Source organism: Falco biarmicus, chromosome 10 (genome assembly GCF_023638135.1).
Source record: "Falco biarmicus isolate bFalBia1 chromosome 10, bFalBia1.pri, whole genome shotgun sequence".
NCBI classification, from domain to species: domain Eukaryota; kingdom Metazoa; phylum Chordata; class Aves; order Falconiformes; family Falconidae; genus Falco; species Falco biarmicus.
Window position 1 is genome coordinate 9,948,191 of NC_079297.1, and position 72,089 is coordinate 10,020,279.

The following is a 72,089-nucleotide window of genomic DNA, read 5'->3' on the forward strand; positions in this document are numbered from 1 at the left end:
GTTTTACTATTTCATTTCAGTTCATGTCTAGAAAAACCTCCTTCTTTGGTGTGTGTTTTAAACTAATTTACCTGATACATTTGTGCAATTTTATGAAATAAATAATTTTGCGAAGCACTGTGCTGACCTATGCAATGGTCTTAGATTTTTCAATTGCATTTTAATGAGGCAAGAAGTGCAATTTTTGCCAAAGTGGAATAAAATCAGATGATACGGTCAGAAAACCAGAAAAATAGCCCAGCAGGAAAAGCTTTCCCTTTTAGCAGGAGGGAAGGGGAAGACACATGATTTGCTCCCTGCTCAGAGCTTCGGAGCCCATCTCCCTGGGCAAGGTGGTTTCAGTGAACTCAGCATGGGCTTTTGCAAAGGCTTCGGCAATGTGCTGGTAGTCAATTTAGCTTAAACTGTTGAATACATTTTGTGGCTATAGTTTGCTAATTTGGTGTCAAGGAAACCACAGAAAAATTAGATCCTGAAGTGGTGTAATTTAGTGCATCTTCTTTGACATCAATCAGGGTACACAGATTACTTCCCCTCAGGAGAGTTTAGCCAGCTAAATTTCTCACTGAGTGGTTTTTATAGCAAGGGCCAATGAAAAACTAAAAATAGCATTGCTGAGGGAATAATTTGTGTTAAAAGAAGTGTCTTGGATAGTGAGTTAAGAGGCTGTCCATTGGTTGTACTGCTTGTTTGATATTTAAAGGCAGTGGATTGACCGGCAGACTTGTGATGCTTTTCAGGAAGGAAGCCACAGGGAATGGCTTGGCATCAGGATTTTTAGTGCCATCTATTGAGATGTGCCAATTTAACAGAAGGTTTTATATATGTATTGTAGGTTTCATTTTTTAACTTACCGACTTTCATTGCATCCATTTGCTGCTTGGACTAGTTTCCAACCTCCTTGCAGCATGGGTCATATCAGATGGTCCTGCTACATCCACACACTATTGGGAAACAGATCAAAATCTCAGTATGGTACCTTCAAGTAGCTGGTTTTTCTCCTCTCATCTTAAAATAACTATCATAAGAGCAAATCTCCGAATTTGGGCACAGCCCTCCAGATCTCTAGAAATGCCTTGGCAGCCAGGACAGAAACATGCCATAGCATTTTTTTATCATTGTTGCAACCACCACAGGAAAGCTCCGCATGGAGCTAAATGAAGCAAAGAAGCTTCATTTAGAAGCCTAAATGAGCAAAGCTGAGTAAATAAAGGATTTCTTTAAAATTAATTAACTGAATAAAAGATTTAAAGAAACAAAACTATTTGGGAATCAGTTCCCAAAAGTGTGCTTTCCACTGCAAAGAAAGAAACGGTCTTAGATCGAATTAATCTTTCCTTTGAGAAAAGTACAGAGGTTTGTTTTGTCTACAGACTTTTCATGACTAAATGCTGGCTAATTTCTGAAGGACAAACTTCCAAAGAAAGTTCTTGACGTTTGTTTTGTTGTGTCAGTTTTAACATTTCCACTTTCATTTCTTTTTATTTTTTCCCTTTTTTTTAATTTGTTTTGCTAGAGATCAGCAGCACTAGAGGAAGAAGAGAAAATTTGACCCCAATTCTTCTAAAAATTTCATTTACAAATTTCTTTCCAGAAACTGTTTGTGACTGCAAATGTGCAAAAGTACCTCAAAGCATCCAAATTTTACTTCAGTCTTTCAAACACAGGACACCAGTTTCTCCAAACCTTGTTTCTGCTGTTTTCCCCAAAACATACATATTTTTAAACCAGTGTGTAATTTTCTTAACTTAATCTTTTGGTTAACAGATCATTTGGATAGAAAATATTATAATCTCAGTGTACATTTTCTTTAATAAATTGTGGAGTTAACTTATGGAGTGTGTTTAATTTACATAACTTAAATCTGCAAAATATTTAACGTGAAGTGTCTATTCAGTTCTAGTATTTGTAGTTCACAATTGATAGTGGGTTAGAAAATGAGTAAATGAGTCTTTTGATCAGAGAAAGGAAATACTACTGTGTAACTTACCCAACTGTTCAGGCAGCTTGAATAAATCTCTTACTGTACCGGTGACACTTGGTTGCCTGCTCGAGGATTCAGGACCAAATTTCACTTTCTTTTGTATCTGTACCATTACCTAAAGTGATCTAGAAGTAAAGCTTAATACACAATTTTAGAAGAAAGGATGCAGGATGCTTGGGTTTGGTTTTTTTTTTTCATTTCTCTCTGACATCAATAGTTGGTATAATGATTTTCAGCTGTAATTTAGCAACACAGAGATAAATGTAAAGTATGAGTAACCTAACCTTTGTAGCAGATGGGAATTTATTAATCTGGTCAAATGTTGTGATGATTTTTAATCAAAGCAAAGCCATGCAAGACATCCAAAACTTTCTTCCAAGGTTTACTTCCCTCCAGCAAGCCCAACCAGTGCTTCTCCTGCGCCTCTCTAAAACAGAATCCCAACAGGAAAACATTTTTCTCCTTGGTCAGGTGTTTAAAACATAGTTTAAGTGATTTCACATCTGAGATTTCTGTTTGTGTGTCCCTATAAATGTTTAAAACTGCTCTTGTCACAGAAATTACGTGACAAGAAAAACAGTGGGGATTACAATGTTTTGCTCTGCTATTTTTTGTTTGGTTTGGTTTTTTGCGGGAGACAGCTATACATAAGCAGTCATTCCCCAGGTGTTTATACTAGACTCCTCCAAATACGCCTGTTGAAGTAGCATACATGGATGAGGACAAAAAATCCCTAAACGCTGACGTTTGAATGAAATATTAAGACCATGTTAGATACATCCTTATTTTTCAGCACTCAGCCCTCTATAAAGCTTGACACCACATTTGCAGTGTTCCTCTGCACTGTGCATACATCACTACTGCAGTACAGAAGCATTAATTTTTCTTTTCCATCTCCCATCCTTCCATTTCTTCTTAACCTGAAAATTGTGCCAGCAGTATGAAGGGTAAAACACATTCCCTACGTGTCCTGCAAGGCTTGTCCATTAAACCAAAAGATAAATCCTCACAATTGCTCATGAATAGCATTTTTCACTATTATTTGTAAGTGTACGTGATGCTTTGCAAACCACACCCACAGAAAATATCCTGGAAATCATGCACTTACCATCAAGGACCAACCAAGAGGATACCATGGCAGATGATCAGGCAGGGCACGGGAAGCACAGCACTGCAGGAGCTGGGCTAGAAGTCTTCCTTCAAATCCCCTCCAAACTTTCTAAGGAAAGCAAATTTATCCCAGAGTACCCCAACATTGTATAATTAACTACATGTAATCTAGAACTTATAGATGAACTGCAGCCACCTCTGGGATAGAAAAAGATCAAGTTTTTAAAAATATTTTTCCATTAAGTTTGAATAATTTCCTGAATGTGTCACTGAGTAATTTTTAACCAGATCTTTCTCATTCTGTCCAAGCAAAGCTGTCAAGAACGATAAATACCTATTTTCTTGGTTGTAGTGAATGCTTCAAAAAGATGCAAGAAAGAAAACAATATATATATTTCACAGCCAAGGAATCAAGTCTATCAAATGCACAGATTTCTCTCCCTTGGGCTGGTGGGTGTCTTTCCCAGGTGACAATCTGCTGTCATTTTTTTAACCCTCTTTCTTAAGAAAACGAGGCTCCTGAGCTCACATTCTGTCTTTCTCTTGGGCCTCAGGTAATAACTTCCAGAAATATTAAACTCTGCAAAAAATTGTGACCTCTCCATCTTTTCCATCATCAGAGATATTCAAAACCCCACCAGACACAGTCTTGGGCACCCTGCTCTGGAGTAAATGACTTCCAGAGGTGCCTTCCAGCCTCCATCACTTGTTCTGCTAAAACTCTTTTTTTCTCTCCTGCCCTCTCCAATGAAGCTATCAAAATATGTAAAAGAAATAATATATATATATTAAAAAAAAAAAACAACAACGGAAAAAAATTAAACAAATGTCTAAACAGTAAATACTTCTGAAGAGTTAATAGCATTCAGTAATCACTCTGAGGCCAAAGTACTTGGCAAGGGTGTCCTTCTCTGAGACTTCCATTCCAAAAGTCATTTCTTAACATGCAGTGTCCTGTTTCCCAGTGTTATGCCAATCCTAATCTACGAGATTTTCAGCCTGAAACATTGGCTGTCTTTCAGCAGACAACAAAATTTCACTGGCTGCCTTGCACTGAGCTTTCTCTATGGCTGCTCAGAGTTTTTCTACAGGATATTAAGGTTCACCTTGATGAACTCAAACAGCTATCTGAGTCTCAAAAGATTCAGGTGAAAAAGCTTGAACACAGAAGCTATTTTCTGCATGTATTCCAGCCCTTTGAGGAGGGTATCAGAACAGCCTCCCTGCTTGCAGAAAGGGAGAGATAAATTGATAGAAAGGATTTACTCACCTAAAACACAGGTTCTGCATAACTTTTGGGCATTTGGTCCTCAGAACTGGATACAAAATCTGGGTGTAGTCACCATGTTCACAGAAATCAGGGTCTGGGGTTTCTAGCTCCTCAGCCTATAGTCAAAAGCCTTTTCTTTGAGAGAGGTAGATATAAGGGCTGGCCTCTCTGCCAGTGGTGGTTCTGTATTTTAACCAACAGGTTTTGATAGAAAAATACACAAACGTTTCTTGAAATAGCGCCTGGCACTTAAGTTTCCTCCTTCCAACCGACTCTCTGCATCTCTGGACAGTCCTGTGCTATGCACAGCTCAGTTTAACACTTGACAGTTTTTGCACAGCTGCAAGGGGAAGAGGTGTGAAGGACTGAAGTGAATCACAACTGTTGTCTGAATTTCATTCCCTAAAATGTCTGTCTTGCCCAGAACACCCACACGGCCTCAGCACAATCAGTCCCTTTACAGGAGAGGCTGCGAGAGCCAGAGGATCATCCGTCAGCTTGGCGTGCCACAGGCTGGCTCCGCGTGGCTGCTCCATCAAATGTGTCTCTTCAGCTTGGAGAGCAGAGTCATCGCAGCTGGGTTGTCCTTTAGCAGGGCAAGTTCAGTAAATCCGTAATCAAAAGGATTTTGGTTGGGTTTAATTTTCCTAATCAGCTTAATTCCTGACAACAAAGTGAGACATCAGATTGCTTTAAATGGCAAGATTCCAAATAACAAACCAATTTAAGCATCAATGACAGCAACTTGGGATATTATCTAGGAATTATTTACTGTCTGAGACAATTTCCTGTTTTGAAATTGAGTCAAGCAAATTTCTACTTATAAAAACATCCTTTCAGACCAAGTCCTGTAGAGCTTGTTCAGGAAAATTTCTACGAGCTACAAGAATTTTGGTATAAATATGCTCAGATAGTACTTGATCTTTATGGTCAATAACCTTTAGGGTTATTTTCTTTTTGTAGTGAGCAAATGACATCACCATAGCATACAGCACCAGTTATCTATCCTTGTGCAAGCAGAAAAGTCTCAATTATTTATGTTTCAAAACACATTGCAGCATTTTTAAATTGCATCCAGAGACTTAAAATCTGCACCTGAAACCTTTCGTTTCAAATGTCTTATTTGTAAAATGAGCATAAAGCAATATTTACCTACTTCATAGTTTTCTGTTGTTTAATTACTGCTGACTGTCCTTGACTAAAATATTCTCAATGGGCAAAATTCATCCCTGGGTAAACAAGCAGCAAGTGTAAGGCTTAAGCACATTTAGCAGTCCCTGCAATCATTTCAATGTATACCCAAGGAAGTGCAGTCTGCTGCTTAGACGTATTGCATCAGCTGCAGTAATATGCTGTGCCATGAAATACTCAAGTTAATGCTCAATAAAATCTTATTTGCACAAAGTATTCATACCTGCATGAGCCCGAGTTAGAGTTGCCATTCAAAGGCTCTTCCTTCTTTGTTACTTCGGGAATAAAGTAGATGGTTCAACTTTTGGTACTTTCTACTTGGGCAGTGAGCAGCAACAGTGGAAAGATTTGCATTTAGTTTGGTAAGAAAACTTAACAGTCAAGCATTTTGGCAGTCTGGAAACATCTTTTAAATCGGGGAATGAAATCTTGGTTCTATGAATATCCACAGCAAAACTTCTGTGAGCAATGCAGGGAAGGATCTCACCAAGAGCTTGCTGAGTCCCTGCTTGAGTCAGAGCACTTCAGCACTTCATCAAAGCAGCCCCTCAGTTTGATTTTTTTAATATATTCTTCTTTAAGGCGAGCAGCTTGATATTAGTTTGTGGTTTTGAGTCATTAGCAGCACCTTCTTAAGCACAGGAGTGAGTATTTTCTAAGAATACTTTCAGGCTTTAGTGGTACAGTGGACGCCCAACAGGTTCCCTTTTAGAGACCCCATGTTTTTATTTGCTTTGTCTAACACAATTTTTTCTTCTCCTACAATCGGTGTTTTTTATTTGAAAAGCATTAATTCAAACTAGGAGACCATCATACATAAGTGACTTCAAAGCCTTTATGCATAGAACACCTTCCAAGTGACCACAATTTTGATTTTTCTTTTATAAAAAATTCATTTATAAAAATTAGCAGGTGCACTCTGCCTGTTGCCCGGCAGTTCAAATCAGAAAGGAGAAAAAAAAAAAATTAAAAACTGGAAAGAAAAGGATAGCCATTGTCCTAGGATATAATTGTCCGTTTGTGAAAGTTAAATTTTTCCCACTGAGTCTATTGCTGGACAATCTCAACTCTTTACATTTTTTGGTTTGAAGAAACTCTGGGAAAATTTCTACCTCTGGGGGAAAATATTTGTATTTCAGACAGCGAATTCATTGAAAGCCCTTGTGAGTGCTGGTACACATGTTACACTGGCCCCTCTGGGAGCTCAAGTCAATGCAGTGACCCGTGCCTGTCCAAGCTCCATTTCTTACCACATTTCTTGGGGCAGATCTGAGCACGCTGAGACACTGGGCAAGTGGATAAAGCCAGGGATTCCCATCGGGAGCTCCAGTCCCAGAGGATGGGGCTTCTCTCAGGCACGCTTTTGCTGAAGACAGCTCATGTCTAATATGAGATCCAGAAATCAGCTTTCCTGTCCTCACTGAAGTGGCACACATAGCAGCAGCAGTGTGAATTTTAAAGAAACACACTATCGAAAGAGAGATGATCCTCCTGGAGCAAGAGGCCCTTACACAGCTGAGCTGTCACGGAAGAAAAATCAGGGCAGTGTCCGACCCACAGCCTTACTTCACACAACCAAATATTGGTGCTAACTTTACTGAGCATAACTACTCATATAACATCATCTTTAAGCTTTCATATTTCATAATATGCAAAACATCAGCTTTCTGGGGTTTATAGGGAAACAAACAACCCAGGTGTAAAAATACTAAAGTTCCTGCAGGTTGCTACTTGCCGGAGTGCTCCCAGTTGTATTTGTTTCCACAGACTGAAGGCTTACCTGACACTGTGACTTTTATGACTACAGGTCTGCAGGATAAAACCGTCAGCTGCCAAGGAAGGGTTCCAAGGACATTGTCTGCACAGAGGCTTAGCGCTTGTCTATGCAATTCCAAGTAAACGTTGAGGTCTAGCAATTATCACTCTATCCACTAAAAGTTAGCAATGCAGTTGACTCTAGGAGACCCATTCTTATGCAAAGTAGCACTTGGGAAAAAAAGAATGAGATTGGGAACAAAGTCTATTTATTTACTTTTACATATAAATCAGGAGACCTCTGAAACTCACAGGCACTGAAGAAATAGCTTGTTTGAGAAAACTTAAACATGTCTCCTCAGTCAGCTCCCACTCCATAGGAAAGCTCCGTGCTCTCTGAAGGGGCTAGAACATCTTGCCAAGAAGGTATTTGGACATTAATTTTTTAAATTAATGCTTCAGGATATTCACACAAAGACACAGATATCAACTACTGTGTAGAATATATTTTTAATTGGAAGAGGCCATGCCAGCTGAGCTATAAAACAAGTACAAGCTGTTAGATATAATAATAGAGAAAAGGTGCTAGGGGAAAATAGTGAGTCATGGAAAAATTAAAAGAAAAAAAGAAAAAGAGAGAGAGAGAGAGAGAGAGAAAGCTAGTTAAAGGAGACTTCCCAGGACTCCTGAGCTAAGGTAACGGTAGAAAAACATGAAACTTATCATGACCATCACGAATACTGTTCAGGGATGCAGGGATCTTGATACCATGGAAATGGCACTTGTATTCAGGATTATCTTACATGATTCACATATAAATGAAGATGGTTCAGATTTTGGAGCAGTAACAACGCACATCAAAAACTGCAAGTGTTGTTTACAGTGCACGTACATGCACTGTATACGGCATTGTGATATAGATGCAAGAAATTAACAAGGAATTTAATTTTCCACTTTCTGTCAGAAGTGAGCGATGCAAGCCGTAGGTTCTGGTACATAGATAGCTGCCACTGATTTCAGCGTCAACCAGATGTCACTGCTCTGATGCTGACTTGAGGCAAATGCAGCCAACATGTTTTCTATAAAATTAAATCCCTTTATTTGCATCTGTAAATAATTTTCCCTAAAATAAGTACCAGGGGTACTAACTTTGCTATTTGCTTTTTATTTTATTCCTTTTGCCTCTGAGAAACACAACTGCATGTCCTTAACTGGAAGCATAGTCCAGACAAGACTGTTGAGAAGCCAAACTGATGCACTTTGTTAGCGCAGACCTGCAAGAGCCTGCGGACGGCAGCACCACGGGCAGTACAAAGCCGAGGGGACCCACTGGGTGCTATGCTGCTGCTGCAATGCACAGCTCTAGCTCAGCACCCTCTACCTCACACAAGACAGTTTGTATACATATGACAGGTAGGCGCCTGGAAGGTGATAGTGAGCATACCAAATGCATAGTCTGTTGAGCCTCTTCCTCAAAGATCTCAGGCATCCTCTAAGACGAGGGGTGGATGGAAGGCAGAAGTGGAGCAGCGGCATTCACAGCTGGGGCCAGGTTTGCTTCTCACAGAGCTGGAACAACAGTTGTTTCTTTGCTCATCAGTGCAGTCGCTCAATGCCCGATGCCTCCTCTTGAAGGCATCTCACTGGGGTTATCATTCACTGGTCTGGAACGAGGTGCTGCCTGCTCAGTGCACATTTTGGCCAGAGCACTCCTTTAAATAGGAGGATTACAAGGATTTGAATCTTTCAGGGCAGGATTCCCTTTCCTCAGTGACTCCTCGAAATACAGGTGGGAACTATCATTTTAAAACAGCACGTATGATCCCTGCTCATTTCTTTGACACAGAAGTTGTACGCTCCTGCCCTCGGGAGCGGATTTGGCTTCCAAACAGGAGCACCCCTGGAGGGCAGGGGTTCAGCTGCAGCCCCTCAGCAGCTTTAGAGAGATGATGTGGAAAGAAGCCCTTGCCTTTGTGGCGGTGGACACAGCTGCAGGAATGCTTTGCTGCCTTTTCATACAGGGGTGTGCTGCCAGTCCTGGCACAGCAGAAGCTAGGAGCTCCCAGGAACCACAGCCTGCAATGCCCTTGAAAGTACTGAGGCCAAGACAAGAAAAAAATCTTGGGCTGCTTCTATCCCTACTTTCCAGTGTCCAAGAGTCTCTGTATTCCTGCTGGTTGTCCTTTACTGTCTGACATGACCAGCACTAAAAATTTACATATTGCAGCACCCACCTGGTGGGTGTCTGGGTTTGTTACGGACCTTTCCCTAAATCCCTAGATGTTCAGCAGTGCTCATGTCTAGAACAGCAAATGAAACGCTGGATATAGAGAATTTTTATATGCCAGCCGAGAGGGGGTTGTGATAATGTAATTTTTAGATGTAGGTGCTTCTAAGCCTTTCAGAGGAGTCAGCCCTAACTCCTTTTAGCGCTGAAGTCAGAGAGTGTTCAGCATTTCTGTCAAAGCCCAAACACTGTGAGACCTGGGCAGTCAGACCTAAATTAAGTCAGGTAATACACTTTTTCTCAAACACCGTTTGCAAAACTGGTAGAGAAAATGCCAAATTTTGTCAATGACATTTTAGAACAATTTTCTGCTTTCAATGTTAAGTACATCCATTTTGTCTTTGCATTTATAGGTCTCCTTTTCTTCTTGTATATTTGAGCTCCAGATAATTATTCTAATTAAAAATATGTAAAAGCAAGCAAATGCAACAGCAGTATTTTCTCTTTTGAAAACTATGGATAATTACCTCCAGCATCCATTACTTAGATGCCCCATGACACATTTTTATTTTGTTTCTCTGATATTTTTCTCTTCTTTTTCTCTTTCTGCCAATGCAAATCTTACATATTGATTGACTTCTATAGTATTTTACCTGAATGCATGACATTAGCCATTAAAAGCTCTATTTTACTGTACTACTTTGGGGGTGGCGGGAGGGGTACACAAAACAGCCAGCCAGACACTTTCTCAATTATGTATTAAGGCTGCAATGCTTTAATACCAGAAAGACAAACAAGAATTTTCACTAAATATTCTCCTCTGTGGGTAACAGCTCCCCATTTCTTTATAAAACTTGTAAAGTATAATTTAGAAAACTACAGCAAAAGTAATTAAAAATCAGATGAACATGCACGAACTTATTCATTGACAATAATAGCTAAAACTCAACTCATTCAGAAAGTTGGGTATCAAAGGAAAAGATTAAAAAGAGAAATTAAAAAATGTTAATAGTGCCTCCTTTATAAATATACAGGCATCTCAAGGTACAAAAGCACATACATCAGAAAAAATGAGGGAGAGACTTATAAGTGATCTGCAATCCTACAGGTCAAATAGCACTTACAAATTACACATTATAAATTTAATATCTCTCAAAATCAAGGTATGCTGTGTACAGACTATATACCGTCTCTGTGCTATTTATTAGTAGAGAAACTTTCAAGCCAATTAACTTAAAGATTGTTTTCTGGGCTTCTCTTTCCCTCACCTCTTTGTAAGATGTGTGTTGTTCTTATGGTGCGACTTCAGCACAGGCCTTCCTAAACTCACTAATGAATGAAGATACCCAGCCAAATAGCTCCTGAGAGTCTAGGTCTTGTGGCTCCCCAAATTTTACCTGTAAATTTGAAAGAGAAGAATATTTTAAATTAGTAGAACCAAACTAATCTAAACCATGTCCACTATCTTAATGAAATTAAAAGAGCAAGATGAAAGTTAAATAGCTTCATTAATAATAATATTAATACTGCCAAAAACTTAGAGCTAGCTAAAATCTCCAGCAAGCTGAGATGCAAACCATTCCAAGTAAAAGTGGCCCCAGGAGCGGTCACTGAATCACCTCAGTAACCTGTGTTTCTGTATAACTCAGTCTCTTTGGCTGAACTACAGATCTCCAGCTGAAGAGGAGAAAAATCAGTAAATCGTGACATTTTCTGGCTCTGCAGTTTGTTAGATAAACCCATTCATAAAAGGAAATGCATACATTAGGGGAATGGTTTACATTCCACAGTAGGCATGGTAGCAGCACATTCAAGCCAAAAAGTTTTCCTTTTCTGTCATTTTGCTTTGCAAACAAACAAAACTATTCACAGGGATGCAGACATTTTGGGGAGAAGAAGTAATCTGTCAGAGAGCCGCCTTTCCTTGTTCTTTCCTTCACCTGAAAACGGTGAACAGATGGAAAGTTTTTGAAAAAGACATGAACAATATTGACATTGTGTCTGCTCTGCTATAAAAACAGAGGTGAAAGGCAGTCGTACCACAAAGTTCAGTACTAAGAGAGCAATTCCTGCATTAATTAAAATCACTTCCACATATGTTCTCCAGTTCCAGGATAGGAAAGGATTTTTGATATTAAATCTGTTGCTAAGGTTTAATTCCAGAGGTTTGTCATCATTTTCAAAGATTCCCCCTTAATGGGATCAATGAGTTAAAGAACGTAGCTCTGCCTGCAACCACTTTCTAATTGAGCAGAACAAATTTCAAGAACGTGCTCCAAAAGCTCCATCAAAAAATTTCAAAAGGCATCTTGTGCTACGACAAGTTGTTATCTTGGCTGTAAGTGAGAGCTGCTCTGTACCAGGGGGATACAACTCTCCCAAGGCCGAGCAGTGATGAAGTTGTATTGCAGGATTTCAGATCGCAACTGAAATAGACTGAAGGGTTTGGACAGGTACGTGTCGTTACCTACACGTGTTCACCTGGACATCATCTACCCTTCTTAGGAGCAACTCCTCTGCCTGCAAATCAGCAACACAGTAAAAACAACCACTTGCATATAATCCCATCACAAAAACTTTAACATTAACCAGTGACACCTGATTAATAGTTTTGCTTGTTGTCTTCCTAATTGCACCTCCTGGGTGCTCCAAGCCCTTGATCTTTGGCACGCCTCGCCACTCACCTATGGTGTACCATCAGTTAAACAGTAATGAGAGAGGCTTTTCCTGGAGCTAATGACCATCTGTGAGAAGTTGATAGCCCACAGCTATACCACAGGCAGCTATCCCCAATTTATTGTTCATCCCATAGAAGTGTCACATGCCAAGGTCATTATTGACTTTATAAGCAGAATATAAAATCATAAAGGTAGGCCTGTGGATTTTTGTTTTATGTGAAACATGATCTCCATGGCTACCTACAACACATATCCAGATCAAATATTCCCCCAGGTAAGCTGGTTTATTCCTTCCTAGTGCTATTGAGATGATAGTCTGGTCTTTGATCACCCATCCTATCTTATGTTTGCTTTACATTTTTGCTACTTTACAAATATGCAAAAAGATCTGCCTAGAAATGACATTATTCAGAAGAAAAAAAATCCATTCTAAGGGAACGAAATATATTAAATGCCTAACTTTAGAGAATAATGGGGAAGGGAGGGCAAAACCAGTTGGGTTAAAACTTGAGGAAACTTCCACCTACATGGAAAATGAAATCCTCTTCAGATGCAAATAAGAGCCTCAGATAAAAGTTTCCAACAGAAGAAAGGCAAGCAAAGAGCCGCACACATACATCTGTAGCACAGCATCACCTGTGTAATGCCTCCTGGCTGAGGGTACACAGCTGGAGGGCAACCGCCTGTGCAGGAGGGGTATGGCAGAGGTGCACATTCAGGAGGGCACAGCCAGCGCTCGCTGGGCATGACACCACGTGCAAGCAGGACCAGCCACGCAACACTAATTCCCTGCTGAGGATGACTTTTAGGTAAAATGGGTCAGATTCTTCAATATCCCATGCAAGTGCCCCCTGGCCCAAGGTTTTACAGCACAGATCATCTCATGTCTAAATTTGCTGCATACTTTCCAACCATTTCCACTCATTTAACTTGATTGTAAATTCTCTTTTTTTCACTATTTTTTCCACCTTTTTTTTCTTCTTGCTTTATTCCAGTCCTGCAACCTTTTTTGAAGGCCTGGTACAAACTTCTTGGTCTGTGTGCTACATACAAATTTGGCTTGCTACACTGAGGTGTTTTTCCTATTTTTTTAAAGGCTGCAAGAGACACAAAGAAATGCTGCACACTGGTACAATATTGCTTTTAGTACAACATTAGTAATTAAATTTCCTTGGTCAAACATCTTGCTAATCTTCTGTCTGTTCAGATAGCTCCCCAAAGGTCTTCCTGGCTGCATCTTCTGTGCAACATTTGCCTGTCATAAAACTTCTGTACTTTTAATCTCTCACCCCCATAAAAAAAAAAAAGAAAAAAAAAAACCCACACAGAACAAAACCTACAACCATCAGTTAAAACCACGTCCTAATCACAGGACCAGGAAGCAGTTATTCCAGTTTCAGAGATTAGCACTGCATTTCAGCAAATCTGTCCCTTTCCTTAAAGCCTCCTAGTGTGACTATCTGCCGGAGAATACTGTTCCCATAGCAGAGACCTCCTGAGTTTCTATCACACTCCAAGAGCATTGTACTAAACGAGGAATGTACATGCTATGTTGTTAAGAATTGCAGCGTGGAGCTTTTATCATTCATTCTGGTGTGACCCTCTGACCCAAAAAACATTTTCTAGTGTATTGGACCTAGATGGGTTGCTTCTGTTCAGAGGAAAAAAAGATTAAGAAAACTAGGTGCTTCTCCAGTGCAAGTGTGGGTGAATAGAACAGGAACAAACAAGAACAGATGGTTTCTTTATCAGAAATCTTCTGCTGGAGCTTCCTTTCTGCTCTGCTCATTTAGAGATCTGTGCTGCTACTAACAACTCTATCCCAGTGTCCCTCCCACCCGAATACCAGTAGCTAAATCAGTGCCCTGGACTATAAGCTTGTCACTTTAAGAAACCCTCAGCCCAAGTAACAGATTTGCAGCTGTCTACCAGCCAAAGACACCATTGCGAGTAGGAACCAGAAAACACCGGGTTTTCTCTAACGTTTTCTATAACGCATTGAAAACATTCAACAGTTACACTCACTGAATTTATAAAGTTGATGAACATCCACTTTTCTTTTTGATATTTGGGCCACAGACCCTTTAAAAAGCAGGCTGTAAGACCTCAAGAAAAATAAAAGTCAGATTTTCATTCAAAACTTTCCACCACTGTTAGATGTTATTTCCTCCCCCCAGTTTCTGTGGACAGTATAACTGTAGAGCATGTGGAAGTATGGGAAGATCTTGCAGTTCTTTCTCCACCACCACCACCCCTTTTTTATTTTCTATAAAGAAATGTAGATTTATTTGCATTGCATTTAAATATGGTATGTACCAGTATGTTGCTATAAAGCTTCTTCATTTCATCACATCTTTTTGACAGCTGGGATAGATCCCCTTCATATTTCTGAATTAAATCCTGTAATAAAATAAAACTTCTTAATTTGGTATAGAAGCGTAATATTAAAGCAGGAATTAAACAGCAGTGAAAACAAGATAATTCAAGTCAAAATTTTTATGTCACAAAAATTTCACATTTCACAAAAGATAAGCATACATCAAGTGCACAGATTTCCTTGCAAGTATTAAGACATCAAAGACAAAAAAAAAAGAAACATCAACGTTAGAAATTTTTTTTACTCTATCATCCAATGACACTACCTAAATCTATTAAAATGGGCAGAACTAGATAAACATCATAAGGTCCCAGTTTCCACCCGCATTTGGCATAGTCGAGCCTTTCTGCATGTGGAGCAAACACTCCCAGTTGCTGACTCTTAAGGAGACAGAAACAGGGCCTTAGAAACTTAACTTTTGAAATAATTCTTAATCATGGTTCCTTTGTAACCTATGTGGTTTTGACAATATGTATTGGAGCAGCATGCTGTTGAGGTGTTCCAAGGGAGAAGGGAATATACGGATTGAGCAGACGCTGGCACTACCCAGCGCAGAGGGACCCGGGGCAGCAGAGGTGAACACGTGCACACCACAGAGCGGGGAATGCCTGTACTGGAAGTAGCCCTGTTCACAACCAGCACAGCAGTGCCATCGAGAATCAGTTAACTCGTCTGTACCTGAGAAAGCCCTGTGTGTGACTCTGCTGGCTCCTGGCCAGAACTGGGCTTCCTACAGCCTGCTCAGCTGCCTCTCAAACCGTCACGTTCACTAGCATGGGCAGAATCATCTTAGACCAACCTGTATTCACAATTCAGGCATGCCCTTGAGTGGTCGCTTTTCCTAATTAACAAGTGATAGGAGACAAGAGGAAATGGCTTCAAGTTGTGCCGGGGGGATTAGGTTGGATATTAGGAAAAATTTCTCCACCAGAAGGGTTGTCCAGCATTGGAACAGGCTGCCCAGGGACGTGGTGGTGGTGTCACCATCCCTGGAGATATTTCAAAGATGCGTATGTGGCACTTGGGGACATGGTTCAGTGGTGGCCGTGGCAGTGCTGGGTTAACGATTGGACTCGATGATCTTAAAGATCTTTTCCAACCTAAATGATTCTGTGATTCTCTATGTTATTTTCCTTTCTGTCTGAGGACAGAGAAAATTATTACAAATTCATATATACTTTAAAGTTGCTATTATTCCAAAGTGCTTATCATGGGCAACCATGGGGCTACCTGGTCCTCATCCACTCCAGCCCATTTGCCTGTGAAGCAAAAGCAAGAGATGCCAAAATTCTGCAAAACCCTTCCAATGCTGCAGCTTATAGTATGAGACATTATCAAAGGGGAATAAAAGGCCACTTTCCCTCAGATGCTCCTGGCTCTCTTGTCAGGGCAGGTCTCAGCACAAACCAAGCAGATTACTCATCTTTTACCTCCAGCCCACAACAAGGTTATAACAACGTTACCTTTAGTTCCTTGCAGAACTGTGACTCCTGGGGTGTTGCCTTGATTGTCTTGGGTTTAAGAAGCCGTCTCCACTGAATAATGTTTTCCAATTCTTTTTTTAAAACTAACAAAAGAAAAGCAAATGAGAAATTTTACTAGCATGCACTTGTGCCCAAAGGACTGCAAATGCCTAATCTAGGACATCTGGAAAATTTAGGAAAATATGGGTCTATAATATATTCATCTAGGAATATTAATTTCTGTTTTGAAATAGAAATCCTAAAAGAGGCACGGGGCTTATGGCAAAAAGTAGTACGTGATGACATCACAGCAACCACAGAATAACGAAGAGGTCAATAGTATGGTTATGCAGCAGCTGAAAATCTGACTGTTCCTAGCTGTCAGCATCAGGATTAGCAATGAAAATAACATTCTTCAACCCTACGTTTTTCTGTAGGAAGTTCAGGGTTCCTTTAAAGATAAAAGAACAACAATTCTACTCTATCTAACAGTAAGAAATCATGTCAGTTGGCCCTAAGCACTACATTGGGACTGCTACTGTGGGAGCTCTTGTGGTGTGAAATGTGGGGAGAAGAGGATACAGCCTTGGCTCCAGGGCTTTGGTCCTGAACCTGCAGTCTGGTATCCTCCCCCTCTTGTGCTTCCAGCAAATGAGCTCCAGGATGTGCCTCGAACCATGGGGTGAGAAAGGCTGGTTCAGTGGCATTTGGTCCATCTCTTTCCCTCTCTGCCTTGCCAGATGGGACTCAGAAGATACAAGTGACTATGCTGACCCCCATCAGGAATCCACGGAGGGAGGAGGCCAGTCAATCTCCTCAAGTTCCCATGATTCACCTCCTTTGACAGCTCCCAAAAGTTTCTGGTACTGTGCCCATTGTACCGCTTTACCCATGACTTTCCAAAATTGTCTTTAAAATATTTAGTGATTTTGAATTGCTACCAACACTGTCCCCAGTGAAGAACACAAGTGACTGAAGGTAAATACTGTTATTTTTAGTTACTTATGCCTCCTAAAAAGTTGATTGGAATTTCTTGGAACAGAATAAAAGCACACTTTAGTAGCCTCAAGCTACATGCCTGGCTGACTCCCAAAGCCCAGCAGAATAGGTACAAGGGTTTTTCAAAGAGAAAGCTGAGAGCAACTGTCATTCAGGTATCAAATGTCAGTCAGAGGCTGAAATATGATATATTGGTCTGTAGTTACAGTTAACACCCATGCCACATTTTCAAAGGATAGATTTTTATAAACTTTCAACATAACGCAAGTCATTTTCATCCACATGTACACCTTCTCTATCAGCTCCCCAAGGGTTCAATCCAAAACCCATAGAATTCACTGGTCAGCTTATGATACCGTTCAACAGCAAATTGCAAACATCTCCCAAAATCTACCTTACATTTGAACAATCTTATTGTCTCCCCTCCTGTCGACTTCATGAACATTGGACTCCGTTCTAGAGAAGGAGATCAGTTTGGTTCTTGAATTTCAGGAAGGTTTCTCCTGCTGCACTGCCTGCTCCCAGAGACTCCGCCACAGGTGGAACTTTGATGGAGCACTTGTATCACTTAATATTTGTAGTTTATGATAAACTCTATTTACCATGGGCAGTATATTTTTTGTATTTCTAAACCATCTGGACACACTTTCATTATTTTCTTTTTTTTTAATATTTCACAGTAATGTGGCAGATTAAGTATCACCATAGCAACACTTTACCTCAATGTTTTGAACCTTTACCACCTTTTACAAACTACAGAAGTGCAATGAAAACCTGTTCCAAATGACTGCACAATATATGAAAATCTTTCTCTGAATTTAGAAACCACATTTACATACCATCAACTTCAGCACAGAGGCCTTTCATGGAAGCTAGAAAGGAAGAGAGGGAAAAACACGCTAATAAGTATCATTCATATTGTGAGAATGGGAGTTTCCACAGAAGCTGAAGGACTTCACTTTCCATTTGTTGATTTTTTTTTCCCCTCCCTCCTCTTACCATCTGGTACAGCTTCAAATTCTGTCAACTCTTGAGAAAATTTGGCCAGATCAGGCTCATGTAAGAAGATCTGTTCCACAAGGGCATGAAGCAAGGTGAATGTCCTCTCTTTACCCCGCAACAGAGGTAACTGCAAATAGAATAGAACAATAGTTGACAGACTGAGCTATTATACTTTAAAAAAAAAAGAAAAAGAAAAAAGAAAAAGAAAAAAGAAAGAAAAAAAAGAAAAGAAAAAAGAAAGAAAAGAAAAAAGAAAGGAACAGCAGGGATGTTGATAACTCCCATGTAAATTTGACAAGAATATAAAACACAATGAAATTAAACTTCTTTTCAATCTGCCATTTCAAAGACATTCTTGATTAAGATCAGCTTTATACTTTCATATCCACTGCCCTTCCCTGTTCTTTTCTGTTGTATGTATTTCTCACGTTGTCTTTTTTTTTTTTTTTTAAGATATCCTAATTGATTGCATTTTGGAATGATTTTGGACATCCAAACACAGTTATTATTCCTTTCCACTTTAAAGCAGTGTGCTGTGTTCACAAAGATAGCAAAGTTCCTTAAGTGAATCTGGGAAGATGCTCTGTGGCAGAAAATTATTTTGTAGGCATTTTTCATTATGATACATGTGGTATTGCCACCATTAGATACATATATACATATATATATATATATATATATATGAAAGAGAGAGAGAGAAAGCAAGTTGTGTCTCAGAGTTGTCACCGCAGTTATAAATCACTCACTCATATATTAAAAGTCTCCAGATGGGAAAGATACCTTACAAAACCAATAAAAATCCTTCTCTCTTCTATTTACGAATCAGACATAATCTTACAGTAGTGTTAAAGGTACAAGGCAGCTTAGGAAATTCGTATTTATTTCTTTCTTTTTAGGATAAGAATATGACGCTATGCCACTGTTGGGTGGAGGAAGGAAAAAAGCCCACGTGCTCAGTAGCAATGTTTTCTGATGGCAAATTCTGATGAGGAGGGGAAAGCAGTTTCCATAAAACTAATGGAAAACTCAGCTTAATGTCACACAAGTTGTAGGTCAGTGAAGAGGCAGAGAACCAAGAGCGAGGCGATGCTTCTTGTACAGCAGATCTCTGTCAGAAAAGAGTAACGATCACAACTGCCACCTTCTTTCCCTATTCATCCAGCAGAGCGGGGGGGGGGGGGAGGGGTAAAACCATTGCAGGCAAATTTCACTCTCTTTCAATTTAATATTCTGCTTTTGAAACTGTACCTTAAAATGGCATTGTACCACTTGTTGTAAAAGACCTTGCACCAGAGCAAAACGAAGCACTAAGAAATCACCGCAGTGCCACACGTGCGCACCCATCACAGAAGTGATGCTGCAGAGTTACAGCCCTGACCGCATGGCGAGGGTCCATATAGCAGTGCTCTGCACAAAACTACAAAACACACTTTATCTAAACTTTCATCTAACCAGGGGCCTGCAGCTCAGGCACCTCTTCGAGCCAGGAGGTCTTCACATCGGGGTAGTCAGCATGCTGATGTTCTACCTCATTAGAAACAAAGTACTGAACATGGCAATGCCCCCACCTAGCCAGCACTGCGGTCCGAAATGGGGGAATGCATCTTGTTATGACCAACATTAAAGTATATATTGTTAAACAGGATCTTGTTTCTAGAGTAACCAAGAGCAGATGTTAAAATGCTAGCTACTCATTAAAAATGATTGCCTTTCTCCAGATTCAGGACAAAACTGAGTTAACATTAATATTTAACATACCTTGGAATATGATTTTAATGACAAGAAAAATATTTACTCACTTTGGTCAAAGATGACAAACGAAATCCTTTAGCCTTATCTTTTCCAGCCTTTTCATTTAAATGGTTCCCAATGGCTAAAACATACTCCAAGACAGCAACAAATTTCTGGCTGGATTGCAGCTGCTTACTCGCTTGGATTTTCTGGTTTATTAGCTGAAACACACAAATCTTCCTTCAGTTCAAATTGAGAACATGAGTAAATCAATGGTGTCTATACCTTCCTTTTGCCAAAAGCCTCATTGTCCCCACCTGAAGCAAGTCACAATTTAGCTGATGATATCTTCTTATTCAACTTCCCTGGGGGAACAGGCCAAGGGTTTTCAGGAAGAACCAGTAAAAAGTCTCCCACTAAGATAAAGCTGGTGTTGGCACAGTTACCCTGCCCGCAATGGAGGTCACATCCTTTCTGGCTGCCAAACCAGCCCTGCCAAAACAACTTCAACATCATCTCTTAAAAATGCTTCCAAAGAAAAAGTATTTTGCTGTTTGAATGCACCAGATTGCACCAAATGTCAGGTATCAGGGGAAGCAGATAGCCTGAAGCGCAGTATAAGGTTCTCCATCCTTCACCTCCCTCCCTTCTGTTTATACCAGCTGAAAACTGTTATCTTATCAAAATTCTTAGCACAGTTTCCCCACAAGGAAGAAGAATAATTTCCTGTAATCAAACTCAGTATCAATTTGTTTTCCCAGGGAAGCCACCTCCCTTCTAGGGCTATAGACACAAGAGGTAGGTTTTGTTTTAAATTAGGAAATGTATATTTTTTAGCACCACACCTCTCTTCATCAGTCACCAACACACAGGTTTAAAAAACAGGAAAAGAATGAAACACAAGGGAGAGCTGAAAGACATTTTTACAACATTAATAGCACATCACAGGGCCTGAGAGTGCTGAAAGCCGGTGTTCAGATTGCCCTTTAGAATTTTAGGTGTATAATCTAGTTTACAAACATGTTTCAGCACACATAAGTAAGAAAATACTTAGATAACTAATCAGCTCTTCAATGAACATTAAAGATCCATCAAAGCAAACTATATAAAATAGCTTCCAAATATTCAAATATTTGGTTTCAGTGGAAGACCACAAAGGTGTAGCATTGTACTAGGCAGGGTCAGAAATCTGTGCATCTCCCCAGTGTTGCCCATCTGTTCCTCTTCCCAGTTTTTTTTTTTTCCACTGTTACTATGGTTTGAATCACAGCCAGGCAAAGGATAACAACTCAGACTTGCAGAACTTTCAAATTTAATTTTCGCTCCCATGCAGAATAAGAGCAAAACATTTGGAGCATTTTCACGGAAACAGAATTGTGTTGAAACACTTTGTTTTGAATTAAAGCATACACAAACCCTGGCAGGGAAGGCAGGAGTCTGGAACAGGATGATCCGGACCATGAGATTGGAATACTGTTTATTGCATCCCCCCCACACCTAGGTCACCCTCAAAAAGGCAGAGAGGGACTTGAACTCTGGTTTGCAACATTTCAGTTCAGTGTTGTAGTCCTTAGGGTGAACAGCCTCCTCCAGTCTTCTGAAAATAGTGTCTACAAGATGCTGGTCAAATAAACTTGCTCTAAGTGTCTGTGACTTCAGATTGATTCTTTCAACTTGTGTGGCAAGAACCTCCCCACAAAAGGAATCAAATTTTAATTATGAAATTCACTTCTGTTTTATCACTGGCTAAAGAAAGAGGAAAGTTTAGCAACACCAAATAAAAATTTGAAAATTGTTTCCTGTTCTTTTCTTCCTCCTTTGTGGAAGTCTATTCCACTGCCAGGCCCACCAGCAAATGCTTCTTGAACTGTAGTGGAATAAGGATGATAGTAAATGCACATACATGTATATAAATGTGTATCATTGCCCTCATTTGACTTTTTTTTTTTTTTTTTAACTGTTTTGTTTTGAACCGGTACTGTGGAGTACAATCATTAGCAAAACACCATAAAATGAATGGGATTCCCAAAAGCATTCCAAACACACCAGCCAACAGTGCCACTGCATTTCAAATGTAGCCCACCTCTAACAGTTCCATGTCATTTATAATTCCTTTGCTATCAAAGCCATGACCTATAGGGATTTTATTGAAATTTTATTGAAATTTTTTTAACCTTTTTGCTTGTTACTTTTGAACAGCACCATGAGATGTTTCTTTCATACACTAGGCTGCCTGGATTATTACACTATGAATTGCTTATGTTATGGGCTGGCTACAGGGGGAACGAAAAAAAAAAAAAAAAAGAAATCCCAAAACTTTCCTGACTACACAGCTTTGAAATCTGCCTTGAGGCTGCTTGGCCCTCCACTATGTATCTGGTAGATTTTGATTACAAACACACTACGAAGGAGTCACGTTACTCACAGGCTCCAAATCTCTCATGCTCACAGGGAGCTCACGTACGGTAAGCAGGAGATCCAGCCTCTGGCCTAAGTGGGGGATTTTACACATCTGCAGAAAATTGAACAGAAAAAGAATCAAATCGCATGTTTATATCAAAACACGCACATGCCTTCCTAATTTATCAAGTAATTCAGCTGCACCATAGTTTTCCTAATTTTACTGATAATTTACATATTTTATTCTAAGCCTTAAGTCTGCAGATATACTATGGCAGATACCTGAATGTGCATCGTTTGCTTATGCAAATTCAAGAAGACGCTGTGTGCCCGTAGGGCCAGACATTATTAAAATCAATGATGCTCATTCCTTGTGAACAAGAATGGTTAAATGCATACAATTTTATGCTTATAGATTTTGGAAACCTTGCTCAGAATAAATCAGCTCCTACTTTGGAGGAAGGGGAGGGTGTGTGACTTGGATACACGAAGGGATCCATACAGTTCTCTTCATAATAGCTATATGCTATAATAACTTATCATTATGATATTATATGATACATGATAAGATATCATATGATATCATAATATGTATATGTCTTAAACTGATTCTAATTGAGATTGTAAATTTCAGTTTCAAACAACAGCTTCTTGCAATGTTCTGTCTAGAAGACTGTTTTTTAACGCTGTGCCTTCTTACCTCTAACATAAACTGATCAACCACATGCAGCTCTGAAGATGACCCCTTGAATGCCTGGTACCTTTCTGCATCTTTTGGTGTTGGCATGTATCTGCAAAACAGCAAATGAAAATTCACTGTCCTCTTCCTCTGCATTCTATGTTGTTGTAACATAAAACAACCATTCCATGCCATGCATCAGAATTTCTTACTGGTTAGTGTGGTTTACATATTGCATATTTATTCTTTAGCCATTGGAACTTCATAGATATTTGAGCCAACTATGCGATGGAAAGTAGAAATGATCTGCAGATACATCTGCAGGTCTGGAAATGCTTATATATACGTAAGGCTTGAAAATAAGTCAGCAGTGTTCACCTGCAGATCTACAGGCGATCTACAGAGGTGTGGGCTGTTTTGGAATAGGTAAAACCATGCAACAGAGGAGTTAAGGTCATCGTTTCCAAAGAGGTTCCTGACTTCTGTGCTTAATACATACCTGCCTTGTTTCCACTGATTGCACGAGCGTACCTGACACCCTTTCCAAAGCACCTAGAAACAACATACGCTTTTTGAGCAGTTATGGCCATGCTGGCTCAGCTTGTCTCCAGCAACAGCTTCTTTGAAGAACTAGCACAGAAGCAGAGCAGACTCATGCTATGGTGTAATTAACCCCTGGGCCCCACGGTCTGACAGACTCCTACCTCTGAAACATTTTTAATTGCCCATGAAACAAGAGTGGGCAATGACACTTCTGTCTCTTGAAGTGCTGCATCACACCTGAGATCCGTGTCTTGGTTTTGTTATGATAGTGTGTAACACGGACGCACAACTTTCTTCTTTCTGCACAAGGTAACAGAATATTCTCCCACAGTACTCCAGAGTCACAATTTTTTAGAAAAACTGATGTCTTTAAACATGCCTCCACTTGGAAAAGTAAACACACGGCTACAGTTCCTTTCCTTTGGAGATATTCCTGCATGTCTGACTGATACACTGTGGGAATTCACAGCATATCTTAAGAAAAATGAAATCGCTGTTACAGCTAACATATGAGAAGGAGTGTTAAGAATCTTAAATAAGTATTCAAGTCTACTATCTCCTCTTCTTTCTCTGCAAACAATCTAGTAAATTTGTAGCAAGTGTGATTAAACATTCATGGAGACAGACATAAATTTTCATTAAAAGTAAGGAAATTTATTCAAAGATGGAAAAAATAAAGCAAAGATTTTAGCATGTTACATACAAATACATGCCAAACTGTTTTTTTTTCACTGTGGTCAATAACTTAGTATGACATTTCAATTGAATAATTGCTAGGTTTTGAATTATTGAATCTATATTAAAGCAGATTACAAAATATTCCATTCATCACCCTTCATCATGAAGAAAAAAAATGAATTCTCATTTAAAAATAACAGTTATCTGTTGGCAAATAAAAGGGGGTTTTATTTATCATTAAAAATAGTTTGATTTTTTAAACAAATCCACAGAACATTTATTTTAAAGCGGACAGTAAATATCTTCATTTAATCAAAAGTCTGATATCCCACCAAATTGTTTTATGTATTATGCATATGAAATGAAATTAGCAGATTGTCTAGAAGGTTTAAATCTTAAAGCATTAAACAATGGAAGCCACAGAAAAGAAAGCACAAGAATATGTGAATGCATTCCATAAATATCTTTTTACATGAATGCAACTCTAATGGAATTTGTGCAATGAAAAATCTCCCACTGCTTTGAAAAATCAAGTTTACAGAGACAAGGAGTGCTTTGCTATTGATTTTAAGACATCAGGATAAAGAATCATTCAGAGAACTAGGGAAAGGTTTCCATATCAAAATAAGTCTTGACGTTTCTAATAATATTCTACCACCTCCACTAACCTGCATTGGATACATGGCAGAACATTTTGCTCACTGGTCACAGTCTTGAAAATGTAATCTTAGTTTAGGCTTTAAATATTTTTCATTCTACATTCTACAATAGTAGAAGTGAGACCTCCTGCTCAGGCTCAGACAGTATGATGGGTTTCATAGAGAGGAATTTTCCAGCCCCTGCAGGCCACAGGTTTCAAAAGTAAAATTTTCCACCATGGCACCTAATTCAAGTGGAAAGGTCTTCAAAAGTGCTGTGTCCTCCTACTTGTATTGTGCCAAGCCCACTACAGGGCATTGTACAAGAGAAACTTCTGAGTGCCAATGGCTCGAGAAAAGCATCAGCTCCTTGGATGAGATGTCTGGACAGGAGCTGTAAGACTCAGGACCACCTGGAAAATCCAACCCTCAGTTCTGAAATGTCTCTTCTATTTCAGTAACACTTTTAAAAACTGTTGGGGTGGAAAAAATCAGCTTCATTCCACTACAGGATTTGTACATGCATTCCTAGATTTTGGCAATAAATAACAGGATCTTTGCTTCTATATAGCATATAGCAATACAGCATTCAATATCTCTTACACATTCCATTGCTAGAAAAATTTCCTCAGCGTTATTGCTATCAAAGGAAGACTCTGAAATCTTCAAGGAAAAAATAAAATCTTTCAAGCTTCATTGCCATCATTATTATTATTATTATGTTTGATGGCAAAGAGCCCAGATGCTATAAATCAGTAATCTCAGTGGTGTTACACCAGTTTCAACAGCGTGGAGATCCTGGACTGAATCTGAAGTGCTGCATTAGGGCTTGAACAACAGACAGTGTTCAATGTTTTCCTTCAATCCGAGGTGTGAGCAGAGGCTGCCCTCGCACGCGGGGCTGGCCAGACCCCAAGCACTCGGCTGTGCTGCAGGACTGGGGGTGTTTCCTTATTCTGCCTGTTCCAACCATTTGTTTCTCCAGAGATATCTCCTGACCAATTCCATCACTGCAATTAGAAACTGCAGTACTGCAGTAGGATCTTTCATTTTTAAATGAAGCCTTTAAGATCAGCTTTTGAAGGGCAACAGAGCTCCATCACCTCCAACACCTTTCGCCAGCTCATAATCTGCACCAGCGTGGGGTGTAACCAGTAAAGCACTGGGGCAGCTTGGAAGCTTCCTCCAGAATACTGGCACATACAAAACATAAAAATTTGGTGTCTTGCCCATGTCACTTCATACTTCAGGCAAGCTCTGTATAAGCCATCTCACAGAATGACATTAATTCCATACGTTACACCTCTGTTCTTCCTGCTCACATCACTTTCTAAGTACAGACCTGATTCTGCAGACTAAAATTGCTGTTCATGTACTGATTAGGATCAGGATTTTAAGGCCAAAATTAAACTAATTCCACAAGAAGTAGAAACATCACTTATTTACTTCCTTACTTTCTTTGCCAGCATCATCTTTTTCCAAGCTCGTTTTAGCGAAACACTCAATTTTTTTCTGATTTTGAAGCAAGAAACAGTTTCATTGCAAGTTTTCATATAAGCGTGTTCAATAAAATGGCCTGAGCATCACATGGGGACTGGGATGTATAACGGATACTACTCTAAGATCCCATTTCTTTCCTTTCTTTCTATGTCTTAAACTGTTCAGAGATACAATCCAGTTCCTAAAAAATTTGCGTGTCAATAGTTTGCTTATGCTCATGATATCTATTTTTCTCAATACAGCAATTCAATTTTTTTAGATAAATTTGCATTTTCTGCTTTAAACCCACAAATCTCTGCCACACAGAAATACTGATATTCTTAATATCCCATCATCCTATGAAGCCCCTTAGACACTTGTCTGCCTTCCTCCTGTCCAAACCAATTTCAAGTCTTTCATTTCTGATCCCACAATAGACAGTAAGTCTGTAGTAAAAGATGTAAAATTTTCTCTTCAAGTTACCCCTGCTCACTGCCACAACTTATTCTTTTACTAACTCTCTTCATTGTAACCGGTGCACAAAATCACGTCATATTTCCTATCATTTCTTGCAATCCCCTTTCCTGTACAACGTGGGGAAAAAGTAGCATTTGGGGGGCTTACTCTAAAATCTCAGTTGCAAGAACTGATTTCTGTGTGCAACCCTAATATTCCAGTCACAGTAAGGACAGACCCAATGTCTCAGCAGCATCTTTCTTGAATTTCACATGATTTGCAGAAGAGGACACCTTCCTCAAAAGGTAGCATATATTATAAACACTGAACCCCAAAGATTACCTTCTCAGTGCTGTAATCTGCTCATCTGTAAGTCCACCACTCTCTTCATGTATAATGTACAGTTTTTCTTTCAGCTCACTTGGTTTTATACGGAAACTTTTAAGAAAAATGTCTGGAGGAAAACAATTCTTAGATTACTTGGAAGAAAATGCTCAAGTGAAGGCAAATCACCAAAATAGTTCATATTTACTTTCCATATAAAAAAAATAAATAAATAAATAAAACACACACTAGAAAAAATCCAAAACACAGTAGCTGCTAAGCTAAGGTAAAAACGCAGTGTTTGTATGTTCTTTAAATATACATAGCAGTAGTCAAGCAAAAATACATTTCTGTCAGAACATAGTCAATGCTCAGGACAGATCAAGATACTGTTATCAGAAGGTACTCAAGTACTTCCCAGCATAAATTTCTCTTATAAACAGCTCAACAGTCAAAATATTTTTTTCATAATAACAATAAAATTTATTGGAATATTATAATATTTTGAAGGTTAAAGAAATCAAATTTTGCATTTATTTTGGGTCTTTTTACTTGCTTTGTTTGATTTCCAGGATTCAAAAAGAAGGTAGTTAAAGGGCATGCAAGTCAAATTACTTCCAAAATGAAGGCAACCTGGGAAACAGAAGTGGTCTCTTCTTCCACACTGTCTGACATTCTAAAATCTGATTAAGAGTTTTTATAATGTTTAAGAACTTCCCTGCTGATGTGGGACTGGCTCATATACACATTACGACAGGAAAATGAAAATAAGATGTCTCTTCCTCAAACAGGTGAGGAACCATCTATAAGGCTGTTGCTCCCAAAAAGACCACTTTGTCCTACCAGTTACTTGTTAATTACTGTCTGTCTCCATCATTATTATTAAAGGATGAAGGTAAAAAAGGGAGCACAAGGAAGTGAACAGAGGGCATCAGCAAAAAAAGTGAAAAGGTTTAAATGCTACTCAGTGTTGGCATGAACGTCCTACAGTCTCCGTTATGACAAAACTCCTCTGAGCAGCACAAGGGGATTGGGAAGGAGAATTCAGGAAGGATGTGTATAATTTACCTTTTCTTTTTTCCCTCCAGTTCTAAAAAGGAACAGGTTTTCAGGTTACAGGAACTTGCTGTGGCCTGTATCAGGTATTAATAGTTCTCATTGACCAATGGTGTACCATTTATTCTTTTTCTGACACAATTTCCACCCTTTTAATTTTGTTATAAGCTCTAGCTTTAGTGCTAAGCCTGGCAGAATCTTCCCTTTTTCCTTCTCAGGCTTTTTATGCTTTATATCTTTTGCTTCGTTATGCCTTTTAAACCATGGATCTCTTCAGGTGTGGCGATGTCTATGGACCATAACAGAGCGAATAACTGATAGTAAAATGTTGAATTTAAAATTTTCACAACCTGTCTACAAAGCATTTAATATTTTCTTGAATGTTTTCAGTAGCTGAAATTAGCTGCTGAATAGATTCTAGCCATCAGACTTTGCCAATTTTTTTTTCCTAGGGAAAATGAAGATTTATATGTGGGAAACTGGGTCTCATCCAGAGAAACAGGCACCAATCGAGTCACAGAAGCTGGTATTTTGACTCCTAGATCAGTTTTTCACCCACTAGACCCCATATTCTTGGAATAACATACACATTATAGTGTCTCCCAACACTTTTTCATTGGAAATCTGAAGACGTTTTTCTTGTGTCTGCCTTTCCAATACCTGCTCTCTGTACAGCAGAAGTATATTTTGTCTACAGGACTCCCCTAGATAACTTAGCTTTTATTTGCATTTTCTCATACCCTGGGCTTGAATTTAGTGTGTAGATCTTTGCTCAGAACTCCCATCTTTCTCTTGTGTTCGGAAGCCTACTCAAAGTCTCAAGAAATTTTAACCTACTGGCATTTTGGAGCTTCATCATTTTATTCGCTAATTTAAGAACTGTGGTTTGCAGCACTTGCAAGGAAGATTAATCAGAATTTTCAGGATCAAATTAACTTTTGATCTAAGTAGTGTCCATTATAATAAGTATACACCAAAAATCTCACTGATGGGGCTTTAAGGATAAGATTAGGAAACGGATGTAGAATGTCTCAATGAAAAAAGTTGTAAGAGTAATAGGATCAAAAGGAAGAATGGTGCTATTTGCAAACTAAAAGAAATTTCCTCAAAGAAACTGCAATAATTTGATAGATAAAAGTGTTATTACAAAATTCCTTTTTATCTGCAACAGTCCTTTCGTATTACCAACTTCCTTTTAACCCTTCAAATTGTTAGTCAACGGATGCAATAATTCCAACAAGTTATCTCCATTTACAGTTCCCAATTAAAACTTTACCCAATCTCCAAAATATATTCTTTCTTATCAATATTCATAAAGATTAAATCATGACAACTTCAAAATTAACTACCCCGAGTCCTTTACACATGTAACATTTCTTAGAACATCACTACATTACAGAACTTTTTTGGAAAGATATCTCTGTAATAGAAATCAGTAGTCTTTGAAGAGCAATTACTCTCCCTCCTTTAGTATCTACCACTTCTCATCAAAGTAATTGAAAGATCTTTACATCATTTTATTAGTAAGGCCAGAACTATGTGTTGAACTGCTTCATCAGCTGTGAAAGACTGTTCTGAGTCAGGCCTTTGGCAGAACCTTTTCGGGGATATGAGAGGGAAGGATCCTACCGTGACCATTCAAGACAGCTGCACACAGGTAAGCTATGGGCCAGAGAAAGGCCAGAGAGCTCCTGTGACCTGGCTGTAGCTGCCTCAAAGGCTTGTTGCACCAACCCATCTACACCTAGGTGAATATTCGTGAACTCAAGGTAGGAGAGGGACTGAGCACAGCACTCAAAGTTCTAGCTACCAAGCTGTTTCTGTTGATTTGTTTCACCTGGACAGCCCACAAAATTTGAAAAGCCTTTGAAGGCAGAGTCCAAACACTAATTTCACAGGTGTCATACGTGATTTTACGTGTCTACCCTAGTGCAACAGCATCACAGCTCCATGGCACAACCATGTTTTGTACAAGAAGAGGAGAAGCTTCGTGCTTCTACTCTACATCATAAAGGACTACATTTAGAGCAACTGAGCCATAAAGTTTATTTTTTATAAATGAGTAGAGGGGCACTGAATTAAAAGGTAATTTAGACACAGGCTTGTATCATTGTCTATAGAATGATAGAAAGTACAAATAGAAAACGCACACACTGCTCACCCCAGGTTTCCAGATAGGAGCACACAGTTCTTGCTAACATACTTACTAAAGTTATGCGCAACTTTCTGATCTAGCATGATGTGCTGATTCACTGAAGGCTCGCTGCCTGAAAATGCTGCCACGTCCTGGATCTGGAACTGATCACAGAGTCTGGATACATCTATTTTCTTCTTGCATGGGTCACATGATCCCCAAACAGATTTTTGGATCTAAAAATATAGAAGTGACAGGGTGAACAAAAAGCCAAAAGAACAGAGGCACTTAGTTTCATCCAAACATAGAGAAGGGCATGCAGGTTGTTTTGTAGCACTACTGTACTTTTATGATAACTATACATGTAATACAAACTACAATATTTATTTTTTAACAGCTGCCATCAGTTTCATCCTCACCTTATCACAAGGAACAACATCCCAGTGAAAGGCTTTGGTTCTCTTTGTTGATGGAGAGAGGCTGCAGGGCTGCAGGAACACAGGTGGGGCTGGTGGTACCTCTGCCTTACTTATGGGAAGAGATGGTGATGCTGGGGCTGCTTCTCCCTCTGCAGGCTTTGTCTGGGGGCCTGAAGACTTGTTCACACAGGTTGTTGCGGAACTCACAGCGAAGTGGAAGGCCTCCTCTTTCTGTTCATTCAAAGGTACAGTAAAATCCTCATAATCAGCTTCAGAGGAGGTGCATCCTTGAGATCCCTCCTGAGGCAGCGAGGCACCCTTGCACGGCTGGCAGTACCTTTCTATGAGAGACACCCATTCATTCTGGAGCTTGCTAACATCCTCTGTCCTGTTATTTTGGACAGTAAAGGGTATTCGAAACCTGAAATATAAGGATGTCATATATAAATGCAAGGAAGTGTAAATAACACGCTGACTAACACAGCCACAGATATTTCTTATTTAAGCAGAATGATGTTCAGCAGGTTTACTTGTCAAAGAAGCCCAGTGCTGCTGACTCTGACCTTTTCAGGCAGAGTTAATTGCTTACGAGTCTGAGGTTAGAGAGCTGAAATTTTGCCATATATTGACTCTGTGGTGCAGTTACCTCATAATTCCTCTTCTCCACCTTGGGGGAAGGTGAACAATGTGCTACGTCTTACTGTGCTTGTTGCACAAGCTAGGCAGAACCTGTTCACACATCAGTCCTATCAAGCTGAATGATGTATCCCCTTCACTGGCTCCTGACATGACAACTAGACAAGTCTTTGTGGGCAGTATTTCAATGTATCTTCCCCATTCCATAATGTGGTACTATTGATTCCTCCTTAAAATACTCATCAAATCACTGCAAACCACTGGGAGAGGTAATTATATATAATTCTGGTGGCTGCGTTTCTCCACTGCTGCATTTTGTTCTGAGACACTGAGATTCTCTGTTGCTTGACCTTGTTTTCAGTAGTTCTGCTTTAACAAAATTTTAATTACCAACTATACTTACAAATAATTGTGTTCTTTGGTCTGAACTGAAAAGGTACTGCATCCATTCTCCTTGCTGACACTCACATTACCACCTGCCAAATTAATTGTATTCGTTACAGGGTCTGCAGTCTTGTTCTTTCCTCCCAGACCTATGCAATATAAAGTCAACTCTCCTTCACGTAGTTGCACCAAGTACCTGAAGGACAAGGAATGGAGATATATTTTATTCTTCACTGACTACTTATTTACACAAGCCTTGCCTTTTTAAAACATTTTCTAATGTCAATAATCCTCCACATTTATAGCATCTTCCATGGAACAAAGAGTACCAATACTAAAGCATAAAACCTTTGAGATAAGAGCTTCTTATTCTGACACCCAAGTAAACTATGACATAAAATATGAATTTCCAGCCTGCCAAGCCTAATGAAAGCACTAAAACTAAGATCTGACAATCAACTGAAAACTACCCCAGTCCTGTTAATTTGTTAGCCACACAGTGTCCCTCCCACTCCATTTATTCTTCTTGTTTGTTTGGGACGGTGGGTCTTTTGGACTACGAGCTTTTAAATGAAATCACTGTTTGATTGAGTTTCTGTGTCTTCCAGGTTTCATTGCCACCAAGCTCTAAAGAAGTCACTGTAATATAAGTCAGTGCCCAACCTTATACTCCAATAACTCTTGCTCTTGGAAATACCTCTGCACATGCTCTTATTCCATGTGGACTGATCCTGGTTCTCCCTTGTTCCCACAAGTCACTTGACAGGAAAGAGCCAAAGCATTCTGCTCTCAGGGGCTTCTATCAGAAGTGACTGTGCCAAATTCTGGGTGTTACATATTGAAATGATATATTAATCCTGGCAGAAATTGCCTAACCATACACAGCTTCTATTACAGCAGAATCTTCTGCTTCAGTTTCTCCTCTAGGATTCTGCTCTGCTGCTTGTAACAAAGGTCCCACATTCAACAGCAAGTGGGGCTTTACTGTATGTGTTTTTTATTCTTATTTAAGCATTTGCATTCTCATTTTTCTTGAGGGTTACTGCATTTCTTTATCATTCTGACAGTTCTATCAGGCCTTTCTTTTCCTCCAGTCTCTCTTCAAGGTGTGGCTAGTTGATTAAGGTGTTCTATGAGGAATTTAAATAAGTTTAGCAGCTCCAGAAGGATTAAACATAAAATATAAATTGCATCTATTCCCACATAAACAGCCAAAGTGATAAGAATTGTTTAATGGAGCTGGCAGTTATATTGATCTACCCTTTCTTTAAAGCAGGGACTTATAGTTTAATTGGATCTCCAGATGTTTCCACCATTATTTACTTTGCCAAAAAAAAAAAAAAAAAAAAAAAAGAGAGAGAGGTTTAATATCAAGAAGAAAGCAACAAGGGCTTTGCTTCACAAGATAAATAAAAATCAATTTTTGTTTGTTAACAAACTTGTTAAATGTTGCAATGTAACAAATCCCGGACACACTTGAGGATAGTGTTTACAAGACATACAGTGGTAGCCTTTTAAAAACAATTAAAATCATTTTCTGTGAACTGTGAAGTCTTTTGAGATAATTGCCCTGTGCAGATAATTACAATGTTAAATTTTTTTCATTAGGTTTTGCTAGACAGGTTTGGGGTTTTTTCCCCCCTCTTTCTCTCCTTTGATAGTATAAGCAATTTCCAGGTATTTTAGGAGCTGGCTCAGGGGAAGGGTGGGTTTCTGGAGAATGGGATGCAAACTATGTAAACTCATTGCAGCTGGTTCACTAGTTCAGTAATAGAATAAGCGGAAGCAAAAGCCATGCTTATCTGCGGCAGTTCAGGGGCTGAACGAAATAGTGGTGACACTCCATTTCCCAATGAATAATGATTCTGGTCTCTGCAACCACCACCCCATTAGGCCACCTTGGATGGTCATCCCACAGGAGGGGAGTTCAGAACATTACAAGAACGAGCTACAAATTTTGGGGCAGCCATTTGGCCAGTGTGAGTCAACGTTCTCCAGCAGGGCTCCCATACCCCTCATCTGCTTTGCCAGCCTTTTGTTTTTTCCTTTTCCTTATGACTGAAAATGGAGTAAAAAGTGAGAAGCTAAACGTAAAGAAGCCTCACCATTAAAATCACTCAGAGCACCATCACCATTACATATTTTGTTATAACGCACACAGCAGTCTCTTGCACACACCAGAATTCCATTTTGTTGGGTATTGCACTAACAGTTAATTTCAACATTTTCATTTCATGCACATTTGGCCTCTACGTCTTAACTTTAAAAAGCAATTAAATAATTAATTTATTATCAGCAAATGAAAATCTTAAAGTATTTGAAATTTTAACAAAATCCACAGCCCAGAGGTCTACAAAAATTGCTGTTCATACTTCACCCATTCAGTGGATGTCAAAGTATTTTGCTGCAAATCCAGCAGTCCTTCATGTATCACTTCGCATTCTGCAGGTCTTCCAGAGCAGGACTCTGCTGGTCTCTTGTATGAATTGCTCTGTATAACTCTGCCCAGAAGGTATGTTATCTACGTAATAAGTGGCCGCAGAAAGAATATATTTTCCATGTTAATTCTTTTGAAAAAGACATTAAAGGTGGGTTATTCAAGTATAAAAATGATAGACAGCACTATAAGCAGCAGCCAAATAGGTAAAATAAATTAACGTTAAATAAATAGCCTCTTTCTATGATGCTAAACTGCTTAACTGCAATTTGGTTTTATGTCCACAGTTCTAAACCTGTCGGTGTAAGGAGAATATAATTTTATTCTGGAGGGGTTACTGTAAAATATAATTTTACTTTTGTAATTCATATACGAAGCAATCTAGGGCAAAGTTTCTGTTCAGCTCTGTCCAAGCCCAGGTAGTACTTGATTGCTTTGGCTCAAAATCTCAGAGAAACCCAGCAGAAAAATGAATGCTTGCCTACAGCTGAAGATAGCATGGATTAAGGTGGGTGTGAATTTAAAGTGCTCTTTTTGTTATACAGGGGCACATTTGAGTGTTCTTACTACAGAATACACATACCTTTTTGAGCTCTTCTGCTAAATATAATATATTTGGAAAATCAAGCCAATCAATCATGAGACACTGTTCAACTGGAATAAAAGTTTCTGCACATGGAACGAACAGTTGATTTTCACAAGGGGTGTATCCCTGTGTAACAAGCCCCTTAATAATAAGTCACAGCACAAGTTTGGATGCAAACTCTTCCATGCTTTTTGAGAGTTTGTGCCTCAGCCTAAATCATGCAGCTTGCTGCAGTGCCTCCGCAGTGGGATGACACAAGCCCTAAGACATGATCACCCCTGAACACACAGGGCATCTGCATTCAGGTGAAAAGCTAGTGCTAACGGCAGAACTAGAATTTCTCAAGTTTTAGTGTAGACCCTAGTTATCCTACCTGGAATATTTAATTGGACCTAGAACTCAAAAGGAGCTGAGACCTCAAAATGAAACAGCTCATACAAAATCTTGCAAAACTGAATCATTTCATTAAACAAACATCTAGTTGCACCTAGTCTATCTTCCTCTGATAATTTTATAATTCCAGTGTATTTTGACAGTAAAAGATGAACTACCAGGTCTTTTCCTTTTCACAGCATCAGATGGCCTCATTCATTCTTCTTAAAAGCATGCATTTTAATAAATATCTTATACATAGAAAAAAGAAGTGTTTAGAAAATTTCAATTAAGATGCAACTGTGCACATCATCAGTTTTGTTTGCTGGTTTTAATACAATCTCAGACCAGTTAGATTCCAGGTATAGCTGAAGAAATGCACCCGCTTTCATATCGCATCTTGAGCTGGCTTTACATCTTCAGTCCCAGTGAACTGTAGCAAAATCCTAAGGCCAAACATTATCCTGAACTCACATTTCCTTTGTTCCATGTATGAACATACACAGAATAAAGACATACCTACTTCTTTGTTTGCACAATGCACTGCATAACAATTCCCATTTATGACTGGGACCTGCTGGGTTCTACCATAACGTTAGCTGTTATTTATAGCAATCTGTCTATGACATTGTAAAAACTTACCTTCCTTTTATCATCAAGAGACACTGCTTCCAGCTCATAATCTTGTCGTCCATGAAACACAATGCTGAAGCGCCTCCTTTCAGTATCTTCACAGGCTTTGACTTGTGAGAAAGGAAACTGTTTCTTAATAATTCCTTTTTCAATGTTAAAAATGGTCCTTGTGTTGAAATCAATCTGGAATAGAAAGTTCTTCATTACTTGACTCCATCGCTTCTCTTCATTGAAAGGGAAAAACAGCATCCTCAATATTACCACGCAAGGGCATTTAGATAAAGGACCAGCTTAGAATATGTATCTATCTTGCCGATGACTAGAATATAAAAATGACATTCCATCATCAAGATACTGCCCTATATTTGTTTTAGTTACAAAACAAACAGATATTCATTGTAACTGTGTTTCCTTATCGCTTTTGATGAATGTGCATCAATTTGTCACTCTGAAATATTATTTCTTTTTAAATTCCTCTTGTCTTATACAACCCAGTGCAAAAAACCTCCCACTCAGCAGTAGTGATAGCACAAACTACTGGCACGGCCACCTCAGTGGAGATTCGGTTTCTAACTGCTTCAGCCTGTGCCCCTGTACTAAAATGAAAGTGGTTATTTCTCCGATAGCTGCTTCTGTGTCAGAAAGAGACACAGATTTCTCTGTTGAGAAATTACTTTCTGATATAAATACTATTGCATGTTGATTTAGATCTTATCTAATACAGATAATTTTTTTTGTCTATGCCTCTATACATATATGTGCACATATAGGTGAAGGGAGCAATGATAACAGCCAATAAAGTTATTTTAGTGCTGTTTCACAGCCATAACAATTAAAAATTGTTTGCTTCAAAATAAAATTATTATTCTTCCACTGCATCATCTGTGTTTGCAGTGTTAAAAACTGGTACAGACAGATTCTGGTATCTGTTCTGTGTGTAGGTCCCTGCTGAGCAGAAACAGCTTTGTTGATACAATAAGATGTGAATATTATCTGACCACCCAGCCTCACTGAGGGCAGCCCACAGAGAAGGCAAACTCAGAAGAGTCTCAGATCTTGCCCAAGTTAGATATTTACCTTCTATCATAAATGATTGTTGGCACCTTTCATTGCTATAGTGCAGACCACACCAACCAAACGCTTACATGGTGCCCTTTCCCTCCGTTCTGTTTATAGCAGGAAATCTCCAAAGCAGAGCCATTCTCATTATTACCTCTGACTTTTGAAGGCTGCTGTAATTAGAGATAACTTCCGCATCTAATATAGCTTTCTCCAATTTTCCATCAGCTTTATGTCTAAACGAATAATCTTTTAATTCCAAAAAACAGTGGATATTGAGGGAAATAAGGAGATTATATTTCCTATGGTTAAGATGTAGTAAACAAAAAACCACCCTCTAGCATGTATGACTTGGACTTGCTTATGATCAAATTTTGTCCAAACTACAGGAAAAATTCAGTGGAATCCAGGTTCCCGGAAACATTAAACCTCTGTCACTGATTCTACTTCATGGAATCAAGAAATCACCATCTAGTGTTATTGACAAAATTTTGCTTTAATATCGTACAAGTCAATAAAGCCTTAAGGGTTCATAATGTCAAAAAAAGAATTCACAGGATAGAGTAACCAGAGGTGAGACGCATAGTCCGCCACATGAACCCTCTGAGCATCCCCAGGAACATGTCTTCCCAAGCTTTAGAGAGTGCGGTTGAAGTGATGTCATGTCAAAAGGGACAGATATTTAAGTATGTCTACAGCACTTGTATACATTCACTGTTGCTAACTCGGCAGAACAACTCCCAGGCAGAACCCATTATAATCAATCATCTTTATGACAAATCATGTTTTTCAGAGGTGAAATAACCTCTTAGATTATGAAGTCCCTTCTACAGCCTTCCCAGGGACTTAGTAGAGGCAGTTTCAGATATTGCCCACAGAATACTTTTGGTGTAGAAGGTAGAAATTTTGTTCAATACCTTATACTCTCTGATAGCTCCCTGAACCACAAGATTTTTTTTAAGTTATCTCATAACATTTACCAAGCAACCTAAACATCCTATATTTTTGATACATTGCTTCAAAAGTGAGAATTTTTAAAGTTACCTGCAAAATTCGTTTCTGCCACCGATAGTGTTTGTATTTGTAGATAATGAAGTTAAATTGTGAGCCAGTTAGCAAGTCCTGTGAATCCTGAAAAACAGAAATCAGCAACATGTCCAGCACTGCCAATTTTTGTCCACTCAAATCCAGTCATTTCCTCAGGTGAAGTCTCCCTCAGTGAACAGTGTTCAAACAGCGCTGGGGGCTCTGCAGAAGAACTCCACTTGGAGATACATGGAAGCATCCTCCTGACCTGATTTCCACAAGCACAAAATATCCACAAGTCCTGCTGAACCAATGAAGGGATCACGGATTGGGACAGAAGGTGAAAGGCAGAGCAGAAACAGGAAGACGGGATGGAGAAGAGCAGAGCCCAGGGAGTCATACTAAACATATTTCAACACACGAGAGTAAAAGCAGTCTATCAAACAGGCTAAGTGGCAAACAACCACCATATGTGACTTCAAAGCAAAACATTTACAGATCCTTGAATGCAGTGCAGTAAAATGGAAGATGTTTGTTCCTTGGTTTATGTGGGGCTATACCATTTTTATCTGGTCCCTTACAGTAGCTGCATTGTGTGCATAGAAATAACTAATTTTGCAATCTTCAGAAAAATGTAGGGAAGGGAAGGCCATGATCCAGCTATATTAAATTTCATTTAATTCTAATAATTAGCTATCAAAAAACTTGAACATGGCAGAAGTAGAAAAGGAACCCTTTCTTTTCTTAGTCTGAGAATATATTTCCATGTAGTCTTACACTGCTGAGTTTAATATTGTTGACTGTATCCCTTCTGCAAAACTTGCATTGCTTTTTTATTAGTATTTATTTTTGCTTCTCCTTCTACTTCTTTCCAGCCAAGAAGTTAATAAGCAGTTCAGAAAGCTATTTTTAAAAATTCCAAAAAGCACCAGGTTTATCTCAAAATCACTATCAGCTCCTGTGATGCAAAAAAAAAAAAAAAAAATAATCCAGATTGTGTCATTAGCACATCACAAGATTTCCCTGTTTCCTGGAGATGCTGCCATAGGGAGGCTGGTTCAAAAATACAGAGCAGAAGAGGAAATAGTGAAAATTTCTCCAAATAATTCTCTGCTGGCACTTCTGTGGGGATGATGGACAAAGATTTCAATGACAGAGATACTGGACAGGGATTATGGAGAGGAGGACAAGGGTGATATACTAATGTACAAATTAATGTGCTCCTCATTCTCAAACCATTTTCACTCACCATTACCAACTTCTACTTTTCTCAGCAAAGAGCTTCCATGCTTTCTATAAAACAGAAAGATGCTAATGAGCCGGTTCTGATCGTCAGTGAAGAGGTGAAGGTTTTAACAGCAGAAAAATTAATTTTTTGTGTCTCAACCTGATCCTGAAGAAATCTCTGTACTAGACCTCTTGGTCTCCTTGACCTATGCTCAGCAAAGCTATGTTGTTGTGGGACCCAAAAACAGTTTTAAGCCACCTTTACACTGATTCTGGTTTTGCCTGATGGAAGGTCAGAGCCAACCATAAGCAGTGTTAGAACTGAAGTCACACTGGCCAAGGCTTTGTACCTTGTAGCCAGCCGTTCTCACGGCCATGCACAATGCTAAGTTGTCAGACGCTCTTATGGTGACCAGTCATGCCCCAAAGACAACCCATCACTAGAAGAACCCTCAAGGACTTGATCCATCATTTTCCCAAGGATTTTGCTCTACTTTTATTGTTACAGTACTTGATGCTGCACTCACAACAACGAAACTCACATGGATGGGTCTGATCTAGATTTAACTACTCATTCCAGGTAATGCCAGCCGTGTAGCTGCAGCATCTGCATGGGATATCCATTACATAGGATACAGGTAGCATTATTTCCTGAAATATTTGGTTATAAACTGGAGCGTATATGTTTGCACAAGTTGGGATTGCATCTTTGAAAGCAATACGGACATGCTCCTAATGCTCAGCCAGCCTTTCCAACAACAAGTTCATACATTTGAATGTCTTGCAAAATAGATCAAAGGATTGACCTTACCTTTTCAGCATACACCTCTTTCTGTGCCAAATGTAAAGCTCCTTCAACGCTCACTTCTTTATTTTTCACCATGTTCATAATTTTGAGGAGTTTTTCCTGGCTTAACTGGAAAAAAAGGGTCAAATGCTTTTAAAGACTGTTTTTTCACTGCAATATTAAGGATACAAAGTGCTTGTGGCAGTTACAGCTGCAGTATCTGACATAAAATTACAATTTCTTTCATATTTTATGTTCTATCGACAACCTGCCCAGCAAATATAATCTGCCTTTGAAATCTGGTGAGAATCCACAAGATATCAAATATACAGGGGCTTTTACAATTTTAGAAGATGGGGTGGTAATATCTGGAGGTAGAACTGCAAGGAAGAAATCTTTTTTAGTTTGAAAATCTGGCAAGAAGTGAAAACATCAATTTTGCATGCTTGCCTGTGTCTTACCCTTAAAGTACTGCATACAGGGAACATGAAAGCAAAATCAGGGCCATTTGAAATTTCCAGGGCGGGGGGGTGGGGGGGCGGGCATGGGGGGGAATCGATGTTTGTACCAGCAGGTACAGCTGCCACATTAACTTATCTAAACACATTAACAAGCCAGCGTTACACTTCCCCTTTCTTTTGCCAAAAAAAGGAGGTTGCACTGACAATAAACTTACACACAAATGTATGTTGCTCTTAAGTGAACCAGGTGGGGATTGCAATGCCAAACAGGAATCAAGCACACAAAAAAAGCCAGTGGAGCTACCAGGGCCCCAGAACTACAGCAGCTTACACTGTTGGCAAAGCTCTTTCGCAGACTGTGTAGAAAGAATAAACAATTCCCCTTTGAGACAGACCAAAGAGTTCCCTTGTGTGATATCCATTCCTCAACAGTAGCAGAATTGGAAATTTGGAAGGAGTGTGTAGGTTTTATCACCAGAGCTCAGGAACTTGTGATTATTTTATCCAGTAGCTTAGCTACAATATTCAATTAGCTGCAATATACAGCGCTTCCTATCCCCCCGGAGAATGACTTCACTGCAAGGAGGTAAGTTACTACAGTAAAATCTTCCAAATCATCCTTTTCAAACTCTTTCACATGGACATCCAAGGTGAGGAGCCCACCCCAGGAGCACTGCCCAGCCTGCACAGGAGCAAGAGGAAGGGGCAGGAGAGCTGGCTGTGGGAATGGCAAGTCCCCCCCTGCCCCACATCCCTGTTGCTGGAGCTGCCGGGAAAACCAGCATATTCAGAGCAAGGCAGCTCAAAGCATCTCTGACTTTGGCTACCCCAAGGACAAGGCACCGAGAGAGCATGGAGTGGGTTTTGCTGTTTCTGCCATAGGAAAAAGAAGGCAAAGAGCTATAGACAGGTATCCCTAGAGAGCCCGGTCCACCACTCGGGAGGGGGAGGCTGGGTGGAAGTCAGGGCTCCAGAGAGCTGCCAGTTTTGCCGCCTGTGACCTGTGATGGTTATGCCCAGCAGTGGCCACTGCACTGCTTCCCAGCCCTCCAAGGCAGCCTCCCACCTGCTTTGCCACCCCCAGCACCTTCTGGTCCTGATCAATCCCTAATCCCTCACTTTACCTACGCCTACAGCTCTCCACAGATACAGCAGCTTCTCTGCTGAACACCCCAGCAAGGCAGCCTGAGAGAGATCCTCTCTGAGACTGAGATCCTCTCTGAGACCCTCTCTGAGACTGAGATCCTCTCCACCCACCCAAGCACCACAGCCACCTGGCACACATCCAACGGGCAACAAAAATCACCAGTCACACCGCAGAGGTCAGGGACCGCTAAATCCACAGGTTCTTTTTCCAAGCCACACTGCACCAAACACACTTTAGCTCACCAAATTTCTAACCTCTCAATCAGTTTCTGACCAACAGACATGTTGTATGTTTTTACAGCCTACAAACAAAACTGGGAAGAAAAGAAGAAATATTTTGTTTTTAAAGCCTTGGAATTTTCAATGCTAATATAAAAGTAACTTATGGCATAGCTCCCAGCTGCAAATAGTAATGTGAACAGTGAGGAAAGAATGAAAGCAGTCTGATAATTCATTCACATTTGCTGAGGCACAGAAGGTTCCTACAATGACCTTCACATTCTGTATTTGAATTTTAAACGGCCATATATTTACACCACACATACATTGTATACAATTAGATCTTAACAAGATAATTCCCCACTGAACAGACTCTGCGTAAGCAAACAAGAATATGTATGTATCTGAATTGAAAAATATAGTTTCCTTAATACTAAGATCTCTCAGCTTTGAAGTGCAAGATTCTATTTATACAGGATAGCAATTCTTGATAGGAAGTTGGATAGTATGTTTGCAACTGGTAGGGCTTTTTGTATGAAAGGTTCAAAGATTTTGCAGCAGGATGACAACGATAACATAAAGATAACATTTTAGTCTTTTTTTCAAAGGCACAGTCTGATTAACACAAACAAGAAAACTATTTCCCTCGCTTCAGTACACAATTCGATGAACAAGTTCAGTTCTCATTTGAACCTCATGGTGTTGTCCAGCTACACAATACATCATACACAGCTGCAGGGATGCTTCCTAAGAGTGGCCAATAAAACAAGAGTTTCAGCTTGAAAACTCTGAGGTTTTGAATTTTTTTTCTAGGATATAGGTGATTTGGGTTACCATCCCTGTTGTCATGCAAGCAGGCTCCATACTCTGCAGTGCCCCAAGCACTGGGTATTTTAAGGTCTGTCTTTCTGGCCAAATAATCTATCTAGGACCAAGAAACCCTGCCACAACACCTCTATCAAAACCAAGACATTTTCTTGTAATTCACTGTGTTTCTCTTTTGCATTACTGAAAATTTTCAAAAGTTGTTTGGGTTTGTTTTTTTTTAATTTTTACCAAAAAAAATACAGAAGGGAATACATTTTTGGCTCTACGAAGTATTCAACTCCTCATTCCACTTACCTTCACCAAAGTCTCCTGTAAACTAGAATGATATTCTGCCCAAGACATGAAAACAACAGGGAACATCTCTTAATTTGCTTAATAATGTATGCACAAAAATATTTGCAAAAGAGAAGCAAACCATTTTGTATATTGCAAATGCAGGAAGGGTAGTTAGTAAGTTAGGCTACTGACAGTTAATGCATTCCCCAGAGAGCACACAAAAGATAGTGCTTGGTACAGGTTATTTTTAACAGCACCCTGTTGTTTTAACGTCTCTGTTAACTCTCTTTCTCTCTGCACATCTGCAAGCAGGAGGGAAACATTTCAACACATGAGAGGCAAAAAAGGCACTTTTCAGCTTATGAGAACTGTCAAAATTATTGGGCAGAAGTCTGTCTGGCTTGCTCAGGTTTTTGACAACCACACGTTAGCATGGTATTTTTACTTGCAAACAAGACTTGAGTAACAGATCCTGACCTTTATCGTTTTGTATCTCTGGGGCTTTTCTCTCAGCACATCACCATGTTTTTAATGCTCATTCTTGTGTTTGTTTTGGTGGGGTTTTTTTCTTGAAAAGAAAACAAGTTTTGTGTTATTATCCACTAAAATGCCATTAAGTCAGATTGTGTTATATTGCCTAATAGAATGTGAGTGGTGCAACCAAACAGAATGTTTTTATAAAAGTTTTGTTATCCAACCTTGATTTAAAAAAATTAAATGTTTCTATTATACAGCATGCACATTAAGGAAATACATGAGATTGCATTAATAATGCATTCATTTACCTGCCAGATTAAAGAAGCTTGTTTAATACAAATTAAATCTTCACGACCCACCCAAGAGTCAGTATAGCCACGTAAGTGATTTGAAAGAAAAATCAGCGCTCACAATTGAAGGAAGAGCGTGGGGCTCCAGGCGTTCTCTGTATATCCATTACTCTGCAGGGCGAGGTATTTATATTTTTGGCATTGACATGGTATAAAATGTGCTTAGTGGCAAGATACGAGATTTCTGGCTTATTCTTGGGCAGCTGCCAACACAGTACTCTACATGACCCCTTCCAGGGCTTCCTGGCACTCTCCCTTTGCCCAGCAGAGTCTCACAAGAGGCCCTAAAAGGTATGGAAGGTCTTGCATGTAGTCTTCATACTGTGGAAATATTACTCTAATGACTCCAGAAATGTTCCCATTCTGATGCTCCAGACCTTCTGAGCATCAACCAGAAAGAGGGGTTAAAGCCACATCATCTTCTACAGCTGATTGAGTGAAGCAGTGGAAGGCGTACTGAGCATGTTCAAGAACAAGACAGGCTAACAGCATCCTGTGCCTCCTCCTTCTGACACTCGCCCTCTAACACGCACTAGTCCCCAATCCCATGGTTTGCTGTCTCCTGTGCAGTCAGCAGAGATGCCTGGGCTTCTCTCGGTGGCAATTCACCGCATGTTAAGACCCGTCTCATTATCTGACAACTCTTTCTCTCTATTACCTACAGAAGAATTTGAACTACGTGACTTTTGCTCAGCTTATTCTTATTCTGCAGACCATCCTACCCGGATCGTAATATGACAGCAATCTCTCACAGAACTCCTGGAATGTGTGTACGTATACCCACAGAGATGTAAAGCAAGAAGTCTGGCTGCCAGTCAGCTATAGATATGATCTCAATTATTACAAATACTGGCACAATTCAGCAAGACATTATTTCCAGTTTACTTAGGTGAAGATCATAGCTAATATGCGCTGAGCTCTATCATTTCCTGTGACAACAAAACCAAGTCATGCAGAAATCCTGCTCCCGGTACAAATGAGGGGAAATTTTTATTCAAGTCTAGTCAAGCCTTTCACTGTTAAGCATTCCTTACACTTGTCCTTGTTAAACATTAACAGTGTTAAACATTCTCATCTGCTTGCTACAAGAAGCAAGAGACAAACCAGCTCCTGGCTGCCGTGGGAGCCAGAAGGGAAGGCTGGACCGAGCAGGCTTCTTCCTCACCCTCTGCACACCACAGCAGCATTTCCCTTTTAGCACTGCTGGCAGCAATGCTCCACAGGACAAAAGAACTCAATCCAACAGGGAAGAGCCAAGTAGTGGCTACATATTGCTTTACAGAGATCTCACAAATTTCTCGACACAAAGCTGCCTGAATGCTATCCTTGTCCACACAAAAAGAAATATGCTGTTTTAACATACATGCCTGACTTTTTTTTTTTTATCCAGCATAGGGTCATATTTTCATTCATTTTGGAGTGCTTTTTTTTTTTTTTTTTTAAATACTGTTTTTAATAACTGAATATTTTGTTTTCTATCCAGAACAGCAGGATAAAGCAACTTCAAGGTAAAGCTTTCTGGGGATTTTTTGTTGACTCGGTGCATTCCAGCTACGGTGCACAACACTTTCTGCAAAGCAAGTACAGTGTAGCAGCTTAAAAATAAGTGCCAAGATGTAATACGGTGATTGACCTGTAATGAAATTTCAAGTAGCAACTTCCTTTTCCAAGATGTGCTTTTAAAGAAAACATTATTTATTTTTTTTAAACCAAAGGCGCTGGGTTAGTTTACCATAGATATTTGTCTTCCTCAAAATAGTATGCTGAACTGCACTCTGCCTGAATGTTAAACATGTCATGTAAGCGATTTTAAAGACAGCAAACACAATCTGGGTTGCCTTAAAAGTTCTGGTCTGGTGTTATCAGCTTTCATCCTTCAACACATTCGCTTTTACCAGGTTTGAACTTGGCCCAAAGTGTACCGAGTGCTCCCATATATTTACAGGGGAGTGGCTGTCTTCTATGATTGGGGTATCTGAAAAGCCTTCACTTGTAATTTACATGAAATATCAATACAGATGACTGATGTGATATTTTTATGTGGCAATACCATCTTTTGTAGCCAGTCATAGAGATAGACTAATATTATTTGTCAAACAGAGCTGCTATTCATCAAATAAATTATCCATCTGTAATAATGTTTTTCATTATTTGTTCAGATCTATATCTGGCTGAATAATATCTGTCAACATTTATTCAAAGAAGAAGGTATTCATCAAACAGTAGCTTGATTTCCTTGAAAACACTGGAAATTCTGCCACTTTCAGTAGGAGCTGGAGGAGCCCAAAGCTATTTTATTATAACTATATATATATATATAATTATATAAAGGTATAGAGTGATTAAGTACAACAACAACAAACATCTCAAAAAGCTAGTCTCAAAAATATTTAGGAATCTAAAATATAAACAGGTGCCTGCTGACACGTATATAATACAGCATACAACACAAACTAGTCTACCTACCTCCAGTTTTGAAAATATCACCATATTGAGGAATCTCAATGCCTAAACATTTCTTAAAGTTCCCTCTGAAAAAACGATCATTTATAGGTCTGATACGAAGCGAACGCTTTAGTTTCCCTTGGTCAGCACTTAACAGACCAGCCTGGACTCTCCTGCTCTAACAGCGCTTCGGTCTTGTCAGGAAACAACACTCAAAGTAATTACCAGAATTACACTGCGAAAACTCAAAGGATAAACTGAGTGCTGCTGCACAGGAGGCTGGCGTCACTTTACTATTCAATGCTTTCATTAATGATTTGATGATGTACTAGCGATTTTGTTTATTAAATTTGCAAACTTTGACACAAAGGGAAAGAACTGCAAGCGGGTCACAAGGGGGATTCAAATTCAAAACAAGCTTGTCAAATGAGAGAAGCAATAATATACAGTTCAACAAGCGTCACGGAGGGGGGGAGTGGAAGCTTGAAAAAGTTCAGCAGGAATTACCATCTTCACATCTTCGCAAGCAGTGGCTGAGGAACACACACTCTTCAGAAAAAGACCCAGAAGTTATAGCCATTTACAAACTAGCACAAGTTAACAACATCATGCTGTGGCAATAAAAGCAAATATCCCACTGGGAGGTCAGAGACAGCAGCACAGTTTGCAAAACATAAGTAATCTTTCCAGCACTCAGCACTGATAAAGGTTTCTGCTAGAATAGCGGGTGAAGTTTTCCATGACTCCAGAAAAAAGCTGGACATGCTGAAGGAGTCCAGATCAAGCCAATAAGAATCATCAGAGCTTTGGAGAAACACAACTTACAAGGAAAGAGAGGAAGGACTGGGATTTCAGAGCCAAGAGAAGGCTGGGAGGCCACAGTCTTCAAGTGCATCAACAGCTGCTGCAAAAAGGAAAGGAGCAGGTTGCTCCCTGTGCGGGAGGATGAAAAGAAATACAATTTAAATTCCAACAAAAGATGTTTGGCTTAGATGTTCGGCAAACAGTAAGGATAACACTAGCCACAGAGCTGTCTAGGAAAGATTATGGAATCTCCCATTACTGAGCACCTTTAAGAAGAGTTAAACAAAACCTTTATGGACTCTGTGGGATACAAAAGCCTTGGATGGCGCTTTGATAGATGCCTTACTAGGCTTTTCTCATACCTAACCTCCTTTTTTAACCCATATTTTGCACACTTGTTTTGCATTTTAATTAAGTCCAAGCCTGAGTGCAAAGAACAGATGGTTTTGCTGCTTTTCAAAGCACCACTTTCAGGGAAAGTGGCAGTCAGAGATTTAAAAGATTCTAGAAAACTTCATCCAGCCTATGAGAGTTTATCTGTAGGGCAAAGATGCTCCCTGAAAACCCCTTCTTTCAGGAGACCATGTGCTGCTGGATCAGAACTGGCAGTGCCTGGTTGGGTATTACGCTGTTAGGCATTACCGTGGCGATGAAGTACCAAAGAGCAAGACCTACAGAGAAACCTTTTGCAGCCAGCCTCACCTTATAAGAAATGCAACAATGTTTTCCAAATCCTAACTCGCACATCCTAGGTACTGGTTCAGTCAGGCTCGTATTAAGAGCCTGGGCAAGCCAAGGCAGGGACAGAGATGCCCTCGGCTGTGCAGAACCAAGCCCGTGGTGCTTCAGTTCTTCAATACTGATGGAGATTTAAAAAAGATAATTCTTATTTCCGACCCACACCCATTTAGTGCCAATTGTCTATGGAATTTATTTACTACTGACAATTAAAGCTAAGGTGGATGTTTCCAAGGGGCAATCATGAAGTATAAAGACAGTTATACACACCTACATCTTCAAATAAAAATCCCAGCAGTCTTTAAACAGTATTTTTATAAGTTTTCCACTCACACTTCCTTTATATCTCAGTCCAGTTGCTTACAAATATAACTGAGAACTTTGGCTATCTAAAAGCATGATGTATTGCTAAAATTCATGGATTCTATGATTTTGCTGCTTCATGTACTTCGTGTTAAGTAGGTGCAACATTAAGTAATTGAAGCATGCCATTTGAATTACCTGCTGGTGATTTTCTTCAAACACCTACCAAAATATCTTTGCAGGTAGTACTCAAAACAGAAATAAAGACTGCAGAATTTTTAGGTATGATAATAAGTCCTCCATACTTGAAAAGTGCACAACTGAAGTACTGGTGTGGCTACAGTGACGCATTGACACACCATGAGATTCCTGTATATATATGGATGTACAAAGACAAACCTCAGTGTACGCACCATACGATAAAACTTGTCCATGTGTCCTATAGATTGCAACGATTAAAATGTCAACTGTCCCATTCATGCTAGAAGTACACCTGATCAGAACGCTACAGTAAATGGGCAGTTAAAACATATATGGAAAGCTTTACATTACAATTAGTATTACAAAGACTGGAGGCAGGCACCTCAATAAAAATGCAGGAGTCCCCAGTGTGAACTGGTTTCCAGCTTGTACTAACGGTTTGTGCAATGTATGGCCAATATGCTCAGTTTTCATTTTTTTGTATCATGCCTAAGCCATTACTAAATCTCTTCCACCGTCACTTTGTTTTCCTCCAAATGTTGGCCTCCGCAAAGCCAAATTACATTTAAAGATGTAAATAAAGTAAATCCTACTTTTTTAAAAATGTAAGATTTTTATGTGATAAGAGACTGACTTTGCTGAATATTGCTGTCAGTTGAAATTAATTAAGTGAGTGCAATCTGAATTACCTAGAGGCAGTTCACCTTTGAAGTAGCAACTATGGAAAGATTTTCAAAAGCATTTGGGGATAGTTTTACGCTAGGAACATTCGGTATAAAACTCCCATTGATTTCAGTGCCCTAACACCACAGAAACTTGCAATATGTGTCCTGAGTGTATCAAATGATACTTGATTTCAAAACAATACCTAAGTGTGAATTTGCTTAGTATTCTGTTGGGGTATTGAGGTATAATTTGAATGCTATACTACAAAATGGACTGAAATAGATTAAAGAAGGTGGCTCATATAGAAATATTTCTGTTAGTAAAATAATAATATTCTATGCTTTTAGTCACAGTAATAAGAGCACAGTGATAAGAACTATTGAGGATAATCATATTTGCTTATTAACATGATAGTCCAATTAATCTTGTGAAGAAACAAAGATTACCAGACTATTTAACAGTGACATCTAATTATTTTGGAGAAAAGCATGCATCTTTCTGTTCAAAGGCTTACAATCTCATTTTGTGCCCTAACATCTTGTAAAAGATAGATACATAATCAGGGAAGAATTGGGCTGCTAAAATTATTAAATGCTGAACAAGACTCATTTCATTATACTTGATGTTTATTAGATCGTATTAGTTAACACCTGCTAAGCAAAAAGTGCAATATAGAGAACGCAACACTCATTTCATGCACGTTTAACTGAGAATCCAGGGTCTCCATGAATTTTACATTAATTAGCTGGAACATTTAATGAACAAATTCTTCATTATGTTCTAATCAAAACACAGTCTGAGAGCTTAAGGAAAAACCCCAATGAGCATCCATCTACTGATGTATTATTTCTAACCTAACATTTTTCCCCCCATAAATCATCCTAGCAAAATATTTAGTTAAAAGGAGGCTATTTCTCCTTACCACTCTCCTCTTAAACTCTGACGGATTTAGCAGAATATAATCCTTGAATCCTTGTCTGTGTAAATGTTTTTGCTATGTTCTTAATACTTAATACTACAAAAGTACACTACATTTTCCAAGCAAGGTTAACTTTCTCAGGATTGATTAGTTGCACATCTATTTATGCTGGGTCTTTAAGTCCTTTCTGAAACTCAGGAAATAATTTCCTCTCAAAAAGAGGCTTGGCAATATCTGTTGTACTTCCAGTTTCAGGAACTTGGACAATATTGAGAATGGAGCAAAACAGATGGAGCTCCAAACAGCTCGGTAGCAGGAAATTTAACTGAGGAATTCCACCTGTGTATGGGTGATGAGGAAGACATACCTCAGCGTGTACTTCATCCTTGTTCCATAGGCATTTCTTACCCTCTTTGTTTCATGGGCTACTTCCTGCTGAGTAGCAAACATGAAAATTCAGTGCAGCCTCCCTGGGTCCTTCAATCTTGTCTTATAAAAGAAACACATTCCCAGACTTTGAGATGGGTTTAGGTGGATCAAGATTCCCACACAGACTGTTTCCATATTGATGCTTTCATCTGCCTACGAGTGATTCTGGCTTTAAGTATAAGTGCAGTCTCAAAGCAATATGCACTGATGCAGCATCTCTCATCCAGCAGTTCCGCAGAATCCACAGACACCCAGGGTCAAAACACCGGCAGGACCAAGGAAGCTGAACTGTCTCACAGGTCCTCTGCACGGGCTGACATTTGATGTTAAGTGCAGGGAGCAGACTGTTCTGAGCCCCATCTGTCCTGGACTGACCACGCAATACGTATAGTCAAGTCATTAGAAGCCCCAGCAGATGAGCAGAACATCAGATTTCTGACTTGTAGTCTAACAACAATTGCCCATCTCAGAGGCTACAGAGCTGCTGCTGAGGCTGGGTACATGTTCATGAATACACATATAAGAATATATGGCATCATTTGGCCTTATTTAAATGGAGTTGATCCCTTGCTAAACACACAGTGAAAATCTGCTTTAAGCTACCTTGGAAAAGACCAGGGAGGGGAGGAAGGAAAAAAATAAAAAAAAAAAAAAAAAAAATCAATCGCCTAAGAGAGCTGGCCTTTAAAAAAAAGCCTAACAAAAATTGTATGGGAAAGCCACGGGGATAAAGTACTTTAAAGTCGTTGATTAAAGTAAAGCAGAGTGGAAAAGCAAAAGGTCTGACAAGCATTCCACCTTGCACCGTGATCTTATCAGCTGTCAAAAGACTTAGATGAAAAGCCTCATAAAGACATATCGCCAAGTTTTAAAAGGAGTTCACAAAACTTTAAAACACACATTTTTCTCACATGCAGTTTAGCTTTGCAAATATTTTGCTGATGGTACAGCCTGAGCTTTGTGCATATGCTTTATTGCAGGCCTTGGGGAGTGAAAGAAAGGGAAAAGTGGCACCACCTGGTTATGGTTTCCTGTTTCTCATACATGTAAGCCCTTTCTGGTAGCAAATATTTGGTTATTTCCACATCTGTGTTGCCCCTGACCTCCCCAGCAGTACCTGAAGTAAGAAATAAGAACAATGATTCATAAGCTGCAACTCAGGCTCGTGCGTCAGTGCCAAGCAATAAACACCGTAGGCAGCAGAGAAAGGGAAAACACTTTCAGACTGTTTTTGGACCTTTTCAACACCCCTGTCATCCACAGCTTTTCCAAATAGATCCCAGCACCTCAGCATGTCATTATACTGACTAGTGCCAGGGACTTGCAATTTTATGACATTTCGGGTGCTGTTACTTCAGGTGAAGCAATAAACATCTGTGTAGCTAAATGACTCTGTCTTTGGATCACCTGTTACACTGCCCACCACAGAAAATCTTCAAAGGCCAAGGAGGCTGATGTTGTATGGAGGTAACCAAAGGCAGCAATTTGTCCTGTGCCCTTTTTCCTCTTTGACAAACCAAGGAGCAATAAAATGGTTTCACCCTGGTTTATGCAATTGCTCTGGGTCTGTCTAGAGCCTCGCAGAGCAAATCTTTTCAATGAACATCTCATACTTCTCAGAGAAAAGGGGGAATGATGCAGACAGGGCTGGATTCTCCCCAGCTCTTGTGCTTTGCTAGCCAAGCCACCCTCCGTAGCTGCTCAGAACTCACTCAGAACCACTCCATCACACCTCCTCAGCCTACACATAACACATTCGTTCTTTCCTCTAATTGCTCCTTACTCCAGATCACACACCAGAGAACCTCCACCAATACATGCAGTCAGCTAGCCTAGTCAGAGAGGAGTTTTCCACCGCCTAAGTCTCCAGATAACAGGCTTGCAAACATGCAAGTATTGAAACAAGCAGAGTGCTGCAACAACTATATATCTGGCAGACACTCAGACAAATTCAATAGTGCTGCAACCTGATGTATATTCAATTCTGGCATATCAATCACTTTAAATTCCAGTATGATTATCAAAAGACTGCATTTGCCTATAATATAAACCACTTTTTTTCCCCTCCAATTACCTTATGGAAATTTTTAGCACAGATAATATATAGTATTAATAAATCCTCCCTAGCATGGCAATAGAAAGAGTGATTTTTCTCTCTTTGTCCTTTTCTTTGTATCTGGAAAACCTCACACCTTTCAACTTTCTTAAGAATACAGCACAGAAAAATATTGTTTCATACACATCTGCAAACACTTTCTGATATATTAGACCAGTCCCAGCTCATATCACATAATAATCAATTACATTAAGTAATCTACTGCAAATTCCTTGCCAATAAAATATAAAGTCATTTTCAGTTTCTGATATGCCATCTCTTCAGTTATGTACAACAAATAGCACTTTCACACAAGCCATAATAGTTTCTGCCTTTACCTGTGAAAGAGTGTCTTGTGTTCTTGTATTATCCATGTCTGTGAAAATTCTATTTGTTTCATCAGTATCCCATAGGGTAGCAAACTATAGTTTATTCATTCACACCTGCTTTTCCACAGCACGGTTCTCGTTCTTTCTCTCTGCTTCTCTCTCTCTTATGAAATCTTGCAGCCAATGGCTTTTATTAAGTGTTACTTCCTTTTACGCTGAGAACTGAAAGAAACAATAATGATGCTTTAGTTCCTTATGGCAGCTCTGTGAAAATACAAGAAACTTAGTCGTATGTTTGCTTTTCCTGAACTGATATTTATGTTCTAGTTACTTCCTGAAATCACCGAACCATGAATGCTGAAATTATGATTTATTACTCTACATTGGATCTATCTGAACACCCAGCATGTTAGTTACCAAAACAAACTTCATACTAAATGTAACAAAGTTTGCCCAAGGAATTACAAATCTGATGGTCAATTTTCACAGCAGCATTTTTACACACAGCAGCAATCTTTAACAGGTCCTCAAACTCCAGCATGGATATGTGCGTATTGGATGAAACCACAAAGGCACCTGCAGGTTAACATACAAGATTCCTGTAAAAATAAACAGTATTTTAAACTTTGCCTTTGCTATCTGTGTCAGAGAGGAGAGACTAGTGATTAGAAGAGGGAATTAACAGTAAGGTATCCCTGAAACCTGACTACAACTCTGACAAAAATTGTTCAGCAGCTACAGAGAAAATCCACCTCAGTTTCCTCACCTATATGTGGTGACTTCTATTATGACACAAAAATGTGTTAAAATTAATTCTGAGATTAAAAGTTCTCCATAGATATGGCTTGAAGTTGGACTCTTCATATTTTGTAAATTCTTCTTGGCCAAATAGAAGCAAAAGGGAAAATCAAAACCCATTACGCATCTCCCGCAAAGCGTTTTTTTTTTTTAAGTGACAGGAATTGAAACGTTTTGTGGACAGGTCTCCCTCCTCTACCAGCCCAGAGGCAATTTTTTAACAGAAGCAATGCAGGGAGAGGATGCTGAGAAGTCCAGCACAGCAGGGGTGCCAATGGACCCCCCTGGGTGCAAGGGCAGGGCTCCCCTGTGTACAAAGCCCACCCGCTCTTTCTGACACTGCTATGGCCCTTTGGCCGAGAAGCTCAGCTGATTGATCTGCCAGAGCTCAGCCAAAAGACAGCACTGCAAAAGGCAAGCGCAAGCAGCCCGGATTCAGGCTGGAGGCCAGCGACCAGCGGTGGAGAGCGACATGGCGCAGAGCCGGCCAACCCATCCGCCTTGCAGGCCGCGCACCAGGAACAGGACGGAACTCGTGCCTAGGAGCGGGCCCTGCCGCCATACGGAGCTCACCAGCTTCATAAGCAAGAGCCTTCAAACTCACACTTGCTCAACATTGTAGATGGACCCCAGAGAGGCTAGAATAGCAACTGTGTGGGAGGGAAAGGATTAGGAATGAATTCTCCCAAGATTACTTAAAGCAATACAAATGAAAAGGAAGGTCAATATATGCTAATATAAACAGGTTTTAATAATTTGAACTGATTAAAGGTAAGTCCTATTCTTCGAAAGAATGTTAGCTTAACAAAGGCCAACAACGTCTCATGGCTTAAGTCCAAATCTTCTAAATAAATATTTAATAAAAGACTGGGGTTTTTTACAATGCTCTCAATTCTGACTATTCTATGTCCAGCACGACAGGATGGAAATTTTTACTAAACTGAAAAAAAGAAATCACAGGAAACATGTTTCTTCAACAGCTATCTTAAGACATTTTGTTAAAATAAAATAGCAACTCATTAACTCAAAATCAAATTTCTAGTATTGGCCTATTCCCCCTTAGATTCCTCAGCCCTTGAGGAACAATGATTTTCTTTTTGAATTAAAGAACCCCAAGGAACTTCTTTTTGTAATACGATTATAGCACCACAGAACATTTCAGAATAGGAAAATGACAGGTTTCTTTTATAAAGGTTCTACAGAGACATTAGATGGTCTTTTCCCCTCCACTGCATGTTGAACAGCACGTTCTGCAAGGTTACAAAGACTGTGAGAAAGCAGTTAATCAGAATGGAGCTCAATTGCTACTTTTAGAGAAAACATTTTCAATTAATCTGAAGTCGTTAATTACACCTTCCTTTAATAAAGGCTCTGGTGTAATTTTCTTTTTTTCTTCTCAGTGAATCAATTCAAACATATGCCCGAATCACGGGCTGAAGCAAACGCATGGGAAAATTCAGTGCTTAAATAAACTGCTCTCCAGGGAAGACAAAAGGAATGGGGAAAAGGGCTTTGAACCAACACGGAAGAACAAGAACATTTTGTGCACTGACTGATGCACAAGGCCATGTCTTGTACCAGCAATGTGTATTTTACTTCAGAACTACACGAACTACTCTGACATCGGCTTTTTTCCCCTCTATTGTCGAGGATGACCTTGTAACCACTTTTCTCTCTTGTTTAGTACTTGCACTAGGTGTGTTTGCTGCCAGGCAGGGGGCTCTTTCGCCTGGAGCAGCACTGCGCCCTGCCTCACCACCACCTCTCTGAAGGTGCTGCTGCCCATCTCAGCCACGGGCCACAATCCCAAAGGCTGGTCCCACTCCCATCAGTGCACATCTGCCATGCTTTCCTGATGTTTTTTAGGCTAAAAAGACAATTCAGGTGCCTCAGATTTACAAACAGATATTCTAAACAGCTTTTTCCAAACATCCTTTGCTTCTGTATCCAACCACAAGGTGTGAATCTCCTTGTCAGCCTCCTGGTTTGCGTTACCTCACTTCTCTTGGGGCCCTTACAGCCCTGGGAGTGATTTCACATGCCAGAAATCAGAGATTTCCCTACCTGCCTTTTAAAATTCTAAATCCCCAGGAGTTTTCCAATAGCATATTATGGAAAACCCTGTGTGAACTCATTGTTTTGTGCTTTTTGTGGAAGTTGGGGGGAAAAAAAATTCCTATGACAAGTATGTTTTTAATCAACCTGAAATATTTAATAGGCAAAAGTAAAAAAAATGTTTGCATGTGCCTTTTTCATTTCATTAAAGAATTTTCTTGAACATTTTCACGCCCAAGAAAAGTACATCATGAAGGAAGTCATTTCAGGTTAAAAAATGAGACATTGAATGGAATGATTCTTTTGTTAAAAAAAAAAAAAAAGCATGAACTTCACAGAAACATTTCTGCTTCTCATTCAAGCATGAACATTTCAACAGAGCTGGAATGCTCTCACAAACTATTTTAAGAGTCAAAAATAAAGCCTTTCACTGGAAACTTGTTTCACCTCAAAATTACTGCCTAAACCTGTTTTATAAATGGGTTCTTTCTTTTTTCTCTGGAACGATGCTGAGAAAGAGAGGAAGGCAGAGCTCCTAATGATTCCATCATATAACGTGGGGTTTTGACCTAGTATGACAGCAGGCATACCAAGTGTGTTCATCAGCAGAAAGTGATGTGGGGAGGCATGCTGAAGGTAAATCAAGAAGAAAGAATTGGGGTTAAAAAGCTGGGTAACTGAAGAGTGAACAGTTCATTTTTCTAAAGGAAAGAGGAAGAAAAGGCTGAAAGGACCAGAGGGGTGGAGTATCTACTCCAAAGGAAGCATACTGCAATTGTAGCTGTCATTTCTCAGACAAGGTTAATGAGTACATCAAGGAACTAACTGAGATACTAGATAAAAAACATCCTGACATTAGGGGTTGGTCTGATAAAGGGCTTATATATACTGCTCAGTGACCAAATGAGAGATGTGCCTTGAACTGCAGAACTGAAAGAGAAAAACGATACCTTCAGCACAGCCTGGATCTCCACAGTGGGAAGAGACGGCACGCTGAGACACAATTAGGTGCAAAGGAGACCAGCAGAAAGACAACTAACCTGTAGGATGCTAGGCTTGAGCTTTATATTAAACATTTGCAGTCATCAGCTGGCTAAACGCTGGTGTTCAGCCCTCAGTCTGTCTGTCCATCCATCCATCCATCCTTCCTCCCATACACTTGCTTGGTCACTTCTGCCATGGAAATTTCATGGTTTGGGTGCTTTCAATTTTATTTTAGTTGCTATTTTAAAGATACCAGTTTGCCAGCCCTGGGAGGCACCCTCAACCAGATCCTCTGTGCCTTCTTTGAAGTCCGTGATGCCAACAAGCAAAGCTGGGAATCACTGTCAGGACAGGAGATAAGAGAGGAGTGGTCAGCCTGGTCTTTCACACCTGAAAGTGGTAATTGTCTTACATGCACTTTTATTTTAAAAAAGACAGAGGGTCTATATTGCAGAGATTATTCAGATTTTTTAGGATGAACAGAGCCCCTTCAACATCCTTTGAATTCATTGAAAAAAATTGGCTCAAGAAGTATCAAAACAGAAACCCTTAGCAATTTAAAAGAGAACATTATTAAGTTAAATCAGATAAATCACCTAAATATCACTTCTGCCTTTTAACATCAGCAAAAATCGAGTATTTTAAAGCCAAGAATATATTTTGGGCTGAAATGGACAACTTGCTCTTCATTTCATATGATGGAGAGTGTGACTGTGCCAACAATTTCTGAACTAAACTGGAAAACCAATCAAACATGTTAGAAAGAAACCCTGTTTCGGGGGCGGGGGGGGGAGCTTTTCTATTTCCCCAGTGAATATCTAACGCAGAAATTGATAGTATTGCAAATTCTAGGTATTTCTATTTGACCTAATTTTGATTCTGTTTTTAAGCAAGAAAAATATTTATGCGCGACAGATTAATACTACACCAAACTGGGATATTCCCTGTGCATTAAATGCAAGGGGGGGGGGGGGGGGGGGGGGGGGGGAAGGGGCGCGGTGGAGATGAATAATTTAAAATCAAAACTTCTGAAAACCGATTGAGTCTGTGAAACTAAATTCAGGTCGACAGTGACATCTAGTGAAGCTCAGTACACAACCCTTGCACAAGCTGCCAGTTTCTGCAGTATTCTCACCCATAAATCCCTCCCAAGGTACACAGCTTCATACATCTTTGCTTCTTTAACACATCTGTAAATTTATTCTTAAACTGTAAGCAGAGAAAAAATATTTAAATATGAAAAATTAAGAGTTTACATTCAACTATTCCTGTAGAAATCAGACTTTTATTTAAAACCTGGTCCAGCCTTTCCCAGTAGAGTCAAGAGAGCACGCTTCAGATCTGAGAGCACCAGAATGTATCAATTTCACCTTATTTTAATTGTTTAATTTACAGCTGTGATTCTGCAATAAAGCCCAAGGGAGAAAGGAGAGATCTGGGAAAGGTGAGGTGGCTTGGACAGGACAGTCAGCATGGCAGTAGGTCCAGCCCAGCAGGACACTCAGAAGGCTGGGGACCATCAGCGTGCAAGGAGGCACTGGAGCTGTGCAGTGGAAGCCCATGCCAGCCACACTGGCTGGACATGGGACAAATTGAAACACTTCCCATATGTTTCACCAGAAATACCATAAAAGAAATATTTTTCCGTTAAATGTGTGGATTAAAATGTTTCAGGTAATTTGAATTAATTTTGTAATTAATTCAACATGCACATTTTGAATGAATAGTGGGAGAACCCAGAAAAGAAAAAAAAAAAAAACAACAACAAAAAACTAGGAACTAGAAGATAGAGATAATATATATATTCATTAAAATTAAGAAGCAGGTACACAGTGCCTAATTGATGGAGGTGTCATTTGTTGGCTTCTTTTATAAAAGCCAATATTCTTTTCTCATTCTTTGATTTTTGTACAGTACATTCTGCAAAGCATAGTGGCAGTTTGATAGATAAATAAAGCAAATTAGTAATTAACAATAGAGCTATTAGTTGTTCCTTTGTGAATTAGTAATGCACAAACTACTTGGTTGCTGAATTTTGAACAACAAAACATTTCCAGCAGTCTTCTGCTTTTGATAGTTGCTCATTGTCACCATCAAGAAAAGAAAAGAAGCAACCCACGTGTTTCTAAAAATAATGGTTCTTCATCTACTTGAGCAATTTCCTTTGAGCTTCCCACTGCGTGCAACAAACATTAATAAAGGAACCATCAGAGCAGTGCTCCCAGTGCATCGCTGCAGTACGCTGGTCCTCCTGGGGGCTCTGCTCGGTGGGAAGGAGCAGACCTGCCATCCCAGCTGGTTGCTCAGCTCCGCAGGATGATGACACCAACCCCAAACCCCGCACGCAAGGAGAGGAGAGCACCACAGCTTCCCCTGTCCCAGCAGCAGCCGCTGCATCCACTGCCCCCTCTGCCTCCCGCAGTCCAGAGGGGCCGCGAGAGGTGGAGGCAAAATCACTTGCCTGAAAGGGGTGAGCTAAGCCTGACAAGGACAACTTTGTAAAATCATGATGAAGTAACGTCAAACCAAGCAGTACTTCCCATGAAAAGTCCCTCTAGTTTAGCTGAAGCTCAGTGGCCTTTAGCCAGCACTGCTCACACCTGCTTGCCCCTCAGCCTGCACTTCAGAGTCAAGAAAGCTTTGCTGAAGCTGGTGACGCTACATTGATTCATATTTTAATTCATTTTGCAACTGCTTACAATATATTTCATGCAAAATTCTAGTCCTCTGAATGTCACTGGTGATTTTGACACATTAATACTGATGCTGCATCCAGGGATGCACCATAAAGCTAATTTAAAAAAACACATTATTCCAAATTTGTATAAAAACGTGACAGCTCTATGTTTACTCCTCCATGACACAAGATGGCACCAGACACTACCTTAATTTCAGGCTTTCAAAAAAGTGGACTATCAAAGCAGTTTGCAATTGGAAGAGCCATATATATGGGTTTAAATGAGTTGAGTCAGAATACAATGGACTGTCCAGTGATTGCACCCAGGGCATCCACCAGGCATGAGAACGGCTGGGGCACAGCAGGGGCAAGCAGTAAATTCTGGAGGGTTTGAAATAGCAAGAAATTGGCTGTGGAATCAAAGAGAGAGCTAAAGAAATTCTGTCTCTTGAAAATCTCCAAGAGTGAGTCAGCTCCTTTAATGAGGTGCAGAGGAGTCGGGGCCCTCCATACTCCAGGATGGCCTTTTCATCCCAGAAGGAACTCTGTGACAAAAGGCTGCCTCTTCTCCTGCAACCTCCTCCTGAAACTTCAGTCATCAGTCAAAACAGATTGTTTTGACAAAAGCATATACTAACGAAAGACAACAGGAGATTGCAGCTGCCTCCTCGCCTTCCCCCCATTTCATTCTGGCCACTGCATCACATATAGCAGGACATACTGGGACATCACTGATACAGCCACCTCCTCCATTTCTAGTCTTGGTCAGCAAACGACAGGGTAAGAATAAAGAAAAGGCTCCCACACACAACCGTTATGTCTCAGGTGAGCGATACTGTTGGCTGGAGCTACACATGCAGCTGTCCACCCATGCAAGTAATCCCACTGCAGGCTTTAGACCAGAGTGTTGCAAACAACGACCAAGCATTCACTAAAATCCTCACCCTTCTTTATATGTGCAGTCATGTAATTTTAAGCTCAAGTAAGGCAGTAAGTCACCAAGGCTTTAGCTAGCACATTTGCAAGCCCAGCTTTTCTGAAGAGGGGGCTATTACACGTCACTAAAGCCAGCAAATGCAAGCCACCAGATTCCTAGATGCTGGCTTTAAAAATCATTGACAAAATTGGCATTCACATGAGGAATATCATCGAAATCAAATTTGCCTTTGGGCAGCTTCTTTTGGCACAGCCTCTGAAAGAGCATCCCCAAGAAAACAGGCCTGCAGGCACAGTCCCAGGCAGCAGCAGCAACAACAACCTGAAATGGGCTAAATCGAGAGTCTGCCCTGCCGATGTTCCCTCCGGGAAGTATTCATCATTATGCTCCATTTTTACAATGTAGGGAGCACTCAGCTGCACTTTCTGCCGTATTTTTAGCCATAGCTGTTATTTAGAAACTTCAGCCGCCAATGTTTGCCAGTGGCAGGTTATTACTAAAAGCTTTTTGAAATTCCCACCTCAGTGTCACTGAATTATTCACCATCAGGCTATTTGCTAGGCAATGGAAAGAGCAAGCGGGAGGCTGCAGAGCCTGGTCATATTCAGTCACCACTTCCCAATTGATACAGAAAACGAAGGAAGAGATTTCAAGAAAAAAGCCTGCCCAGCTAGAGGGGAAAAAACATGAAGCTCAGGCTGAACGAGCTTACCCCTCTGCTTCCTATGAAGTGAGAGGGAAAGGAGAACAAAGTTTTGAAAACAAATTACCCCATGGTTAAGATACAGGAATGAGGTTCCCTGGCACTGAATCTAGTATCTCCACTGCAAAATGGTAAGTGCTGTATTTTATTCCCCTTTCTGCTCTGACATGTAATTAGCCAGTGAAGGAACAATCACACGCTAGGCAGGGGTGTATATTTATAGCAGTGACAGATCTCTGGACACCCTGTTAGCACATAGTCTCTCCAGACAGTCCACACAAGCTTTTCAAGCTGGCATTGCTTGGACGAGGAAAGGCATTATTGGCTCGCATAAGGAAAACGCTTAGTAACATTATGCCTATATATTGTATTTAGACTCACTTATTATCAGTGTATACATACAAATTAACTAATAACAACCAGTCCAGAAGACAAAGGGAATAATAGAGCACAGATCCAAAGTGACTGGAGTCAGGGGAAGCAGGAGGGGTTTGAAGGTTCACTCCACCTCTGCAAAAACGTGTTGGGCAGTGACACATTGAGATCACTATGGATGAGTGAGCGCCTGAGGTCAGGCTTCATTGGTCTGGGGGTCTGGCACCTGTGTCCTCTGAAGCACTGGCCTAGAAAAACAAGGTTATAGAACATCTTGAGAAGTTTATAAACAGTCAAAAAAAGCACCATTGGTGAATTCAGCTGAAATTTAATTATTTCTGCCATCAGAAGTTGTGTAAGGTAAGCAACAGATGTAACCTTTTCATGACACCTTTTCTTCAAGACAATATTCAGTAAAAACAAGAACTTAAACATCAACTTGTTTTCTTGTGTTAAATGAGAAAACATGCTATTCAAACACATAACTATGTTATTATTAATTATAAAGATGTGTAAATAACCTTGTGCACTTGAACTGGAAAAAAGAGGAACACGAAATAGTATGACACTAGTTGTCACTTCTGTTTTCCGTAATAAATTGATAGAAGGTTTCATGAACCATATTTGCTTTCCAAATCAAGAAGATTCTGTTTAACAGAAAACATTCCATATTCACACTCTTTAGTTTGAAATTACTCCAAAAAAAAAAAAAAAAAAAAGGCTCATATTGAAAATTTCAGAATCTAGAAAAGGGAGTATCTTTTAGCATTTAAGTCCAGTTTTACTGTTGAAGTGCAACATCACGATTGGTTGTGCACAATGTGGTTGGTGTGATAGATGGACATGGGCCTTTGCTATTCCTAGTTACTGCTAAATCATTACAAAAAGATTGCCTTGCTCTGTTCTAGAAGGTATTTGTAAAAAGCAACGCAGATAAAAGCACTGAAGCCGAAATTTTTTTTACAACCATAAGACAGTATCTTCCAAACACAGGAGTACAACAGGAAATCCTTGGACAAAATTAATAAGGCAAAAGTTAGACCTAACTAATAATTGAAATTACAAGAATGGGTTCTGATAGCTCTTATCACTGTCTTTGAAAGAGAAGCAGTCTTATGGGTGTGCCCTTCTGCAGCTAGAAAGAGGAAACCACCTAACCCATGGCCTTTCCCACCGATTTCAGGAATATCCCATATGCTGATATGTGAACAGTCAAAGTAAACACCTGTGGGACTCCACCCCCCCACTCCTTTTCTTTTTACTCATAATGGGAGAGCAGAGCTGTTTTGGGTTTGTTTTTGGTTCCTTGGGTGAGTGTTTCTGGGTTTTTTGCAAGACGGCTTAGCCAAGGACATCTCTTTTGCAATACTCACATGGGGCCACACACAAATAGGCAGACATGCAAGCAGACATCATTTTCAACAGCCTGACACCAGTACTTCTGCAGGTCTAGGAGTGGCTGGTGACAGACAGAGCATACAGTCCAACTCTGGCATGTAAGGAGTGGCAGCATCATGATGTAGTGTGAACTAACTTTAGAATAGAATTAAAGAATAACCATTATAATGTTTTTTAACCACTGTAACAATTGTAGATATCATGTACCGCCATATGTTACTCATCGACCTTCCGTGTCTGTTCTGTTATCCTTTGTTAGACATCCGCCTGTCTGCTGACCTTCTATGTTAAAACTTTAGCAGAACACTTCAGCAGGAGAGGACAGATAAGGGTAAAAGAAACAATTAAGCAAGAAAAGCAGATGGCCAGCAAGGGCATAAATTACCTCAGACTGATAAGAACACTGCAAATATGCAAGACCATCACATAACAGGCAAGAGGTGAAAAGTACACCATGAGGAAGACCTACAGCCTTCCTCCTAGAGACCACTGCCCACGTCTCGGAGACCCCTGCCCACAATTCTTGGAAGAATTTGCGCAAGCATGAAGGACTGATAAGCTAATTAACATACGAAGCGAGGGTAGGCGGGATTAGATAATGAATATGTATAGATATTAGTTGAATAATCATTATTTCATTGTATAAATATGGAATTATTAGCTACCTTAAACATGCACGTTAGGCAGAAGGATCCCCCATGCATCCAGCGCTGCCAATAAAGGATACTTAGTCACTAAGAAATTTTGACTACGTTCTTTAAATCAATCAGAAGAAAAAAGCTTCAATTTTCCGGTTGTGGCGGCTTTTTTTCTGTCCTTGTGCGAGTATTTTGTCTGCAAGGAAGCAACACCAGACTCCAAGCGTAGCAACAAATTGAGGTGCTCTAAGCATTAGCAGAACAATCTGTCCCAATGCCCATCAACCCACAGCCTCCGACGGCTCAGTAGGATCATCTCTAAAGCTTGCCAGTCTCCAAAGCCTTACAGTTCTCTATAGTGCCAGGAATGAGGTCAGTCAGCACCATTAGGTTATTAGGCTTTAAAAGGCCAAATGCGCCCACTGCTCAGCCCCGGCACTGCAGGGCAAGAAGATTTATGAAGGCAAGGGCTTCCAGGGAGATGAGGAAGATATTCCAGGGATTTTTGGCACTGATGAAGCTAACAGCAGAATGCAGCTGGCTCAATCACATCTGCTTGTCTTTCACTCTGTAAATGAGAGGACAAAACTGATACTGTTATTAGTCTGAAGCAATTGGAATCGCTTGAATATGACAAAGCACCTGCAGGTGCTGGTAAGTGTTTTGCAATCAGGTCTGCTTTGTCTCCTTTTACCCTTGGATGAGAAGGAAAACTGTATATAATGTCCAAAGGTTGACTTTGTTTAAATTAACATGTTAACTGGTAGAAATTATAGAAACACTCATCTGAAAGCCACCTCATCACAATCACTATTACATGTTCCTTTTCCTCACTAATGACAAAGGTTGGCAGGCTGCCTCTTCATTTGCAATACTGGCACTTTTTGCTCCAGCCAAGGTTGCAAGAAAGCTCAGTGGGTCACATCCTAAATGAGACAAACTGCTAGTGTTCTGCTTTGAGAGGTTTGTGGTTGGTTGTATCAGGTGAGGATCTACTCTTCCAATGCAAAAATCTCTTCTGATCTGAGACAGACACATGCAACTTCCACTGACCTCAGCTGATGTCAGATTCACTCTTGCCTCAAAGCACAGCGAGCCGCAGACTATAAAATAACATTATTAGCTATGGACACAACTAAGTGTATGAACTACTATTTCTTGGAAGAACATAGCTGAAATCTTTCCGGTATTGCATCTGATATCTAATATTGCAAGTGATTCTGCAGTCTGTGAATCTGACAGTACTAAAAATGCTCTTAGAAAGCTGTTACCCTAAGAACAGCATTTTTTTAGTAGACAGCTCTTGATCACCTGAGTGTTTATAGCAGTGTCATTTATGTCCTCTTTGCCAGATTCTTGTGAGGCTCTTACTTCCAGTTTCATTGGAGTTTGATAATTGCCAAGTAAAAAACAGCCCAAATCACATTTCCAATATTGTAACTAGTGATATCTTCATAATTTCAGTGAAAAATACTAAACAGGACTTTTTCTTGAATTAAGTCAATACTCAGAGTTCTGTGTGACCTACAGGTCATGTGGTGAATAAGATCTGAAGTTTATTTTAGTGTATTGTCAAGTATTCTATTATCAAAAACTAAAATTCTAAAGTAGCTCTTCAGCATCAAATAACTCTGTACATCAGTAGAGAGCTGAGTAACCACCAAGAAGTGCCCAGATGTTCAAGCACATGTTTACAGATATTTCCAAATCAAAGCCTGTAAAGCTAAGGGCACTCCAGAAATGCGCACAGATTTCAAAAACAATGCACTTTGCCTTGCTAAGATTGAATATTTTATCTTTTAAGTCCTTTTCTGTAAAGAATAAAACGGAGGAGAGGTCTCCCAGAGTATTTCACTCACTATTTTGACTACTTGGAACCACAGGACAGTAGTAATTACATGCCACACGGGAGTGACCATCTGCTTATTATCCTCTAACTTCCTTTAAAATTTCAATTTTCTAGCACAAACTATTATTGAAAAAGAGTGAAAATAAAGCAAAATTTTGTGCATTTATCAACCATTATCAGCTTGAATCTCAGACAAGTGTTAAACAAGGTTTTTCATTCAACAACCTCACAAGGGAATTCTCTCCAGAAAACTCCATTATCCACATTTAGCAGTGGATGTTACTTTCTCTTTACCTTCCCTGAAGCTTTAATACTTTAACTAGCAAAGAAACAAAGGAGCAGTAATAACATAAAAAAATAAACCTCGTAATATTAACTACTTTGTAAAACATGACCAAGGTTTTTGCCAATGAAAATGGTTCACTTCTGCTGGTAGTTAAAACAGTTAAATCTTATTCTTTGACTTCGTCACAGCCAATACTTCATTAATTGTGCTGACATCCTCTTTTCTTCTTTTTTCTTAGAAAGGAAGCTATAATAGGGTAAAACAGTGAGATAAAGAACATGAAGGAAAGCCACTTCAATAAGACATCCTGAGAGACCCGGTTTCCACATTTTACCCATTTCATGTCTGTGGACTTGGGGTGCGTGGCCCTGACGTTTTAGAACGGCTATTCATGATTCTTCCAAGGATCTTTCTGCTTGAAACAAAGCATACATAACCTTCGTTACCAATATTACAGGTTCATGTACTAGATAATTTTAAGTTTGGAAGCGTCAGATAGTTAAGAACAGCCCTGGCATTGGCAGATAAGCAAAGATGATGGCAAGTGTGTATTAGAGGATGCTGTTAAAGAAATGACCTGAAAGTTCAGAGCTTTGTGCTGCCCTGAAAGTACAGGGCAAAACCCTGACAAATCAAGGCTTATGCTGGTGATATGGGGAAACACGAACCTGAAGATGAACTGTGTCATCTTTTCAGGCAAAGAAAGGAATGGAAATTAGGTCTTGCACACCCTGGGCAAGAGTTCTAATCAGTAACCCAGAATACAAAACAGCAAAGACACATCTTCTTCTGAACCCATTCTAAGAGGAGGTGGCCACTGCTAAACACGGTCAGATCCAGGTACAGGTACAGAGAGTAGCGAGGAGAGAGTACCTGTAGTGTCTGTCCAGCTGCCTTACAGGTGCTGGCCAGGCTCAGGCATGAGGAGCTCTATCAGCCAAACCTGAGGCAGGCACAGGCTGAGAGTCTTGAGTGTCTAGAAACCTTCAGGGCCAAGCTGCTGGTGCCCATTCAGTTCAAATGCCTCCCCAGTTAGGGAGACATTTTCATAATGCAAAAATGAACATGGAATTTCAATCTGGCCTTGAAGCTGCTAAAATTTTTATGTGCTTTTAAATTACTGTTGGTAGAAGCACAGAAGGGTGTTTCCCTCAGTAATAACTATCCTGGTTAAATCACACATGTTTACAGAATTGGTTTTAACTGTAGCAGTCTACTGAAGTGCTGGTATTTGTATACAGAACCAATACAAGATTTGAACTCTAGGTGCATTTCAAAAGATTTCTCTTGCTCAGCTAAGCCAGACCCTGAAGATCATCTCAATTCACCTCCAGTAAATCACTCCAGGGGCTGAAAAGCACTGCTGTATTCAGAATCAGAGTACAGGAGGTTAAGTTCTCGTAGCAAAACAAGCATAAAAATCACCCCTTGCCTTCACAAACTTTTGGGCATGTGAAAACTCATCATAAGAAATATATTAACAAAAAAAAAAAAAAAAAAAAAAAATCAGGAAAAGGGTAATTCTGGAGGCCAAAACCTCAGAAATTTCTTACCACCTATTTGATCATTACCAATATGATAGTCTAACTGAATCAAAGTTGTGCCAAATTGGTGAAACACACAGATTCCTCTCCATCTACAAGTAACAATGCAGTTTGGGGCTGGAAGCTGAAAGAATAAAATATGAGAAGGAGGTGATATAGTTATCAGTGATAGCTGATAGAGCAAAGGACTGAGCATAATGCTGCAAGAGATGTTTCCTTTCCTGCGAACCTGTTCTCCTCTGACCTATGGCTCCAGCTGCTGTCCGACAGAAGTCCTTGGTTTCTATCCCTGTAGTTGCTACGCAACTGTCACCTACTCTGTAGTTCCTGATGCCAGTGTTTCTGTCGTTCAGCACACTATGACATTAAAAAACAATTTCAATAATTTCAACAGCAAGTTTGGGTTTTGAGTCCCGGGAATAAACAAGAACACAGCAGAAAGACAACACTGCTCCCAGGGTGTCAAATAAAAATACTCTCGCAACACTTGGAGAGAACGTTAGGAAATGTAACATTAATCATGGACTGCAGAGCCCAAGACAGGAGGTGAGAATGGTATTTTACTCACTGATTTAAGACAGGAGATGACACTTTCTGTACATTAACAGAGTTGCGATGAAACATTCAGATATGGTATGAGCTTACTGACTCACCATGACCCAGAAAAGCACAAAGGTCCAAAACCTTGACTGCTCCCACCTAACCTGCATGACTTCCATAACGGATCTCTTCTGAGCAAGAGTCCTGAGCACACCCCAGACAGCAGTTTAAAGTTTTCCCTTGAGGTCTTGGCCATAAAAGGTGGGAACAGCTATGCACAGAGCAAAATTTGGGGAGTACACACAGACATCTCATACCTTTAACTTTCCAGGCTTCTCTTCACCACATTTTCACGGAGTAAAGATGTAAACCAGGTATTATTTCATTTTATATGTCCTGGGTTGCAAAAATTGCAGTGGTTCTGCCCCCCTACCCAAGACAAGTGGAATTTGCTGTCTACGGGGTTGAGGATGTGAATGCCTACCATTATGTCAGCAAGTTGCCACTCCTCAGAGGTAACGTAGCGATGGCCAGGACACAAATCCACTGCAGTGCTGTGGCAGATGTTAGAGCAACCTGTCTATTTTGCACTGCAACAGACAGACTCACAAACAGCATCTCTGGAAACGAAGCAGGAACTGACAGCTGAGAGGCAGCGGCTTATTATATGTTATTGCAGAATTCAGATCACATAGTTTTTTCAGTGCTGAGGAAAGAAATGCCCTTACACCTTTTGAAAACAAGGCCTAACACTTTACAGTCTCTTGGGCAAACACAGCTTCTTCCCATATTTGCAAAGACCTTGGCGTGAGTTTGAGCTTGCATTCAGATATATGAGGCTCTAGCCCACTATTTTTAGCACTTAATGGCAAAGCTAATAGTGCCATTAATCCACTTTGGTATTTAACATTCAATTTCCACTTCAAATTGCATCTCAGTGCAAATGGTAGCTTGATTCCTGCTGTCAGATACATTCAGAAATTCATGATGCAACATATTTAATCACTTTTTATTCTCTGATCCATCTGAAAGGTGGGGAAATCCGTAGTGGTCTTTGAAACACCGTGGCAACAAGGGATGGAGCATTCTGGAGTCAGTGTTTACAGGACTACTACAGTATGTTGCCGAAACTAACCAGATGGGGAAAGACAGGACTGGAATGTAAATGGCAAAGCACTTCTATGAATTGATTTACATGTGGGTGCCTAAAACATAAATGCCCCTCCATCAGTAGCTAATCCAGAGCTAAGCCCAGCAGGATGCTGTTCCTCCAGACTGAGCTCTCCTCCACGAATGAGAGCTCTGCCTTTGATCCTGTCCTCACCCTGGGAGGCTACAACCTCCACTTGCCACTTCAAAAGACAGTATCCAAGAGCAGAGCTGGCAGGGAGGGACATCCATCCAGCCTTGTACATATGGGCTCCTTCTCGGTTAGAAAAGCAATGTTTACTAGGCCAGTGATAGTCACTATGTCTTGATATCACTGTTTCAAGTGATTGGAGAGTGCACTCCATCAGCACAAGAAAGCTGGCAAGAAGTAACTGGGGCTTACTGCACAAAAAGATAGCTGCTCTAGCCTTACATCCATAACTGCTACACTTGAACAGAGGAATATTTTTCCACTGCCATGGGATTAGAGATACGGGAGAGACAGTCTGTTGCTTTAAGCTATCTGCTTTAAAGTACATCACTGTGAATTTATGGAGAGTCTTTGAGAGACCAATTAGGATCTTTAAAGCGTGAACTGGACAGCTTGGTGAGCAATTCCTCAGGGTTTTTTTCAGATTAAAGTTACTGCACTGGATGTTGTCCTTTTAAAGGTATCACGTGGAGTCTGAATTTGAGATTTGTTGCCTCTTGGTATTGAATTATGGGTGCATGATATGAATTATGTAAGCTCAAAATGAAACCAGAAAATATTTGTAACTTTTTGAGCTAATAAACCGGTAACAGAAACCCCAAGCATTAGTATATATGATGCTGTATGTTTTGATTCTAAATTATTTCTGCAAAAACAAGTCATGAAGTATACAGACATCAGTAAGCACTTTCATAAAAATAAAATCAAACTTAGAAAATTCACAGCAGAGATACAGTGTGAGTAAATAACGTGCAAGGAAAAAATCTACCTTATGCTTGCTTGCCTGTTAATATACAATAACTGGTGATCTCCCTAGTATTGCATAGGCTTAAAATTGGTACAATTTCAGTTAAGATCAGTTATGGTGGGCTCCTGTGGGAAAAAGCAGCTACTGGAGAGTATTACTTTTGAAAGAGTGAAGAAAGGAAAGGGCACGTGGAGATTTGTTTGGTTTCTCCAGCAGAGACGTCTAGCTGGGCAGCTCTTCCAGTACGGGTACCCCCAAGGGTAGTTGCCTGCTGAAATACTGGAGACAGACCCAGCAGGGTCAGACCAACTCATCCCACAGCTGTGTTCACATGAAATGCCCATGAAGGTTAATAAAAGAACCTTCATTAAAGTAGGTCTACATCAGAGCAGTTCCATGTACTCAGCATTTAGTCTTCAGAACAATGGCCTTTTCAGAGATTTGAGGGATGATGAGAGAGTTCAAGAGCAGTTGGGTCAGAAGGCTTCAGGCTGTTGAAGATGCTACCAGGAAAATCAGACCAACATTAAACGTCCATTCTCATGAACTGGGCCATAGTATAAACAAAAAAAAAAAAAAAAAAAAAAGAAAGGTTTGACTGAGGCAATTGAACTTGAAGAACTCTATGCTTGAAAGCAGTGCTACCAAAGATGGTTTGGATGGTTAACTACAAGTTAACACCCATGTAACTGGTTTAAAAACCACTTGAGTCCCTGGCCCTCCTGAAGTGACCCTTCTCTGCCACTACAACATAGCACACTTCTACAGACAGGGAGAAGGAAAAAAAAATTAAAAAAGAAAAAAAACACACACATACACACAAACAAGATCAGCTTGCAAGAGCTTGTTAAGCCTTTAGGCTGACTGAGATCCTTCAGCAGAGCTGGAGGGTCACGGCACTGAGAGCATGGTGTGGAGACTCACACCAGCACTTCACTTCACTTGTGAGCAAGGAATTTAGGAAACCAAATAAACAAAACTTAAACCATTTGTGGACAAGGAATTAAATCTCTGGAAGCTCATCTCTGATGAAACCAATGCTATCTAGCTAATGACAGACTTTGGAGCGTCTCAGCAAATATGTCATGGGCATAATATTTGCACCCACATCCATCTGTGCTACAGCTCACCCTCAGGTTGTTGTCTTTAACCACAAGGTCTAAAGCCCAAGCGAGCCCAGGACATACTCAAGGGAAGCATTGTCTGGACTCAGCTCAGTGCCCAGCCGAGTCGAACCAGACAGGGGGAGGAGAGGAGCAGAGGCCAGAACAGCATGTGGGCATCCTGCCTGCCCCTGGACACCTACCACCCTCAGCTGCCTGCCCCTGCTCGCTCCCATGGGCAGGGCCCGGCTGTCAGAACAGGCATAAAGTTTTGCTAGGTGAAAATCCCGTGTTTCAGACAAATTTGAAGGCGACTCCATCCTTCGGGGTGCCTGCAGAGGGCGCCAGACGGCTTCAGATCCGCCGGCGGAGCCGCGGTGGGGATGCTGTACCTGGTGCTCGCAGCTGTCAGTCAGCAAGGTGCTCGCTCTCTAATGGCCAACGCTCCGCACGCAGGATTAAGTAGGAGTTGTTTTCTTTCATGCATGGTTAAATCCCTTAGTTCTCTTTTCCTTTCTTGCCACTGAAATAGCAAGAGAGACTTCGCTGAGCCGCAATGTACTGGCAACAAACCTGCAGGGGCCCCAGAAGACAGCAGATGAGAAAACTCCCTGCTTTTAATTATCAGGAGAGCTAGAACCAGCAATGTACTGATGATGATTTTTCTCTTCAGAAAACAAAAAAACCACTGTTTGATGCCTGCAAGATTTGAAGCTCAGTTTCTTATAAAGGAGAGGAGCAGCCTGTGACTGACAAAACTCACTGTAAACGCAGACTTTTTTTTTTTTTTCCCCCTATTTCTACTTGTAAAAGTGACTAAAGAGAAGTCCTGCTTGATTCCATCCCATGTGCACAGCAACAACTTGGAAGGACTTCTTTTCATTTTTTTGGGGTCCCCTTTTTCCTGTTTTAACCTGTGCCCTTTCAGGTCCGTAATCACTTGTGAATTCAACTCCTTTGCTGACAATGAATACCACACACTTTGCATTTTCATTTCAGCCTGTGCTGCTTAATGTCACCGAAGACTTCAACGACTCAGTTCTGAATAACAGAAGCAGCGATGGATTTTGCGAGCAGGTCTTCATAAAAGCTGAGGTCTTCTTGACTTTAGGGATCATCAGCCTCCTGGAAAACATCCTTGTCATTCTCGCAGTGCTGAAGAATGGAAACCTACATTCTCCCATGTATTTCTTCCTTTGTAGCTTGGCTGTAGCAGATATGTTAGTGAGCATGTCAAATGCCTTGGAGACTATCATGATTGCAATCCTGAGCAACGGCTATTTGATCATTGATGACCACTTTATTCAGCATATGGACAATGTTTTTGACTCAATGATTTGTATTTCTTTGGTAGCCTCAATTTGCAACCTCTTGGTTATAGCCATTGACAGGTACATAACTATTTTCTATGCTCTCCGTTACCACAGCATCATGACTGTGAAGAAAGCTTTAACCCTGATTGTGGTCATTTGGATTGCTTGTATCATCTGCGGCATCATATTCATTGCCTACTCAGAAAGCAAAACTGTCATTGTCTGTCTCATCACCATGTTCTTTACCATGCTCTTTCTCATGGCATCCCTTTATGTTCACATGTTCTTGTTTGCACGCCTGCATGTTAAGCGGATTGCAGCCCTCCCCATGGATGGGGTGCCCTACCAGCAGCGT

General features: G+C 40.0%; 2 protein-coding genes across 7 annotated transcripts in view; one reads left to right on the forward strand and one right to left on the reverse strand.

Annotated features, from left to right (window-relative positions):
• Positions 1–853: 853 nt before the first annotated feature.
• LOC130155986 (formin-F-like) lies at positions 854–52,599 on the reverse strand. 6 transcript variants are annotated; one of them, XR_008824281.1, is made up of 23 exons: positions 52,436–52,599; positions 39,765–39,869; positions 37,745–37,831; positions 35,651–35,824; positions 33,986–34,134; positions 31,633–31,809; positions 30,594–31,014; positions 30,248–30,410; positions 27,003–27,114; positions 22,888–22,978; positions 22,213–22,299; positions 19,856–20,008; positions 18,054–18,183; positions 17,894–17,926; positions 16,056–16,159; positions 14,532–14,615; positions 10,806–10,934; positions 8,755–8,879; positions 6,806–6,938; positions 5,779–5,869; positions 4,365–5,027; positions 3,093–3,203; positions 854–944 (listed from the first exon to the last, which is right to left on the reverse strand). XR_008824281.1 is itself a non-coding variant. In XM_056354040.1 (18 exons), exons 1-17 carry the CDS (start codon positions 52,469–52,471, stop codon positions 10,830–10,832), a joined length of 2,211 nt encoding a protein of 736 aa, XP_056210015.1. In that variant the 5' UTR covers positions 52,472–52,599; the 3' UTR covers positions 7,802–8,879; positions 10,806–10,829. The 6 variants fall into 6 exon arrangements, 1 of the variants encoding a protein (XP_056210015.1); XR_008824280.1 differs by lacking the exon at positions 6,806–6,938; XR_008824279.1 differs by having other exon boundaries at positions 5,779–6,938.
• Positions 52,600–71,238: 18,639 nt separating this feature from the next.
• MC3R (melanocortin 3 receptor) overlaps positions 71,239–72,089 on the forward strand; it is a 1,370-nt gene continuing 519 nt past the window's right edge. Inside the window, exon 1 of the mRNA XM_056354557.1 lies at positions 71,239–72,089. This exon is cut by the window's right edge and continues 519 nt beyond it. Coding sequence (XP_056210532.1) covers positions 71,388–72,089 — 702 coding nt within the window. The 5' untranslated portion in view covers positions 71,239–71,387.

Bases quoted from the DNA above. Each gene is read 5' to 3' on its own strand.
- LOC130155986 (XM_056354040.1), bottom strand. From the start codon at position 52,471: ATGGATAATACAAGAACACAAGACACTCTTTCACAG. The intron at 31,810-33,985 runs GTATGAACAGCA...CTTGTCCTTCAG, and splicing joins ACATCCACTGAATGGGTGAA to GTACTTGGTGCAACTACGTG. The intron at 27,115-30,247 runs GTAAGTATGTTA...GTTTTCCTCCAG, and splicing joins GAAAGTTGCGCATAACTTTA to ACATTTTTCTTAAAAGTTTC.